General features: G+C 47.7%; 1 protein-coding gene and 1 pseudogene across 1 annotated transcript; both read right to left on the minus strand.

Moving 5' to 3' along the window:
* Positions 1-13,327: 13,327 nt before the first annotated feature.
* Positions 13,328-48,559, minus strand: LOC127194186 (gastrula zinc finger protein XlCGF7.1-like; annotated as a pseudogene).
* On the minus strand, positions 45,540-48,560 carry LOC127194847 (zinc finger and SCAN domain-containing protein 2-like). The gene is made up of 2 exons (XM_051152426.1): positions 48,442-48,560; positions 45,540-46,410 (listed from the first exon to the last, which is right to left on the minus strand). The coding sequence occupies exon 2, from the start codon at positions 46,380-46,382 to the stop codon at positions 45,771-45,773; it is 612 nt and encodes a 203-aa protein (XP_051008383.1). The 5' UTR covers positions 46,383-46,410; positions 48,442-48,560; the 3' UTR covers positions 45,540-45,770.
* Between the last annotated feature and the right edge of the window lie 3,259 nt (positions 48,561-51,819).

A 51,819-nucleotide genomic window follows, 5' to 3' on the forward strand; every position in this document is an offset into this window, starting at 1 on the left:
GAGGAGAAGAAGGAGAAGAAAGAAGTCGCCAGGGGGCAGCATAGACTGGAACATGTGCACATGAGGGCTGGCAGGATGGAACAGAAGCAGCACAGGCAGGAGCAGCTGTGCCAAATAATACTGAGGTACGAGGCTGGGAAAGAGCAAAAATAGCTTAAAGGGCTGATACCTGCCCAGCTGTAGTGCTTTATATCTTATTATAAATCTGAAAGGTCTATGTGTCTTTTATATGGGAACAAAGCAGTATGAGGTGGAGTAGAAACACCTAATGGTTATTTACGAGCAAAGGACTTGATAGCAATCCCCTTGAAAAATAATTATCCATACACTCAAAATTTGACTTGGAGAAGCACAGCACCTAGATTTTCTATTTTATCTCTGATTAATATAGGAGGTTTGGCTGAGTTCATACTCTTCCTCTTAGAAGGAGTTGAAATCTGGGAGAAAAACTCTTGTCTTCCTTGCTGCCTAAAACATAGCATGATACCTAAAATTTGAGTATATGCTTGGTACCCTAAGAGAACCATGAATTAAGAGGTTGAAATGAGGCCAGGAGTGGTGGCACATGCCTTTAATCCCAGGACTCTGGAGGCACAGGCAGGTGGATCTTTGTGAGTTCAAGGCCAACCTGGTCTACAAAGGGAGTGCAGGCTACACAGAGAAAACCTGTTTTGAAAAAAAAAAGATGCTAAAATGAAAGGCGGGTGGCATGGTTATAAACATTCATCAACTTTTGCTCTAGTCTATTTTGTTTTCCTTTTCTTCTTCTTCTCTTCTCTTCTCTTTCTTCTTTTCTGCCTCCCCCTTGTTCTTCTTCTTTTTCTTCTTCTTCTTCTTCCCCCTCCTCTCCTCCTCCTCTTCCTTCTTTGTCTTCTTTTGAGGTGCTAAATCCCACATTACAGTGGGGTTCATGCAGCAGCAACGTCAGGGTCCATGTGGAACATGATGCGATGGAGAATCTTGGCAGGACTTTAGACCTATTGACTCAGGATCCCTGGGGAGCGAGTCTAGCTTCTGTTTTAACAAGGCCTTTAAATCAAGCTGATGAATACCAAAGGACACAGGTGGAGGGAGAGTACAGCAAATGGTAGTGAGCAGCTCTAAGGTAAGGCTAGGACTTCTTCTATCTCTGTCACTGTGGGGTTGCTGTACATAACACACTGGTCATTTTCTTTAAAGGTTTACTCTTGGTTTGCCTTATGTTGCTTTGACAAAAGATAGATCAAAACCAGCCTAGGTGTGGAACAGAAGCAGGAGCCATGGAGGAAAGCTGCCTACTGGCTTGCTCAGCTTGCTTCTTTATACAACCCAGGGCCATTTCCCAGCTTAGGCTCCACCCCCAGTGTATTGGGCCCTCCAACATCAGTAACCAGTTAAGAAAATATTGCCACAGACATGTCTACAGGCATTGTGGTGATTTCTCAGTTAAAGATCTTTCTTCCCAGACAATTCCATGTTGTATTGATTAAAACTATCCTGTACTTGTTTAAGGCACATTTTGAATGGTTGACTATAAAGCGGAGATAATCTTTTAAAGAGATACATTTACATTTGAACATTATATACTATTTTCTTTTCTTTTGGCATAAATATAGTTTTATATATAAACATACATATAAACATATATATATATATATATATGTTTATTCTTCATTCCAAGTGCACCGTCCCTCCCTCCTCTCCTTCCAGAAACTCTCTCTCAACTCTTCACCAGCTCATCTTTCCATCCTTCCTTTCTTCTCAGACAAGGTGAGGCCTCCCATGGAAATCAACCTGCCTTGTCATTTCAAGTTACAGTAGGACTTCTCCTGTTGTGGCTGGACAAGGCATCTCAGGTAGGGAAGAGGGAGCCAACGGCAGGAAATCGAGTCAGAAACAGCCTCTACTCTTATGTTAGAGGAACAACTTGAAGACCAAGCTGCACAACTGTTACCCATGGGCAGAGGTCTCTCCCACACATGCTCCGTTTGCTGTTCAGGCTCTGTGGGCCCCTATATACCCAGGGCAGTTGATTCTGTAGGTTCCCTTGTGGTGTCCTTGACCCCACTGTCTCCTTCAATCCTTCCTCCCCCTCTTCCAAAGGATTCCCCAGGATCCACCTAATGTTTGCCTGGGCAACTTTGTATCTGTTTTCCCTTCAGTTGCTGGGTAGAGTTTCTCAAAACAACTATGCTAGGCACCTGTCAAAAGTATAGCAGAATATCATTAATTAAAACTGTCAGAGGTGGGCTCTCTCTGGTGGCATGGGTCCCGCGATGGATCCGTCACTGGTTGGCCATTCCCTTGCTTGGTGTTCCTGTACATCTTAGAAGCAGGACAAACTGTGGGTTGAAATTTTGTGACCGGGTTTGTGCATCAATCCCTCTCTTGGAAGTCTTTCTGGTTAAAGTAGATGGCCATCTCAGGTTCCATAATCCCCCAATGCTAGCATATTAGCTAGTGTTACCCTCCTAATTCCTGGGAGTTCCCATTGTCCTACGTTTCTAGCTTGTCCCTTAGATGTGCCCTCACCGGATGCCAGGACTCTTGCCCAGTATTCTTTCCCTCTGTCCTCCCCTAACTTTTTCCCTCCTGCTGTCCTCCCCAACCCTCCAATACCAAGTCTCCTCTCTTTATTTACCCCTCATGTCTATTCTATTTCCTCACCTGAGTAAGATGGAGATGGCTCTAGAGGTTAAGAGCACTGGCTGTTCTTTCAGATGTCCTGGTTTCAATTCCTAGTACCCACATGACAGCCCACACCTGTCTATAAGTTCAAGATCCAACACCTTCACACAGACATATATGCAAGCAAAACACAAATGCACATGAAGTAAAATTAATTTTTAAAAACACGCAAGCTTCCCACCTTGGGTTCTCCATGTTACTTAGCATTTTTGGTCTGTGGACTTTAGCATGGTTATCCTGTACTTTATGGCTAAATCCACTTAGAAGGGAGTATCTACCAAGTTTTTACTTCTGGGTCTGGGGTACCTCACTCAGGATGGTCTTGTCTCCTTCCATCCATTTGCCTGCAAATTTCATGATGTCCTTGGTTCTAATAGCTGAGTAGTATTCTATTGTGTAAATGGACCACGGTTTCTTTACCCACTCTTCCATGGGGGGTCACCTAGGTTGTCTCCAGTTTCTGGCTATTACTAATAATGCTGCTATGAACATAGAGGAGCAAGTGTGTTTATAGTTTGGTGGAGAATCCTTTGAGTATATGGCCAGGAGTGGCACCAGTGGGTATTAAGGTAGAAGTCTTCTCAATTCTGAGGAACCACTAGATTGATTTCCAAAATGCGTATACAAGTTTGGCCTCCGACCAGCAATGGAGAAGTGTTCCACTTTCTCCACATTCTGGTCAGCATGTGCTGTAGCTTGAGTTCCCTTGTTTAATTCTATATTCTCCTTACCTACTGGTTATAGTCCCCTTCCTCCTCTCCTTCTGGTCCCTACCTCTCACCCTCTTCCTTTTAATCTTCACTTGTCCTCACAAAAGGAAATCCTCATCTCACCCCTCTTACCCCAACACATTAAACTGATAAGGATTTTCTCCTCCACATCCACTGACCAGGCAAGGAATCTTGATATGGGTGAAGTAATTTAAAACAGGCAACAGAGTTCGTGTCATTGACAGCACCCTACAACTTTCTAGGGGACCCACATGAAGATCACACTGCCCGTGGGGTACACATGTGTAGGAGGCCTAGGTCCAGTCCATGTGTGCTCTTTGGTTGATGCTTCTGTCTCTGTAATCTCCCATGGGACTATGTTGGTTGACTCTGTTTGTCTTCTTTACAGGGTTCTTGTTCTTGCTGTTCCTTCTATCCTTCCCTTGTCCTCTTCCACAGGATTTGTCCAGCTCTGCCTGATGCTTGGCTGTGAGTCTCTGCATCTGATTTGATCAGCTTCTGGGTGGTGCCTCTCAGAGAATTGTTACATTGGGCCACTGTCTGCAAACATGGCAGAGTATTGTTAATGGTGTAAAGGGTTGGCTCTCTCCTATGGGGTGGGTCTCAAGCTGGGCCAAATATTGGCTGGTCATTTCCTCAGTCTCTAGTTTGTCTTTTGCTCTGCACATCTTGTAGTTCTTGATCTTAGCCATTCTAAAGTGTTTAAGATGAATCTCAGTCATTTATTTTTGCATTTCCCTGGTGACTAAGGATGTTGAACATTTCCTTAAAAGCTTCTCGGCCATTAGAGATTCCTCTGTTGAGAATTTTCTATTTATATTTGTACACCATTCCTAATTGCTTCATTTGGTTTGCTGAGATTTAGTTTCTTAAGTTCTTTATATATTTTGGATATCAGCCATCGGTGGGATATGCAGTATACAATGAGTTCTAATGTCAAGAAATGATAACCATACATATTTAAAGGTTTTATGTGTGAGTAAAAAATAGCTAAAAGATTCCTCAAGACCCAGCTATTCCACTCCTTGGAATATACCCAGAAGATGCTCCCTGCCCCCACCCCGTCTGAGAGGCTATTGGCAGTTGGTGGCTCTAGAGGAGGAGGAGTCAGTTTTTCTTCTGGTGCTCATGCCTGGCAGATTGGATAAAACTTGGTGGATGGCCCTATGCCTGGCAGATTGGATAAAACTTGGTGGATGGCCCTACACACATGAGAATTTGGACATGAAATGTTTGTGAGGTAGGTGATTCAAAAAAAAAAAAAGAAAAAGGACACCACCTTGTGTCGGTTGAGTGTGAGGTCAGTGGGAATTTAGGACAAATAAATGACAATATGATCAAAACTCAATATATTTGTGTATGAAATTTTTAAATAGGTAAAATGTATCATATAAATGTTCTGTGTTTAATGCTGTTCAAATTCTTATGAGAACTTCTTTCTTTTAAAACAAGGTTTGAATAAGCAACACTTACTGAATTCAACTGTATGTACATTGCTTTAGAAGATTTTGGCTGCAAAGGCAGGTGATGGGAGGGACTCAATTAATTCATTTATGTTTTTCAATCATTCGCTTTTTCTTCAGGAAATGTGAATATTGCCCTGTGGTTTGAAATTAGGCTTTTGACAACTATTTTTATCATCTTTGTGAAAAACATAGTCTTAATTGCCATGTCATTTTCTTTCTGTGCTTGGGAGTAAATACCTTATAGATGAAATACCCTGGAGACTAAATGAACCATGAAAAAAAAGAAAGTCATGTGACTCAGTTCTTTAATTTTTAAAAGACTCAATTTTCCTTCTCTGCACCCTGTTGTCCTTTAAAGACTATATAGCACTCATTCCTCACTAATGTGTGATGTTCACACATGTACTGGTTCACGTGAGACATCCTAGGCTATTGAGAGGAGAGAACCAACACAGGCTAGTCTTATTAATAAGCCAATCCTATGCCTTTGCCAATGAGATCTGCAACATGACAAATTGGGGCCTCCCTTCCTTTTAGAATCAGTATAGTTATTGAAAATACAAGTAAAAGGATCAGTTTTATAGAATGGATTATGAGCCATTTTCTAGATCAGACATAACCTTAGAAGCTACTAATTTGTATTGGCTGTTGTTGGCATTGAGTTCTTGTGTAATTCAAATGCTGATGTCTGTACCCACCATCCTCCATTTCTGGTTGCAAGCCTTGGTCTGATAATTTCTTGTCTGAATGTGCTGTATGCTCTGCTCCCCAACTATCTCCCTGATATGTCAATAAAGCAGCTTACAGCCAATCAATGAGCAGGGAAGAGAATAGGGCCGGACTTCCTGCCAGACAGGGGAGGAGGCAGTCAGAAGAGGAGTAGGACATTCAGCCTGAGATTCATCCTCAGGCAGATGTGCAGGAGAGGTGAAGCAGAGAGAGAGGTAAAAAGCAAGTAGGTTGGGGATTGAGGCAGAGATGGAATCAGGATAATATAGAGAATTAAGAACATGCTTACAGCTGGAGTGGTGACCCTTGCCTTTAATCCCAGCACTCAGGAGGCAGAGGCAGAGGGATCTCATTCAGTTCTTAGCCAGCCTGGTCTACAAAGCCAGTCCAGGATAGCCAAGGCTACATAGAGAGACCCTGTCTACAAAATACCAAAATCCATTAAAAAAAAAAAAAGGATTTGAATTGCTCAAGATTGTCCTGTGAAGCTCGTTTCTAAACAAATATAAAAAGAGTCTCAACTATTGGTGTGGAAGCTGGCTTAAGACAGAAGCCAAGAAAAACAAACACTCTTTTATAAAAAATAGCTGTATATGGAATTGTAGTGACTATTCTTCTTTGACCATTCTCATCTTCTGTGAAGGCAGCACAGTGGGGTGTAGTTTAGAATAGGGATGGGGCTTGAGGAGATGTGTGGGTGGCGTGGGGGTTGTAGAGAGGGTAGAGCAGTAAACCCTGGATGTCAGCTGATTTAGTTTGAAGGTAGCTCTGCCTGTCACCAGAGAACTGTCAGGTACAGCATGATGATATGATGTTTTTATCATGACTCCTTGTGAGAAGAGAGATGTAGGGGGGAGGCAAGCGTGTCACAAATAAAAACAGCAAAGATGTGCTACATCAGTATCAGAGTCTTGAGTATCTGACCCAGCCAAAGACTTTCATTAAATATTCTCTGCAATCTTGTTTACAATTTTTTAAAGGACAATGAAATCAGACCATTTTCACGCTCCTCTTTTAGGCTCTACTTTTCTCATTTATCTTCACCCTCCTTCAAATTCATGCATATTTTTTATTATTGATACACGTTTATAGATAGCCACATAAATTTCTATCTTCAATGTTATGACTACAAGTGTAGGTTTCAGGTCTCTATTGTAGGTATGGATAACCAGCTATGGATCATGTGTGGGGACAGTGAACTCTCCCTCTCTCAGCAGTGCTAGTTGCTTATAGGTCTTTGTCCCAGGATGAGTCCCGTAGGTTCCCCATCTACACAGATTGTCCTGTCTCAGGATGAGTCCGCATCATGTTTTCCAACCACACTAGCATTTCCTTGCTGTTGTCCTTGTCTTAGACAGCCATATTGTTGTGGTTGCTCGAGTCAGCTTCCATGTGGTTTGTAGGAGACAGTTGGCCTGTGAATATTAGGATAAATATGGAAAAGCTGGTCTGTAAATTGTCAGTAGTAGGTTCTGCCAAAAGGTCCAGGAGTCAGGGGCCATGGGTATTTGCCTAGGTTCTAGCACCATGCAGGATTCTGCTCCTGTTGAACAAGCTATAAACAACTCCCATGACATAGACCATCTGTCACCAGGTAGGAGCGCCCCTTGAGCAGCCTTTAAAACACCCTGCCAGGTCGATGATTTCTGGTTGACAGTAACACAATCAGTTCTCTGCCTCGGTAGACTCTATGGCTCCTGTCAGGATTATGAAAGCTAGGCCTCACAGAAGAGGTTTTAGTGTCCCATCCAGCCCATATCTCTGAGTCCCAATTCCCATGCGCTTGGTGTGTTCAGTAATTGGGCCTTGGTGGTGAGATCACAGAATTGATCAAAGGTGGCAGCATCAATCTTATTGTTTTGGGGGTCTTTTGTACCCCAATGACGACCAGCTCAAAGGCTCATGTCTCATGTCAGGGTCCTTGTGTTTGACGGTTTCCCTCAGGCACCTTTGATTTCAGGACACATCCGTGTCCTCTGTGGGGACTTGGGTCATGTGATCTGTTCTGATTTCTAACACTGTAATATGGGCAAAGATACAACCCATAGACAGAGACAAACTGCTCTGGAGGATGAGCTCTGAGCACAGATCTTGGTCTCCACATGGAGCCTCCCACCCTTGCTGGTTGTGTGTGACCATCTCAGCCTGTACCTAAGGACTTCAATCAGAGAGTGAAGAGATCACTGAGAAATAAAGGAAAGGGTTTAATTAAGCATTTCAGGACAATCCTGTTAGCCAATGAGACTTCATTTATTACAATTATATACAGAGCTAGGACAAGCCGTGTACCAGAAAGATAATGAAAGATGATAAATTTCAGGACTTCTAAGAGTTGTGTAGAAAAGCTGTTACGATCTGGGATTCTTCTCCGTAGGTTCTGGCAAGGACAGAAGGAATCCAAGGCATCGATGTCTAGTCAGTGGACATGGATACAAACACATACACAGACACAGACACACACACACACACACACACACACACACACATACACACACACACCCGAACACACACACACACACACACAGACATGCACACACACACACACACACACACACACACACACACACACACACACACACACACACACACACACACACACACTCAGATTTAAGATCAACACTTCAGGGCCAGGCTTTCCGAAGACACCATTTTGATTGTCTAAGACCTCCTTCTTTCGCAGGAATGGTTCAGGCTCAAATTTGTACTCTTTGCTTCAGGCCCCTTTAGGGAATGTATTAGCACAGACCAACATCTCTTTTTCTTAAGGTCCAGGCCTCTTCCTGATATTCAATACGCCGAGACCCACACCTCTTCTTTGGCCGATGCCTCTTCAGAATTAGGGGTAGACTCAGACTTCAAATCTTCTTTGGACATATGCCCCTTCAGGGTTAGGGATACAGCCAGGACAACACATTATTTCCTTTGGGCCCAGGCCTCATCATAATCAGAAATAGCCCCAGGCCCATTATTCTTCCTCCAGCCTAGGCCACTTAATGCATCACAATAGGCCAATGCTCACACTTCTTAGGGCCCAAGCCTGTTCAAAGTTGTCCCTAGGCCCAGGTCCAAAAATCGTCTTTGGGTCAAAGCCTCATCATGATTCAAGCTTGGCCTAGGCCCATCCTTCTTCCTCAGCCTAGGCCTTGTAAGGCATTCCGATAGGCCAATGCCAACACCACGTCATAGGGCCCAGGTCTTTTCAGCGTTGGCTATAGGTCCAAACCAACAGCTCAAGTTCTTTGAGCCTAGGCCTAACAGGGTTGTGGATAGGCCTAGTCCAATACCCCATTTTCTTGGGGCCAAGGCCTGTTCAGGGTTGGAGATAGGCCTGGTCCCCATACATCCTCTTCTTAGGCCCAGTCCTCTTCAGGCTTGGGGACAGGCCGAGGCCCACACCTCCTTTTCATATGCCCCAGGCCTCTTCATGGTTGGAGACAGGCCCAGGCCCACACCTTCTCTTCTTAGGGCCCAGGCCTCTTCATGCTTGGGACAAGGCCCAGGCCCATACCACTTCTACTTAGGGCCTAAGCCACTTCAGGTTGGGGATAGGCCCAGGCCCATACATCCCCTTCTTAGGGCTGAGGCCTCTTCACAGTTTGGGATAAGCCCAGGCCCACACCTCCTCTCCTTCTTCTACTTCTTAGGGCCCAGGCCTCTTCAAGATTCAGGATAGGCCCAGGCCCACCCCTCTTCTACTTAGGGCCCAGGCCTCTTCAGGGTTTGGGATAGGCCCAGACCCAACACCTCCTCCTCTTAGGGCCCAGGCCACTTCAGGGTTCAGGATAGGCCCAGGCCCACACATCCTCTTCTTAGGGCCCAGGCCTCTTCAGGGTTCAGGATAGGCCCAGGCCTACACATACTCTTCTTAGGGCCCAGGCCTCTTCAGGGTTAGGATAGGCCCAGGCCCACACTCTTACTTAGGGCCCAGGCCTTTCAGGGTTCAGGATAGGCCCAGGCCCACATACTCTTCTTAGGGCCCAGGCCTCTTCAGGGTTCAGGATAGGCCCAGGCCCACACATCTCTTCTTAGGGCCCAGGCTCCTTCAGGGTTCAGGATAGGCCCAGGCCCACACATCATCTTCTTAGGGCCCAGGCCTCTTCAGGGTTTGGGATAGGCCCAGGCCCACACCTCTTCTACTTTAGGGCCCAGGCCTCTTCAGGGTTTGGGATAGGCCCAGGCCCAACACCTCCTCCTATTAGGGCCCAGGCCTCTTCAAGGTTCAGGATAGGCCCAGGCCCACACATCCTCTTCTTAGGGCCCAGGCCTTTTCAGGGTTCAGGATAGACCCAGACCCACACATCTCTTCTTAGGGCCCAGGCCTCTTCAGGGTTCAGGAGGCCCAGGCCCACACATCTTCATCTTAGGGCCCAGGCCTCCTCAGGGTTCAGAAAAGGCCCAGGCCCACACATCCTCTTCTTAGGGCCCAGGCTTCTTCAAGGTTGGGGACAGACCCAGGCCCTTACCTCCTCTGCTTAGGACCCAGGCCTCCTCAGGGTTCAGGATAGGCCCAGGCCCACACATCCTCTTCTTAGGGCCCAGACCTCTCAGGGTTAGGGATAGGCCCAGGCCAACACCTCCTCTTCTTGGGCCACATGCCTCTACAGGTTCATCCCAGAAGCCCTAAGGTAGGCAGGCACATGGGACTCCTGTGAATCCCGGCCCTCCTTGGTGGACTCTGAGTTGTCCTCTGCCTAAGACAGCTGCTCTCCCTGGAGCAGAGGTTTACCCTGTGATGTCACAGAGGCCTGGCCTCACTTCACTCACTGAATCACAATGGGCAGCTTGACATCCTTGACCCCTTGTGCCTCCTCCAACAGGAACTATCCCTTGTGTCCTATCTCACCTCTGTGCACCATGAATCCTTTAGCATGAGTTGGTATTTGCTGTTATTAGTTGAGTACTGGCCTTCAATGTCTGTGCCTCTTGGTTTTGGAGGCAAGAGTTCAAAAAAGTTAGGTGAAGAGTGTGGATAAGTCACAATATATCTCTTTGAAGGCAGAGCCCAGTATTAGGGGCAGAGACTCCTGGGAACAACTGCTTTTTATTTCCATCCTCAGGGGACTGTTCACCAGAGTAACTGTGTGAGTGAATGGCCATGCTGCCCAGATTTGCTCAGAGCCTCTGTCTCCATGTGTGCTTGCAGGTCTTGCAGTGCTGGGCTGGCTTTCTTAGCCCTACTCTGACCAGAGACTCTGTCAAGTCCCAGCTTCCCCCGTGCTGGAGTTGCATCCTCTCAAGCACCAGGTTTCCATTCTTTCTCATGAAGGGGCTGCAGATGTAAAACATGAGAGACATGCAACACTGGGGATTGCTGGACACCCAGCCTGTGGGGCCACCATGCATTCTATGTAGTGGCCCAGAATGTTGTAAAGTTTCATGTTGAATTGTAAAAAGCTTTAAACCTCAATTTGAATTAGTCTGGTTCTGTCTTCAGAGACAGAAAGTCCAGCTGCAGGCAAGAGAATATTTTACATAGTCACACTGTGTGTGTGTGTGTGTGTGTGTGTGTGTGTATGTGTGTGTGTGTTTGCATTCAGAGAGCCTCCCTTGTAACATGACTCATGAACATGAGGATTCTGTTGGTGTCATTTAGAGACTGTGGGAAGTTAGAGTGCCTGGTGGAAGGACAGGGTGTACAGCAGGTGTAGGGTTGATCCTTTTGTGTCGTGAGCTCAGCATGTGCTGTCTCCTGCACAGGTTCACTGTGGCTCTAGCTGGCTATCCAGGATGGGACACCGGTTGTATATTGCAATATTTGGGCACACATACTTGTATTCTTCATTACTGTGAGAAAATGTCCACTCTGCCCTAACCATCACCCTCTCTTGGGAGAGCCCAATGTTGTCTTAGTTGATTTTCTAGAAGAGGCGTAGGCACCATACACACCTGCATTCAAACTACCCCAGAAACTTGACTGGGACAACAGAGGCTAGGCCACACCTGCTGCTTCTGCCATGGGAGCTGCGTGGCAGAGTAAGAGGAGTCCCTGCCCTGCTGCCACTTTCAGTTTAGGCCATGTGAAGGGAGCACAATAACCCCGCCTACTCTATTCCTTGTTACTCACTCTGAAGCTCCATAGGGGCTGGCCCAGAGTGGCCTCTCACTCCTGACCCCCCTCAGCTAATGACAGACTCTGCACACATTACCATCCACACTAAGGAGGCCCAATGGCGGAGGCCCACCTGTCAGCAAGGTGCTGTATAGCACTAGCACTAGAGGTGTGGTGGGTGACAGCTTCACCTTAGGACAAGGGCGTGGGTGAGGATGTGTTCTGAACTTTCACCAATTATATACGACTTGTGTCTTCTCCCCACAGCTCTGTGAGGCCTACAGTCAAAAGAGATGGGACTGGTCCGAGTTTTCCACTGGAGACGACCCACCCTGCAGTCCAGTCACCCGACTCACATCTTCTTGGTAGCCCGGCTCTTGGGTGCCACTGGGAATCACCTCAAAGCTTCTGAGCCGGTGAGAACGAACAACTGAAAGAATCTGGGATCTGTTAGCCAGACCCAAATAGCAGTCATGATCCAGAGGTGGGTTGGGGTTGTGCTAACTCCGCTGTAGTTTGTGATCTGCTTCCTGTAGTCTTTGGCTACTATGCCACTTTACAAGACAAGTACATGGGACCGTGAGTGGAACTCCCCCAGAAGTGATGGAGGCTAAGACTCAAGCTGAGAGACGAGCCACCACCCACCCCCAACTATGTCCCCCAGAGACTGCTCCACATGCCAACTGTTGTAGAGAATATTTATTTGAGTCACCTCCAACAGATGTCAGGGACTTCCAGGAACACCCAATCCGGATATCCATTTATGTGCACTCCTGTGTTGCCATGATATGTGTCTTTTGTGCTGGGGACGGTGTTTTTCCTGGTCCTACCAACTCCAAATGGCCGAACCAGAGGCCTCTGTTATTGATCCAAGGAGTCAGCCCACGAACCTACTCAATGCACCCCTAGCTATCCCATGTGTATCTCCCCTTGCACACAACCCTGCCCCGCACCCAGCCCCAGACAATCTCCAGCATTTGTTTCCTCAGCCAGGTGACAAGTGTCTTCCTGAGAGTTTGGAGCCCAGCCCTGTGCTAGACCCAACACGGGTTGAAGAGGAAATGACAGCCCCTTGCCCTCAGGGAGCGCACAGGCTAGCTGGGGACTGGAGGTGCACATGAGTGCACACAGCACATATATGAACACATACCCAGAAGAAACAAGCACAGGACTAAACAGCACATAACACTCGACACATAACACAGTATGCTAACATGAGTTCTGTTACAAAGAATGAGCACAGGCAGAGTGTGCTGGGAGGCTCCACCCTGGTGGATAAGGCGGGGTTCAAGGGTCTGGGAAGAATATTGCAGAGCAGTACCAGTGAAGGCATGGCGCAATTACAGCGGGGAAAAGACAAGCTGGGCAATTAGCTGAGGGTCTTGGTGAGGGCTCCTCTAAGTGAGCCAAGGAAAAGTGGTACAGGGAGGCTCCTGGGGCCTGGGGAGTGCCTCCCCTTCCTCAGATCTCCTTGAGTACTCCGAGACACCCCCCACCATCTACACAAAATAAGGCATAGGGGTTCAATAAGACCCTGTAACCCAAACTACATGGAAGGTACAGGTAGAATCTGAAGGTTTCTCCCAAGCCCTGGTAGGAAAGAGCAGAAAGACCTCCCCTTCTTTCCTCATGTGTGGTTCATTCTAGGGAACAAGCAAAACATCTGTGGCCCCCGACCAACCTGCTCACATGTGAAGACATGAGTCCCTGACCAGCAGTGACCTCTGCTTCCTTACAGAGCACACACAGCTCCTCCGCGGGTGTGGCATGGGCTTGCATGCGTGGGTGTGCTGGGGGTTGAGCAGGAATCTAGGCTAGCAGAAGCAGCAGCTGCACTGTGTGCTCTGGTGTGGTTTCTTGCAGCTGTGGAAGCCCTGGTGCATGAGCAGGTTCTGCTTGAGGCTGAAGCAGCGGCCACACTCGGGGCAGGGGAAAGGCCGCTCGCCTGTGTGTGTGTGCTGGTGCACCTCCAGGTTGTGTTTGACGCTGGAGACCTTGCCACACTCAGGACACAGGAAAGCAGCCAAGGACCTGACCCAACGTGAGCCTTCTGGTGCCACACTAGGCTGGGCTGCTGGGAGAAGGTCTGCCTGCAGAGTGGACAGCAGTGGGACTGTTCATCTGCTGGGTGGTGGATAACCAGGCCTTGATTGTCCCCCCTACCCTTTTCCCAGTCCCCTGTAGGGGACCCTCCCCTAGAGGACACCAGCTCTGTCATGGGCACTTCCGGATGCAATCACCTGCCCCTGGAGAAACACAAGCAGAGAGAGGGATAGAGGAAGAGCCCAGGGTCAGCCATTCTCCAGCCTGAGGAAGCGCTCACCCCCACACCCTCCAGTGTTTGCTCCTGTACAGTTTTATTTTGTTTCATCGCAGCCTTTTCGTGCTGGGCTCTTCTCAAGAGCTGCCTCCTCCTAGTAGCCTTCCCTGGCCTCTCCAGCATCCCTCACAATCTGCTTCCCATCCCTATGACCTTCCTCATCACCTGGAACAAGGTAGCCATGCTATCTCTGACTCCACCCCAGCGCTTCAAGAACAGAGAGCTGTCTTCTGTTACAAGACACATCAAGCATGGGCTAACGCTGATGGGGATTCTCAGGAGCAGCTTTGCCTCCAATCAGATGCCCAAGGATGGGAAGTGACCCATGGCTTAAAAAGGGAAGTAAAATTTGCTCCTGTAAACTTGAGAGTGACCTCCCTGCGTTAAACATTAAAGCTAGTCCCAGCGCTTGACAAGATGAATCATACACTTGAAAAGCTGCAGGTCACTGAACCAAAGCAAGAACTCCCAAGGAGCCAGGCCCGGTGAAAAGGCTGGGCACCACACTCAGCGCTCACCAAACATCCCCAGCCCTGGGTTCCCTGCATGCGTGGTGTAAACATTGTTTTCTCTGGCCACCATGTCCCTCTGAAATAGTGTCCCACCAGCCTCACAACATGCTAGAATAAGGGGCAGAGAAGTGTTGTTAAGCCCAGGTTTGTAAATAGAGCAATTGAAGCTGGGTGACACCATTATAGCTCCCCAAGGTCACACAGCAAAGTGAGCCAGGACTAGGCCCTAAGTCTCTTGACTCATTCTTGAAATTAAAAACGTTTCAATATATCCATCAAAGAAACTTGTATAGGGTCCCTTCAAGGCTCCCTGCAGGTCTTCCCCACACTTCCAGCCTCAGTCAGTCTACCTGCAGGGTGGAGGTTCCTGGAAACACCCTCTGTCTTCCCCTACCTTCAGGCCAGGGTGGAATTGGCTCTCACCCTGCAGAAAGGGACTAGGACTCATCACCCTGACTCCAGCCATAGTCCCTCCCCAGACAGCTGTGCTGCCATTTGCAAAGACAGACTATCAAAGTCTCCTTGGCCAATCTGAGTCTGGTCCTGTCCCTGGGGCAACCTCCCACTTTTCTGTACTAGACCTCTGACCAGGGTCCAGAAGGTCCAAAGCTATGGTTCTCCATCCCTCCCCTAAAGTTCCTCCCTCAGGGGCCACACTCACAGCCCAGCCTGCTCTCCTTCTGCAGTGTGCAGCAGCTTTTTCCTCAAGAGTGTGAGTTGCCCAAGGAAAATACAGTTAAGTCTCCCTCAGCGCTGCGCCCCTTCTTCCCCGCCCCCATAGAGCTGAAAAGCCTCCTGAAGAACTGGTCTTGTCAAACCCTTGCATTAATAGCAATGGCTCACCATACCCAGAGCAACTCTCATAGCCTTGCCAATTCCAGGGGTCCTATCAACCCTGGAGAAATGTGACAGGCTGTGCATCACATCCCCACAGCTACTGTGCTGCCCAGGTGAAGTGCAGAGTCAGTTGCAGTGAACAGTGGGCTGGGACTGCTCACCTGCTCTCATGACTCCAGAGCTAGCTCTCCTGTCTAGTGCAGGTGGTGGAAGGTGTGGTGGATGGAAGGCCTAACCCCTGCATACACACCACCTCACAGCATATGAGTGACTAGGCCAGCTCTCCTATGCTCTCATTCACCTGTGCCCGTGTGTAAGATGCGGCCGCACGTGATAATGCCGCAACCGTTACCGCTCCCGTGTGTGCGCAGGCATAAGCTCTCCCAACGTGCCCCTCCCGAACAGGGGTATGCAAATGAAGCACTCAGAAGCGGCCCTCTCAACGTGGGCATGCTAATGAGGCATCGACTACAACCTATGAGACCATGACACGCCACGTACGAACCATATTTAAATGATGTGCTCGCAGGCATTCAGGGTCTTTCGCTTCAGCTTCAAGGGCGCTCCCAATAAAGTGCGATTGAGAAGAATCCTGGTGTCTGCATCATTCCTGCCGGCGGGAGGGCGCAACAAGTGGTGCTGAAACCCGGGAAATCGAGAACAGCGCTCGGACCACTAGACACTTGCGAGGACCCTCGGGATCAAGAGACCCCGGGAGGATTCAGAACTCATCGCGCAGAGTGGCGGTACCGGTAAGTCTCCCTTTAAGGGCATGCCCCTATTTGGCATAGACCCCCTTTTTAGCTAATCACCAAGATAGCATGTCAAAAGCAGAAGGAATAAACAAGAAAAGGGAGAAGAATAGCAAGAAAAAGGATAAACAAAATAAAAGAGCAGCTCAAACAAAAGAGGAAGAAAAACAGGAAGAAAAGAATATTAACAAAAAGCTATACCCGGTACTCGATGAGTTTGCTAATTTACATCTCAGTAATTCTAGCGAATCAGGGTCTGAGAGCCATAGTGAAGAGAAAGAATTAAGTACTGAAGAGGAACAAGATGCTACGTCACAAAACACCGAAGACCTATCTCCTGATCCTCCTGGTGTTACTGACGAACCCGAGTAATAGCAAAGCCGTAAAGCTTTGGGCAGTTACCAGAACCTGGCCTATTCTCATGCCAGTACATGCCAACTCCACAACCCTCCCCTTGATATTTTCCACTTCATGTTCTGGAGAGGTGCCTTGTGCATCCCCTCTGGGGGAAGAGACCAAACCTTACAACCAATCCAAATTTGCTTTATCCGGCACTCTCTGCTTGTCTTTTGACAAAAAGACACCCTGCATTTGGCTACAACAAACCAACATAAGTGCCTGGGTGGACCCTCTTCGCTCCGTTAGCAATGATTTACCTGTACAGGCTTTAACTGAGGCCCTTACACAGATCAGCCAGGGCTCTACGTCAGGAAGTGGTACATACTCCAATGGCTCCTCGGAGCTCAGTATCACCACACTGATGATTGTTAGTAACATCACCATACCACTAAGAAATAATGTCACTTCTTATAACACAACCAGGTTCCAAGCCTCACCCTGGTGCACACCAGACCATAGCTTTCCTCCTACTTTCACAGAGTGCCAGAAAAGGGAGAGAGAGAAGGACAGTGTGAGAGAGGATAGAAAGAGAGAGGAGAGAGATAGGGGGAGAGAGAGAGGGAAAGAAAAAAGGACAAGCAGAGAGAGAGAGAGAGAGAGAGAGACGGAGAGAGAGACAGAGAGACGGAGAGAGAGACAGAGGTAGAGGGAAGAGATAGGAAAGAGCATGTAGAGGGAGAGAGATGGGAGAGAAGAAAAGGGAGAAGAGACAGGGAGATTGATAGAATGAGTGAGGAGAGAGAGGGAGGAATAGAGACAACAGAAAGAGACAGAGAGAGAAAGAGAAAATGAGAGAGGGGGAGAGAGGAAGAAAACAGCAGGAGAGATACGGGCCATACGGAATAACACCGTCGGCACCCCCTCCATATAATCCTCAGTTCACTAGTAAGCAGAAACCCTCTAGAGGTAGCCATGACCTCACAAGTACAGACAATTGATGCAGTCAACAGTGTAGTAGAACAAACAGCTACGGCATTAGTGACTCAAGAAAAGATGAATGCACATTTGCTTCAGAGCCTTCGTTTGGCCAACCAGAGAATGGATTTATTACAAGAACAAATAGTAGAGTTATATGAGTTGGTTCAGACCAGCTGTGTTTCCCATTATAAACATGTGTGTGTTACCCCAGTACAATACAACTCTAATGCTTCTTTTAATCAAAGTAAATTGCTATCAAAATACCTTGCAGGAAACTGGACGCTGGAGGCTGAAGAGCTATCCCGACAGCTCCCGGACCAAACTGCTCACCTGAATGGCACTCGATTGAAACCTCTGACCCTAGGGGAATTCACCTCTTGGCTGCATTCTGCGTTTTCCTACTTTAAGGAGTGGGTGGGGGTGGGAATTTTTGGAGCCATCACAATCTGTGGCCTCGTGTTCTGTCTCTGGGTATTGTGTCGGATGAAGAGAAATCACACCCGTGATAAGACGCTTATGATCCAAGCTTTACTAACGGTTGAGCAAGGCGCCTCTCCTCAAGTATGGCTAGCAAGCCTAAGAAAATGAGCTTCCCTCTACCTTCCTCTTGCGTGGCCTTTGCACCCGACTGAGCCTCGTTGCCATTGCACGTCGGAAGGCACGCACCCCGTCAATGGCCATTGCACTCCGTGGGGATTCTGCCCCTAGCACACGGGATGGCATTAAGTGCTACCCCCCCGCATTGGTCCTCGATCAGATGGGCCATAATAATGGTCCAGCCTTGATCAGACTGATTTTCCTTCGCTCATTTCTTATAAAATAAAAAAGAGGGAGATGTAAGGCGCGGCCGCACCTGATAACGGCAGCAACCGTTACCGCTCCCGCTCATGGGCAGGCATAAGCTCTCCCAACGTGCCCCTCCCGAACAGGGGTATGCAAATGAAGCACTCAGAAGCCGCCCTCTCAACTTGGGCATGCTAATGAGGCATCTGACTACAACCTATGAGACCATGACACGCCACGTACAAACCATATTTAAACGATGTGCTCGCGGGCATTCAGGGTCTTTCGCTTCAGCTTCAAGGGCGCTCCCAACAAAGTGCGATTGAGAAGAATTCTGGTGTCTGCTTTGTTCCTGCCGGCGGGAGGACGCAACACCCATGCCAGGTCCAGCTCTGCTGTATTGTCCAGGTGAGGTGCATGCCACTCTCTTGAGTGTGGAAGCAGATGAGGGGCAGGCCTATCTCTCTCTAGCTCAAGCCCCCGTGTGCAGTTTTTCTGACTGCCAGGTGGTGAGAGTTCAAGGAGGGCAGTATCACGTCTCTGCCTGTGCCATCCCATAGCACTGAATGGCAAAGTAAGCTCTCCCACAGTCACACTCCTGGGCTAGCTCATGCATACCTTTGCCTCCAGGGCTAGCTCCACTCTTTTGCAAGTGCTGCTGCTGGTGAGAGATGGTGCCAAGCTCTACAGAGCACCTCACACCCCCGGTTAATCACAGCCCCCAAACATCCACATGGCTGCCTCCATCAGTGACATCCCGGTCTTCTCCTGTTTATATGAGTCATGGACATTGCAACTGACCCCTGCCACTGTGTAGCCATGGACTCAGACATGGCCCTCAGTGGCAAATCAGGCTGGGACCTCACCATGGCCCCAGGGGTCAGGGCTGGCCACTCACAACAGGCTACTCCTCTCCACCCTCAGCTCTCCAGCTCCGTCTCTCTTCATAACTTTCAAGCTGTTCTGTAGACTCAATTTTCTTAGCCAGAATATTTTATTAACAACATAATGACCGAGCCTATATCAATTATAACCCGATTAACCAAAACAGTAGGAAATGAGGATTAATGGACACAATAACAAAACCTTAAGGATATCAGTTTCAAGGAATGATTCTCCAGTCACGAGCTGCAGGATTTCTTCCACTGGAACCTGGGGTAACCAGACTCCAGAGCCTCAGCAGGAGCCAGAGCTCTGAAGCCTTTCCTCGACCAGTTCTCTCTAGGAGCATCTTGAAGCGCAGCTATGAACAGCCAACTCTATCCCAAATCTCCAATTGGTCCCACCGCCAGTTCTGGGCTCATTTATATATCTCCTCCCAGAGTCTGTTCAAGGATCTTTTTAATCTGGTAGCAATTAAGCTCCTACACGAGGTGGTTGCTCTACTAGTGAATTAACATCACTAGACTCTTACTAGACTGTTCCGACCCCACACTTGGGATCCTAAAGAACAGGCTTCCCCCCTTCGCTGTTCACTTCGTTTCTCCCCCATCTGACCACAACATACTCACACACTGTGGTGGTAGCAGCTGCAGATTAGCCACGCTGGCCAGTTGGACCCTGGGTGACATCCTCCATCAGTGCTGTGTGACATGGCAGCATGTAGGTGACTGTGGCCTGCCTGTGCTCTGCACTGGAGGGCAGGTCTGTGGTTGGCATGACAGTCAACAGGCAGGTTTCTGTCTGTGTTCCTCATCCATCGCTGCGCTGCCTATTTTGATGCGATTTGATTTCATTTCTATGAGTCCTGTGCATAAGACAACGTTGGCCACCAAACCAGGCATCAAGCTAGGATGAACAAGATGCCACCTTCCTCCTTGCCCCTGAATGATATAAGAACAGCACCACAGACAAGATGTCCTTTGGCGCATTGTTGGGGCAAGGTGGGGAGGAGACGCCGCTTTTCAACTTCTGTGTGGGAGATGGTGGAGGCTGTAACTCCCTTTACATCTCTGTGCTATGATGAGGCCCATCTTTGTCCTTCACTTAGAATGATGCAGAATATTCTGTTACTATCACCTTGAGCTTTGCTGGAGAGAGTAAGCCTACACAAGAGCAGAAGTTGGCTTTTCTGGTTTTAGGACAATTGGCATCTGCTCTACGTGAGAACAAGTTGGGCCCCAATTCACATGCTGAGCTCTCTTGACTCCAGAGTTGATGACATTGGTTCTTTCAGGGGCATTTACACTGTGAGGGTGTCACCATCATGAACAGGAGAAACGATCTGAGAAATGAGCAGCTTGGGCAGTTTTCCTTCATGAGCTAAACATAGTCCTCATCAGACAATGAAATTGTGAGTAACTTCAACTTGGATTTCTAGCGTTCATATCTGGAGAAAACCTCTATCTGTTCATGAAAAGTCACTGGGCTGCTTTGTCTTGTTAAGGCAGCCCACGTGGGCTCAGTCCTGGAGGTGAGGCTCTGAAGTGAAAGTTTCTGGCCTATTTGATGACTCAGTTGTAGCAAGTGGTGTTTGGCTGAAAGCTGTCTTGTAAGAGGTCATGTGATGTTTTGCTGGGAGCAGGCACGTGAGAGGACACATGCTGATGAGAACGAGTAGAAAGAAAAGTGCAGACACTGGAATGGGGCTGTGGGCATGTCTACACCAGGCAGCAACACCTTTGCTGCTTCCCGATGCTGGCAGAGTGTCTGTGAGGGAAACTCTTGGTCACACAGGCTGATGCTTGGCGGCCCATGTCTTAGGCATACCCCTCAAGGGTTTTCCAGGCTCATGTGCACTGAGGCCACACAGGAGCTGGCAGTAATGCAGACCGAAATGTCCTCCCCACTGTGGTACAGGACTCTTTGGGGTGTAAGAACTCTTCCAGATTCCTATTCACCATCCCGGGCCTGGTAATGATCCTTCAACTAGAAGGTGCAGGATGGTTGGTGGAGATGGTCCCTTAGCCTCCAGAACTAATACTAAGTGAGTTTGCAGCTAATTCTCATGGACACAAGAGCCACAAAGCAGGAAAGCTGGTGTGCCCTGGCTTACACAAGGTTAGGATAATGCAAGTAAATACTTAACTTATCTACTACTGTACAGATTTTATTTGGTTTTGAAGTTAGTTGTCTTACTTCCCTTTTTTTCTATAATAACCCTTTTTCTCTTGCATACAAATATCAGGGTGCTTTATTTGGGTTTACAGTTTGAGGTACAGTGTATTCTAAAGGAGTTGTCACATTAGCAGGGGATTGAAGCTGGCAGGTCAAACTGCATTCATGATTTGCAATGAGGAAGAAATGAATGTTCATGTTCAGCTCACTCTCTCCTTTCTGCAGCCTAGGACCCCTGCCTGAGATGGTCCATCCACCTTGAGTAGAACCAGAATGGGCTATGCTTCCCACCTCAGTTCATTCCTCAAGACAATTCCCACACAGCCTTGCTCAGTGGCTCCTCTTGCAGGAGATGCTAGGTCTCTTCAGCTGGCAACTGAAATTAGGCATCACACTGGTCTAGAGTGTATGGTGGACGGCTTTGACCTCTGTCTGTGGTCTTTGGTTGCTGTTAGTTACTTGGTGTCTGCATGGTGAGCCTGGCACTGTGCCCTTAAGACAGCACCCTGTTCTGGTTCTTCTGCCCTTTTCTTCAGTGGGTGGAGTTTTATTCCTGGTTAGAGGAGGGTGATGCAAACAGCCCCTTGGGTAACACAGTTCTGGTTGCCCAGGCCATAGGGACTGACCCAGTAGATAGGGAGGTGTTCAAGGACTTGGTTTAGCCCTAATAGCCTTGGTGATGAGTTTCAGTTTTAAATTCTACTCATGATTGTCCTTCCCCAAAAAGTAGGGTCTGGGAAGGGGCAGTGCTACTGGCAACTCCTTTCCTCTGCGTTCTTCAGTATGCCTCTCCATTTTTTACACTAAAGCAAGAATTACGCTTTCTTTAGTCCTTGCAAAGGTATCATGATGTGTGAGTAGGTTGATGTCTCTGTGGGTAGACAGTCATTGAAGGATGTTACTCATCCACATATCCCCACATCTCCTCTGACTAAAATGCACAAGATGGGTAGCAACACTAAAGGCACAGGCAAGAGTCCTTACAGGAGAAAAAACAAAGAGCACTGAATGGAAAAACACTCTGTTGTGTTTGTATAAAATGCAAGGCAGGGGTGAAGGTTAGGGAAGAATTTTATATACAATTAATATGTTCATAACTAACTTCTTAGGAGGAAAGATGGATTCGCTGAAGAGTGTTAAGCAGCTTTGTGTCCCTCAAAACCTTTTTATTTCTACCACCAGGATAGGGCGACTAAAGCAAAGGAAGGAAGAGAGGTGGAAGCATGCTGTGGGGAAATGGAAATGGAGGTGAAACTTGTAGGAGTGTTTTGGGCTAGTAACAGGAATGCTCTGGACATGGTGACCGAATGCAGTAGAGCAGAGCAGGACAGAAGCTTCCACCTGCCTGTCTCAGGATTCGAAATTCTGTTCTGCATTCTTAATAGATCTCAACTATTGTGCTTGGTGTGGCGTTGTACATCCAATTATTAATTGCTGACCCCAAGATCTGGTTACAGCCCAGAGGAGGACATTCTGACATACACCAAGGCTGTTGTGTAAAGTTTGCTAGCCATTATTCTTGACTAGTTAAATAAACAATCTGTAGCTGGGCAGAGAGAAGTAGGTGCAGCTTAGGTTCTGGTACTTGATGTCTCAGAGGAACTATGAGGAAGCAGGAGTCTAGGAGGAGAAGAAGGAGAGGAAAGAAGTCACCAGGGGGTAGCATAGAGCAGGAACATGTGCACATGAGGGCTGGCAGGATGGAACAGAAGCAGCACAGGCAGGAACAGCTGTGCCAAATAATACTGAAGTACAAGGCTGGGAAAGAGCAAAAGTAGCTTAAAGGGCTGATACCTGCCCAGCTCTAGTGCTTTACATCTTCTTATAAATCTGAAGGCCTATGTGACTTTTATATGGGAACAAAGCAGTATGAGGTGGAGTAGAAACACGTAATGCTTATTTATGAGCAAAGGAGGTCACAGAAAACCCTTGAAAAATGATTATCCATACACTCAAAACTTGACTTGGAGCAGCAAAGCACTTAGATTTTCTATTTTATTTCTGATTAATGTAAGAGGTTTGGCTGAATTCATATTCTTCCTCTTAGAAGGAGTTGATATCTGGGAGAGAAAATCTTGCCTTCCCTGCATCCTTACTGCCTAAAACATAGCATGTGTCTAGAATTTGAGTATATGCTTGGTACCCTAAGAAAACCATGACTTAAGAGGTTGATATGAGGCCAGGAGTGGTGGTGCATGCCTTTAATCCCCGCACTCTGGAGGCACAGGCAAGTAGATCTTTGTGAGTTCAAGGCCAACCTGGTCTACAAAGGGAGTGCAGGCTACACAGAGAAACCCTGTCTCCGAAACCCAAAAAGAAAAAAGAAAAAAAAAGCTGCTGAAATGAAAGTTGAGGTGCATGTCTATAAATGTTCATCACCTTTTGTTCTCGTCTGTTTTCTTTTCTTTTCCTTTCCTTCTCCTTCTCTCCTCTCTCTCTCTCTCTCTCTCTCTCTCTCTCTCTCTCTCTCTCTCTCTCTGTCTCTCTTCTCCTCTTCTTCCCCTCCATCTCCTGCTCCTCCTTTGTCTTCTTTTGAGGTACTAAATCCCACATTACAGTGGGGTTCATGCAGAAGCAACCTCAGGGTCCATGTGGACCATGATGCAATGGAGAATCCTGGCAGGACTTTAGACCTACTGAATCAGAATCCCTGGGGAGCGAGTCTAGCTTCTGGTTTAACAAGGCCTTTAAATCAAGCTGATGAATACCAAAGGCCACAGTGGAGGGAGAGTACAGCAAATGGTACTGAGCAGCTCTAAGGTAAGGCTAGGACTTCTTGTGTCTCTGGCACTGTGGGGTTGCTGTACATAACACACTGGTCATTTTCTTTAAAGGTTTATTCTTGGTTTGCCTTATGTTGCTTTGACAAAAGATAGATCAAAACCAGCCTAGATGTGGTCAGAGGCAGGAGCCATGGAGGAAAGCTGCCTACTGGCTTGCTCAGCTTGCTTCTTTATACAACCCAGGGCCATTTACCAGCTTAGGCTCCACCCCCAGTGTATTGGGCCCTCCCACATCAGTAACAACTTAAGAAAATTTGCCACAGACATGTCTACAGGTATTGTGATAATTTCCCGATTAAAGATCTTTCTTCCCAGATAATTCCATGTTGTATTGATTAAAACTATCCTGTACTTGTTTGAGGCACATTTTGAATGGTTGACTATAAAGAAGTGATAAACTTTTAAAGAGATAACATTTACATTTGAACATTATACACTATGTTCCTTTCTTTGGGCATGAATATAGTTTTATATATAAATATATATATGTATATATGTATACTCTTCATTCCAAGTGCACCGTCCCCTCCCTCCTCTCCTTCCAGAAACTCTCTCTCAACTCCCCAACACCCCATCCTTCCATCCTTCCTTTCTCCTCAGACAAGGTGAGGCCTCCCATAAAAATCAACCAGCCTTGTCATTTCAAGTTACAGTAGGACTTCTCCTGTTGTGGCTGGACAAGGCATCTCAGGTAGGGAAGAGGGAGCCAACGGCAGGAAATCGAGTCAGAAACAGCCTCTACTCTAATGTTAGAGGTACAACTTGAAGACCAAGCTGCACAACTGTTACCCATGGGCAGAGGTCTCTCCCACACATGCTCCGTTTGGCTGTTCAGGCTCTGTGGGCCCCTATATACCCAGGGCAGTTGATTCTGTAGGTTTCCTTGTGGTGTCCTTGACCCCACTGTCTCCTTCAATCCTTCCTCCCCCTCTTCCAAAGGATTCCCCAGGATCCACCTAATGTTTGCCTGGGCAACTTTGTATCTGTTTTCCCTTCAGTTGCTGGGTAGAATTTCTCAAAACAACTATGCTAGGCACCTGTCAAAAGTATAGCAGAATATCATTAATTAAAACTGTCAGAGGTGGGCTCTCTCTGGTGGCATGGGTCCCGCGATGGGTCAGTCACTGGCTGGCCATTCCCTTGGTTGGTGTTCCTGTACATCTTACAAGCAGGACAAACTGTGGGTTGAAATTTTGTGACCCGGTTTGTGTCTCAATCCCTCTCTTGGAAGTCTTTCTGGTTAAAGTAGATGGCCATCTCAGGTTCCATAACCCCCAATGGTAGGGTCTTAGCTAAAGTTACCCTCCTAATTCCTGGAAGTTCCCATTGCCCTACGTTTCTAGCTTGTCCCATAGATGCGCCCTCCCCAGATGCAAGGACTCTTGCCCAGTACTCTTTTCCCTCTGTCCTTCCCTAACTTGATACCTCCTGCTGTCCTCCCCAACCCTCCAATACCAAGTCTCCTCTCTTTATTTACCCCTCATGTCTATTCTATTTTCTCATCTGAGTAAGATGGAGATGGCTCTAGAGGTTAAGAGCACTGGCTGTTCTTTCAGATGTCCTGGTTTCAATTCCTAGTACCCACATGACAGCTCATAACTGTCTGTAAGTTCAAGATCTCACACCTTCACACAGACATTTTTGCAAGCAAAACACAAATGCACATGAAGTAAAATTAATTTTAAAAAACACACAAGCTTCCCACATTGGGTGCTCCATGTTACTTAGCATTTTTGGTCTGTGAACTTTAGCATGGTTATCCTGTACTTTATGGCTAAATCCACTTAGAAGGGAGTATCTACCAAGTTTTACTTCTGGGTCTGGGTTACCTCACTCAGGATGGTCTTGTCTTCTTCCATCCATTTGCCTGCAAATTTCATGATGTCCTTGTTTCTAGTAGCTGAGTAGTATTCCATTGTGGAAATGGACCACGGTTTCTTTATCCACTCTTCCATGGAGGGTCATCTAGGTTGTCTCCAGTTTCTGGCTATTACTAATAATGCTGCTATGAACATAGAGGAGCAAGTGTGTTTATAGTTTGGTCAATAATCCTTTGAGTATATGGCCAGGAGTGGCACCGCTGGGTATTAAGGTAGAAGTCTTCTCAATTCTGAGGAACCACTAGATTGATTTCCAAAATGCGTATACAAGTTTGGCCTCCCACCAGCAATGGAGAAGTGTTCCACTTTCTCCACATCCTGGTCAGCATGTGCTGTAGCTTGGGTTCTCTTGTTTAATTCTATATTCTCCTTACCTACTGGTTATAGTCCCCTCCCTCCTACCCTGCTGGTCCCTACCTCCCACCCTCTTCCCCTTCCCCCTTCACTTGTCCTTCAGAAAAAAGAAGCTCCCTCTGACCACCCTACCCCAGCACAGTAAACTGAAAAGGATTTTCTCCTCTTCATCCAATGACCAGGCAAGGAACCTCGATGTGGGTGAAGTAATCTAAAACAAGCATCAGAGTCCATGTCACTGACAGCACCCTACAACTTTCTAGGGGACCCACATGAAGATCACACTGCCCATGGGGTACACATGTGTAGGAGCCCTAGGTCCAGTCCGTGCATGCTCTTTAGTTGATGCTTCTGTCTCTATAATTTACCATGGAACTAAATCGGTTGACTCTGTTTGTCTTCTTACAGGGTTCTTGTTCACGCTGTTCCTTCTATCCTTCCCTTGTCCTCTTGTACAGGATTTGTCCAGCTCTGCCTGATGCTTGGCTTTTAGCCTCTGCATCTGATTTGATCAGCTTCTGGGTGGTGCCTCTCAGAGAACTGTTACATTGGGCCACTGTCTGTAAACATGGCAGAGTATTGTTAATGGTGTAAAGGGTTGGCTCTCTCCTATGGGGTGGATCTCAAGCTGGGCCAAATATTGGCTGGTCATTTCCTCAGTCTCTAGTTTGTCTTTTGCTCTGCACATCTTGTAGTTCTTGGTCTTAGCCATTCTAACGTGTTTAAGATGAATCTCAGTCATTTATTTTTGCATTTCCCTGGTGACTAAGGATGTTGAACATTTCCTTAAAAGCTTCTTAGCCATTAGAGATTCCTCTATTGAGAATTTTCTATTCATATTTGTACACCATTCCTAATTGCTTTATTTGGCTTGTTGAGGTTTAGTTTCTTAAGTTCTCTATATATTTTGGATATCAGCCATCTGTGGGATATGCAGTGTACAATGTCAAGAAATTATGACCATACATATTTAAAGGTTCTATGTGTGGGTTAAATATAGCTAAAAGATTCCTCAAGACCCAGCTATTCCACTCCTTGGAATATACCCAGAAGATGCTCCAGCACACAACAAGAAAATTTGCTCAACCATGTTCATAGCAGCCTTATTCATAATAGCCAGAATATGGAAACAGCCTATGTGTCCCTCAGTAGAAGAATGGATAAAGAAAATGTGGTACATATACACTATGGAATACTACTCAGCTACTAAAAACAAGGAATTCCCAAAATTTGTGGATAAATGGATTGAGCTAGAAATGATCACAATGAGTGAGTTAACCCAGAAGCAGAAAGTCTTAAATGGTATATACTCACTTATATCTGCATACTAGCCCAAGGGGCATGTCCCACCAAAGCCTTCACTTACCAGGAAACTGGGACAGAGGGGTGGACATCCTATTGGGACTCTAGATGAGAGAAGCATGGGAGAATGGCAAAGTAGAAGGATCTAGAGGTTCCTAGAAACCTACAAGTAGAACATTATGATAGGCAGATTTGGGCCCAGGGGTCCCGCTCAAACTAAGGCACCATCCAAGGACAATACAGGTGGTAAACTTTAAACCCCTACCCAGATCTAGCCAATGGTCAGAACATTCTCCACACTTGAGTGGAGAGTGGGATATGACTTTCTCACGTACTCTGTTGCCTCACATTTGACCATGTCCCCTGGAGGGGGAGACCTGGTGGCACTCAGAGAAAGGACAGCAGGTTGCCGAGAAGAGACTTGATACCATATGAGCATATACCAGGGGAGGTAATCCCCCTCAGGAACAGTCATAGGGGAGGGCAATAAGGGGAAAATGGGAGGGAGGGAAGAATGGGAGGACACAAGGGATGGGATAACCATTGAGATGTAACAAGAATAAATTAATAATAAAAATTTTTTTAAAAAGAAAAAAACTATTTTTAAAAAATAGCTAAAAGATAGGTAGGCACATATTCAAGCTGGTTATACATTGACTGTTTCTATGTAGTGGAGCTAAGTTAGGGGATTTGCGACTGAAAGTACAGGAGAAGGGCGTAAGCAAAGCTGTGTAATTAATGGAACAGGAACATGGCATTGAATTCATCTGTCCTCCTTACTTAAAGAATTGGACCAGCATTTCTGCAGTATGTTTTGGTGAATACTAGTGCCTTGGAATGCACAGCACAGAAACAGTTAGTTAAATGTGCAATAATGAGGCTAATTTGAGTATAAGCATCCAAAGGAGAAGGTTGTTCCATAGGAGAGAAGCTTGTTTAATATGATTTAGCTCAGGCTTGTCTATAATGCGAATTTCCCCACATCCTTTTAGCCACTCCCTTCTCTGAAATCATTATGTAGAACAATTTTATGTGATACTAAATGTAGTCCTTAATGTCATGTTTTCAAATGCAGTATTAGTGAATAGTGAAAATTAATCTCCTTTTGAAGTGATCTGGTTGTCTCTGGACTGTTACTGTAAGGGACACAGATGCCTTTGCTGTGAGAAGAGCAGTCTGTGAGTGGTGTCGCATGCAACACACATCAGTAAGGTCACTGGGAGAGGAGGCACGGGAAAGTGCCCAGGTAGCTGCAGAAAGACACTGTAGAAACACAGTAAAATTCTGCTCTTTTGAAGCTGGAAGAAAGAGAGAGCATTGCAGGATAAAGAGAAAAGAAAGCTCAGTGTGAGGATTTATTAAAATCACTGATGAGTGTTCTCTGGTTTAGGTTAGGGTTTTGAAACTGAAAGGACTAAGATTGAAAACATCTGTGAATGTGTCAACGGGAAATCTCCAGTCCACTTCATAGTGTCATCACTAGTGATCTTTGCTGCATTTTAATGCAGACATTTGTTCCATTTCATTATTGTCCATATTTAAATAGTGTTGAGTATTAAATAGAGGCCTCATGTATGCCAGATAAGTGTCTACACCTGAGTGTTCTGGCCTAGCAGGGACAGGGGCTCCCTGCCCCCACCCCATCTGAGAGGCTATTGGCAGTTGGTGGCTCTAGAGGAGGAGGAGTCAGTTTTTCTTCTGGTGCTCATGCCTGGCAGATTGGATAAAACTTGGTGGATGGCTCTACACACATGAGAATTTGGACATGAAATGTTTTTGAGGTAGGTGATTTAAAAAAAAAAAAAAAAAAAGGACACCACCTTGTGTCGGTTGAGTGTGAGGTCAGTGGGTATTTAGGACAAATAAATGACAATATGATGAAAATTCAATATATTTGTGTATGAAATTCTTAAATAGGTAAAATGTATCATATAAATGTTCTGTGTTTAATGCTGTTCAAATTCTTATGAGAACTTCTTTCTTTTAAAACAAGGTTTGAATAAGCAACACTTACTGAATTCAACTGTATGTACATTGATTTAGAAGATTTTGGCTGCAAAGGCAGGTGATGGGTGGGACTCAGTTAATTCATTTATGTTTTTCAATCATTCGCTTTTTCTTCAGGAAATGTGAATATTGCCCTGTGGTTTGAAATTAGGCTTTTGACAACTATTTTTATCATCTTTGTGAAAAACATAGTCTTAATTGCCATTTCATTTTCTTTCTGTGCTTGGGAGTAAATACCTTATAGATGAAATACCCTGGAGACTAAATGAACCATGAAAAAAAAGAAAGTCATGTGACTCAGTTCTTTAATTTTTAAAAGACTCAATTTTCCTTCTCTGCACCCTGTTGTCCTTTAAAGACTATATAGCACTACATTCCATCACTAATGTGTGATGTTCACACATGTACTGGTTCACGTGAGACATCCTAGGCTATTGAGAGGAGAGAACCAACACAGGCTAGTCTTATTAATAAGCCAATCCTATGCCTTTGCCAATGAGATCTGCAACATGACAAATTGGGGCCTCCCTTCCTTTTAGAATCAGTATAGTTATTGAAAATACAAGTAAAAGGATCAGTTTTATAGAATGGATGATGAGCCATTTTCTAGATCAGACATAACCTTAGAAGCTACTAATTTGTATTGGCTGTTGTTGGCATTGAGTTCTTGTGTAATTCAAATGCTGATGTCTGTACCCACCGTCCTCCATTTCTGGTTGCAAGCCTTGGTCTGATAATTTCTTGTCTGAATGTGCTGTATGCTCTGCTCCCCAACTGTCTCCCTGATATGTCAATAAAGCAGCTTACAGACAATCAATGAGCAGGGAAGAGAATAGGGCCGGACTTCCTGCCAGACAGGGGAGGAGGCAGTCAGAAGAGGAAGGAGTAGGACATTCAGCCTGAGATTCATCCCCAGGCAGATGTGCAGGAGAGGTGAAGCAGAGAGAGAGGTAAAAAGCAAGTAGGTTGGGGATTGAGGCAGAGATGGAATCAGGATAATATAGAGAGTTAAGAACACGCTTAAGGCTGGAGTGGTGACCCTTGCCTTTAATCCCAGCACTCAGGAGGCAGAGGCAGAGGGATCTCATTCAGTTCTTAGCCAGCCTGGTCTACAAAGCCAGTCCAGGACAGCCAAGGCTACATAGAGAGACCCTGTCTACAAAATACCAAAATCCATTAAAAAAAAAAAAAAGGATTTGAATTGCTCAAGATTGTCCTGTGAAGCTCGTTTCTAAACAAATATAAAAAGAGTCTCAATTATTGGTGTGGAAGATGGCTTAAGACAGAAACCAAGAAAAACAAACACTCTTTTATAAAAAATAGCTGTGGCAGGCGGGTATATGAAATTGTAGTGACTATTCTTCTTTGACCATTCTCATCTTCTGTGAAGGCAGCACAGTGGGGTGTAGTTTAGAATAGGGATGGGGCTTGAGGAGATGTGTGGGTGGCATGGGGGTTGTAGAGAGGGTAGAGCAGTAAACCCTGGATGTCAGCTGATTTAGTTTGAAGGTAGCTCTGCCTGTCACCAGAGAACTGTCAGGTACAGCATGATGATATGATGTTTTTATCATGACTCCTTGTGAGAAGAGAGATGTAGGGGTGGAGGCAAGCGTGTCACAAATAAAAACAGCAAAGATGTGCTACATCAGTATCAGAGTCTTGAGTATCTGACCCAGCCAAAGACTTTCATTAAATATTCTCTGCAATCTTGTTTACAATTTTTTAAAAGGACAATGAAATCAGACCATTTTCACGCTCCTCTTTTAGGCTCTACTTTTCTCATTTATCTTCACCCTCCTTCAAATTCATGAGTGTTTTTTTTTTATAATTCATACACATCTATAGATAGCCACATAAATTTCTATCTGCAATGTTATGACTACAAGTGTAGGCTTTCAGGTCTGTATTGTAGGTAGTGGATAACCAGCTATGGGATCATGTGTGGGGACAGAGAACTCTCCCTCTCTCAGCAGTGCGTAGTTGCTTATAGGTCTTTGTCTCAGGATGAGTCCCGGTGAGGTTCCCCATCTACACAGGACTGTCCCTGTCTCAGGATGAGTCCACGTCATGTTTTCCCAACCACACTAGCATTTCCTTGCTGTTGTCCTTGTCTTAGACAGCCATATTGTTGTGATTGCTCGAGTCAGCTTCCATGTGGTTTATAGGAGACAGCTGGCCCTGTGAATATTAGGATAAATATGGAAAAGCTGGGTCTGTAAATTGTCAGTAGTAGGTTCTGCCAAAAGGTCCAGGAGTCAGGGGCCATGGGTATTTGCCTAGGTTTCTAGCACCATGCAGGATTCTGCTCCTGTTGAACAAGCTATAAACAACTCCCATGACATAGATCATTTGTCACCAGGTAGGAGCGCCCCTTGAGCAGCCTTTAAAACACCCTGCCAGGTCGATGATTTCTGGTTGACAGTAACACAATCAGTTCTCTGCCTCGGTAGACTCTATGGCTCCTGTCAGGATTATGAAAGCTAGGCCTCACAGAAGAGGTTTTAGTGTCCCATCCAGCCCATATCTCTGAGTCCCAATTCCCATGCGCTTGGTGTGTTCAGTAATTGGGCCTTGGTGGTGAGATCACAGAATTGATCAAAGGTGGCAGCATCAATCTTATTGTTTGGGGGTCTTTTGTACCCCAATGACGACCAGCTCAAAGGCTCATGTCTCATGTCAGGGTTCTTGTGTTTGACTGTTTCTCTCAGGACACATCTGTGTCCTCTGTGGGGACTTGGGTCATGTGATCTGTTCTGATTTCTAACACTGTAATATGGGCAAAGATACAACCCATAGACAGAGACAAACTGCTCTGGAGGACGAGCTCTGAGCACAGATCTTGGTCTCCACATGGAGCCTCCTACCCTTGCTGGTACCTAAGGACTTCAATCAGAGAGTGAAGAGATCACTGAGAAATAAAGGAAAGGGTTTAATTAAGCATTCAGGACAATCCTGTTAGCCAATGAGACTTCATTTATTACAATTATATACAGAGCTAGGACAAGCCGTGTACCAGAAAGATAATGAAAGATGATAAATTTCAGGACTTCTAAGAGTTGTGTAGAAAAGCTGTTACGATCTGGGATTCTTCTCCGCAGGTTCTGGCAAGGACAGAAGGAATCCAAGGCATCGATGTCTAGTCAGTGGGCATGGATACAAACACATACACAGACACAGACACAGACACACACACACACACACACACACACACATGCACACACACACACCCAAACACAAATAGAGGCAAACACACACACACACGCACACACAGACACAAAAACACACACACACACACACACACACACACACACACACACACTCAGATTTAAGATCAACACTTCAGGGCCAGGCTTTCCGAAGACACCATTTTGATTGTCTAAGACCTCCTTCTTTCGCAGGAATGGTTCAGGCTCAAATTTGTACTCTTTGCTTCAGGCCCCTTTAGGGAATGTATTAGCACAGACCAACATCTCTTTTTCTTAAGGTCCAGGCCTCTTCCTGGTCTTCAATAGGCCGAGACCAACACCTCTTCTTTGGCCGATGCCTCTTGAGAATTAGGGGTAGACCCACACTTCAAATCTTCTTTGGACATATGCCCCTTCAGAGTTGGGGATACGACCAGGACAACACATTATTTCCTTTGGGCCCAGGCCTCATCATAATCAGAAATAGCCCCAGGCCCATTATTCTTCCTCCAGCCTAGGCCACTTAATGCATCACAATAGGCCAGCGCTCACACTTCTTAGGGCCCAAGCCTGTTCAAAGTTGTCTATAGGCCCAGGTCCACAAATCGTCTTTGGGTCAAAGCCTCATCATGATTCAAGTTTGGGCCAGGCCCATCCTTCTTCCTCAGGCCTAGGCCTAGTAATGCATTCCGATAGGCCAATGCCAACACCATGTCATAGGGCCCAGGTCTTTTCAGCGTTGGCTCAAGTTCATTGAGCCTAGGCCTAACAGGGTTGTGGATAGGCCTAGTCCAATACCCCATTTTCTTGGGGCCAAGGCCTGTTCAGGGTTGGAGATAGGCCTGGTCCCCATACATCCTCTTCTTAGGGCCGAGGCCTCTTCAGGCTTGGGGACAGGCCGAGGCCCACACCTCCTTTTCATATGCCCCAGGCCTCTTCATGGTTGGAGACAGGCCCAGGCCCACACCTTCTCTTCTTAGGGCCCAGGCCTCTTCATGCTTGGGACAAGGCCCAGGCCCATACCACTTCTATGTAGGGCCTAAGCCACTTCAGGTTTGGGGATAGACCCAGGCCCCTACATCCCCTTCTTAGGGCTGAGGCCTCTTCACAGTTTGGGATAAGCCCAGGCCCACACCTCCTCTCCTTCTTCTACTACTTAGGGCCCAGGCCTCTTCAGGGTTATGGATAGGCCCAGGCCCACACCTCTTCTACTTAGGGCCCAGGCCTCTTCAGGGTTTGGGATAGGCCCAGGCCCAACACCTCCTCCTCTTAGGGCCCAGGCCTCTTCAGGGTTCAGGATAGGCCCAGGCCCACACATCCTCTTCTTAGGGCCCAGGTCTTTTCAGGGTTCAGGATAGGCCCAGGCCCACACATCTTCCTCTTAGGGCCCAGGCCTGATCAGGGTTCAGGATAGGCCCAGGCCCACACATCCTCTTCTTAGGGCCCAGGCCTCTTCAGGGTTAGAGATAGGCCCAGGCCCAACACCTCTTCTACTTAGGGCCCAGGCCTCTTCAGGGTTCAGGATAGGCCCAGGCCAACACATCCTCTTCTTAGGGCCCAGGCCTCTTCAGGGTTCAGGATAGGCCCAGGCCCACACATCCTCTTCTTAGGGCCCAGGCCTCTTCAGGGTTTCAGGATAGGCCCAGGCCCACACATCTTCTTCTTAGGACCCAGGCCATTTCAGGGTTAGGGATAGGCCCAGACCCACACCTCTTCTGCTTAGGGCCCAGGCCTCTTCAGGGTTTGGGATAGGCCCAGGCCCAAGACCTCCTCCACTTAGGGCCCAGGCCTCTTCAGGGTTCAGGATAGGCCCAGGCCCACACATCCTCTTCTTAGGGCCCAGGCCTTTTCAGGGTTAGGGATAGGCCCAGGCCCACACATCTTCTTCTTAGGGCCCAGGCCTCTTCAGGGTTCAGGATAGGCCCAGGCCCACACATCCTCTTCTTAGGGCCCAGGCCTTTTCAGGGTTCAGGATAGGCCCAGGCCCACACATCTTCCTCTTAGGGCCCAGGCCTCTTCAGGGTTCAGGATAGGCCCAGGCCCACACATCCTTCTCTTAGGGCCCAGGCCTCTTCAAGGTTGGGGACAGACCCAGGCCCTTACCTCCTCTGCTTAGGACCCAGGCTTTTCAGGGTTCAGGATAGGCCCAGGCCCACACATCCTCTTCTTAGGGCCCAGGCCTCTCAGGGTTAGGGATAGGCCCAGGCCAACACCTCCTCTTCTTGGGCCACATGCCTCTACAGGTTTCATCCCAGAAGCCCTAAGGTAGGCAGGCACATGGGACTCCTGTGAATCCCGGCCCTCCTTGGTGGACTCTGAGTTGTCCTCTGCCTAAGACAGCTGCTCTCCCTGGAGCAGAGGTTTACCCTGTGATGTCACAGAGGCCTGGCCTCACTTCACTCACTGAATCACAATGGGCAGCTTGACATCCTTGACCCCTTGTGCCTCCTCCAACAGGAACTATCCCTTGTGTCCTATCTCACCTCTGTGCACCATGAATCCTTTAGCATGAGTTGGTATTTGCTGTTATTAGTTGAGTACTGGCCTTCAATGTCTGTGCCTCTTGGTTTTGGAGGCAAGAGTTCAAAAAAGTTAGGTGAAGAGTGTGGATAAGTCACAATATATCTCTTTGAAGGCAGAGCCCAGTATTAGGGGCAGAGACTCCTGGGAACAACTGCTTTTTATTTCCATCCTCAGGGGACTGTTCACCAGAGTAACTGTGTGAGTGAATGGCCATGCTGCCCAGATTTGCTCAGAGCCTCTGTCTCCATGTGTGCTTGCAGGTCTTGCAGTGCTGGGCTGGCTTTCTTAGCCCTACTCTGACCAGAGACTCTGTCAAGTCCCAGCTTCTCCCGTGCTGGAGCTGCATCCTCTCAAGCACCAGGTTTCCATTCTTTCTCATGAAGGGGCTGCAGATGTAAAACATGAGAGACATGCAACACTGGGGATTGCTGGACACCCAGCCTATGGGGCCACCATGCATTCTATGTAGTGGCCCAGAGTGTTGTAAAGTTTCGTGTTTAATTGTGAAAAGCTTTAAACCTCAATTTGAATTAGTCTGGTTCTGTCTTCAGAGACAGAAAGTCCAGCTGCAGGCAAGAGAATATTTTACATAGTCACACTGTGTGTGTGTGTGTGTGTGTGTGTGTGTGTGTGTGTGTGTGTGTGTTTGCGTTCAGAGAGCCTTTCTTGTAACATGACTTATGAACATGAGGATTCAGTTGGTGTCATTTAGAGACTGTGGGAAGTTAGAGTGCCTGGTGGAAGGACAGGGTTTACAGCAGGTGAAGGTTGATGCTTTTGTGTCGTGAGCTCGGCATGTGCTGTCTCCTGCACAGGTTCACTGTGGCTCTAGCTCCTCTCCAGGATGGAGCACAGGTTGTATATTGCAATATTTGGGCAACATATTTGTGTTCTTCATTACTGTGAGGAAATGTCCACCCTGCCCTAACCATCACCCTCTCTTGGGAGAACCTAGTGTTGTCTTAGTTGCTTTTCTAAAAGAGGCCTTGGTACCCTGCACACCTGCATTCAAACTGCCCCCAGGAGCATCATGGCCATCAGAACTTGAACAGGAGCAATAAGGACGTCACTAGGACACACAAGAGGAGCACAAGTCACTGCTCTCCCTGCATAGACCATGTGCAGTAGTCGCTGACACCATCACTGCTCTTGTTTTGTAGCTGAAGGTTGAGGTGGCTGAGCAGTTTCCCATTGTGTGGCTGCTCCATGTCCCTCCTGTTCCCCAGGGACAGGCACTTGCAGGTTCCCATCTCTTGGCTGTTGTGAATGGCTCTGCAGTGAGCATGGGAGCCAAGCTCTGACACACTCGCTCTGTGTCCTTGGATATGACCCTGGAGTGTTAGTCCTGCTTCTTATCAGTGCTATGTGTTTGTTTCCTGAAGAACTTCCCTTGTGTTTTCCACTATATCAGGATATCCATGTGTATAGTTTCTCTTACTCTTTATCAGTGAACTCAAAGATACATAATACTAATACTGCCAAATACAACCAAGCTGGACATTGTGGAAAGCTTGGCAGAAATAGCTTCTCCATTGTAAAGAGCTTTATGGTGTCAAAGCTAAAAAATCTTTCCTTTTTATTCAGACAAGAAAGGGGACATGTTGCAAGATATTAGATCACTCTGTGAATTCTGAGTTTGTGTTATTTACTGAAAAAAAAAAAACCTGTGTCTAGTTGTGGTGTGGTCAGCCTTGGCACACACCTTTAATCCAAAATCTTTCTGCTGAATATTTTAAACAGGATTAAATAAAGGAAGCCTTAGATTAAGAGCAAGCATCCAGGGGACAGTGAGTGAACATGGGAGAAACCATAGGGAGTAAGAGGAAGTCAGGAGGACAGGATAGAGAGATGCACAGGAAGTAAAAGGGAGGGACATTCAGTTTTATGGGTTTTTGAGATGGAGTAGAAAAGGGGAATTCTTGGGGAGGGACACTGGATGAGGAGGAAGGTCAACTGGGTGCTTTCTCTGCCTTTCAGAGCTGGCAGGCTTTTACCCCAGCATCTGGCTCCTGAGTCTTCATTGGTAAATAGAATGATTGAGATTTTGTTTAAAAAAACAAAAAACAAAAAACAACCAAAAACAGTGGATCCCAATCTGAATACTCTCCATGTGGTTATTGAAAATAATAACAAAAACTAGTAACGATAATGATGATGGTGGTGGTGGCCATGATGATAATGATGCTGGTGTAGAGAGAGGGAGAGAAGGGTATTCCTGGACCAGCAGATCCTACTGTGCTCTGGCAATTAGGGTCCAAAGAGCCTGCAGAATCCTAAAGCTCTTCCATAACTTCAAGGAAGATGGCTGATAGGCTGTCAGAAAGCACTTTAATGAAGATGGTAAGAAGCCCACGAACAAAGTACTCAAGATTCAGCATCTGGTTGACTCCACATGTCCTGCAACACAAATACCAACATAGCTCCTAAAGAAACAGCGCACTAATAGAAATAAGGAGGAGGCTGCAGAACATGCTAACCTTGTAGCCACGAGAATCAAAGAGGCCAAGAAATCACCAGGAACAGACTGCCAAGAGATGGGGGCTGTCCTCACGGAGAGTGTTGAGGCACACCAATTTTGAGCCATGTCCAGACATGTCTAGGCCTTCCTGCTTAGCATAACCACGGTCATTGTGTTTTGAAGTCTTCATTTTAATCCTAAACTTAAATGAAGTTCAAGTTCTTAGGCTTTGCCTGCCTGAGAACTTGAACAGCCTTTTTCTTACAAATCAATACTTGTTGAATGTTCTGCTTGAATGAATGTTCTATGTTCTACTTAAACAAAACCACAATATCCTGCCATGTTCGTTTCCCCTGGGTGGTCAGGCACTGGAATGTCCCGAGCTCCCCTACCCTATGTCTTAGCCAATCCTCTTAAACTGCTTTGTTTAGCTAGTCAAGATGGTGCAACGCTGCCCTCCCCTTGCTTCCCACGCCTGGTTATCTGGTTGCAACCTTGTTACAGTTTTTCTTAGAAAAAAACCTGCCTTAGAAATGGCTCAGTGAGCCAGGCTTGGTGGCCCATGCCTTTAATCCCAGCACTCTGGAGGGAGGCAAAGGCAGACGATTTGCTGTGAGTTTGAGGCCAGTCTGGTCTACAAAGTGAGTCTAGGACAGCTAAGGCTACACAGAGAAACCTTGTCCCAAAAAAACCAAAACAACAAAAAAGAAATGGCTCAGGGTCACAGTTGGGCTCCTGAGTCCACTTTGTGTCCCTGACTGGTCAGTGTTCAATAAACTTTCATCCTTCTAAGTCTGATGTCTGAGTGATCAGTTCAGGGTATTCTTGAATGCCAGCAACAGCTTCTTTCTACTTCTGAGTCTGAATCCAGGCAAAAACAAGTCTTTGAGAGTAAGAAATAAATTATTATACCTTAAATATTTTCAGGGCCGTCCTTCAGGTGAGCACATTGTAGCTCTGTCAAAGCCCACAGAAGATGCACACCAAGAGTGAACTCTGCTGTAGATCTCTGGTGGCAACAGTGTCACCATGAAGATTCCTGGAGCAGGTTGGTGGGGGATGCTGTAATGGAGAGGGTGCAGGGGCATGTAAGGAAAGTTTATACTTTATTCTCAACTTTGTTGTCATCCTAAATTGCTTTAAAAAAATTGAAAGGCTGTTTTTAATAAGTGTTTCCTACACAACTCTCCAGGGACACTTTGATAAAAACTATCTTTGCTGGTATTTAGAAAAATCTATCCTACTTTCCAGTAAACACAGAAATGTGGACTCACCCTTCAACTAGGTCAGTCATGACAGTCAAGTGGATCAATGATTTAGAAAGAATATCTTATAATCACCCACATATAAATAAGAAAGGGGCCTTCTTATCCAATGCCCCATCTTTTAGCCATCTTGGTGTTTTATGCCCAAGAAAATGGCCTAAATTCAAAACTTCAAATCAACCCACATTTCCTCTCTTTAGGTTTTTTTCAAGAATATTAAAGGGGAGTTTTTCAAAAGGAAAAGTGGGTCATACAAACATGCTTTAGTTTACTATGGAGATTCTCTAAGGTGGGACAGGATCCAAGAGGATCTAATGAGCCCACAGTCACCTGTCAGTCACCTCCCAAACTACCAAAACATCATCGTGTTGTCCCCAATGTCACCCACACCGGGATAATTTCAAAGCATCTCCCATTTAACCAGTACATATTCTGAATGAAAACATAAGAACAACAGATTTATAACTAAGAAAAGTTAATAATCCCATAACATAAAAAATGTAGATGGTGTCCACGTTCCCCAATAACTTCTCTATTCTCAACACTGCCTATCCATGAGGGCAGCCCATTACAACGTGTCTGCTTGTCAGTGGCTTCCCTGGTCGTCCCATAGGCCCTCACCTTTTGAGGGCAGCCGAGGAAGCCATGGGAATTGGTGCACCATCTCATCCTACAGCCGCATAGATGTTTAAAATGTTTCTTTTTCTTTCAAGTTTTTGTGGATGGGATGGGATATCTGTCTGTCTGTCTGTCTGTCTGTCTTGAGATCCTGAGACTTGAACCCAGTTCCTCACATATGCAAGGCAAGTTCTCTGCCTCTGAGCTATATCTCCTGCTTCTAAAGATTTGGGGCTTTTATGAGTACACACTGGTGGCTGGTTTTTCTGTTGCTCGATTTACAGAGTCCCCATATCCTTCTTTCTCTTTATTCCTTTGGAAACTAGAAATGAAACCAATTTCTAACTGTAACTGCCGGTCTCCAACAGCCTAGCCATCAAGCTCCACTTTTTCTCTTAGAGACAATCAGTTAGGTTGATCTTGAGCTTGGGACTCATCTGTGTCATCCCCCAAGTGCTGAGATTACGGGGGTGAGGACAGAACACAAGGTTTTGCACACACTGGGCAAGTTTCACCAACTCAACTATGTGTTGATGATTCCCCTCTCCAGGGCACACCGAGGACCTTGTGAGTGGACATATCAACTCATTCAGCAAATATTTACAGAGCACACACTTGGGCCTCTGACCTGCTGTCTCCTTCATACTCACAAAGTAGCCTTTTTTTTCTCCCAGGTCCATTCTCAAAATGTGCACTAGAGGGCACTGTGCTCTTCAAATACCCACTTCCCTGTGCCTTATGGCCCATGCTATTTCTGTATGCTTCCTAGCCCACTCAAGAAGAGTCCCAGACAACTTGCACTTTAAACTGGGGGTACAGCAGGGTAGTAGAATATTTGCCTAGCATCCTAGCAAGTGTGAGACAATGGGTGGATCTACAACTCTGAAAGAAAAAAAAAGAAAAGGAAAACAAATCCATCATGTGAATGCAAGAACAGAAATGACATCACACTCAAACAGGTCTGTTTGGAAAAAAAAAAAAAAAACACAGCAGAGAACCTACTGATTTGGGGATCCTATAAAATTATGAAAACTACAGACTGTTTCCACTCCAATTTTTTAAAAGAAAACAGTAACAATAAAGTTAATGTCTTTAATTAAATATCCAAACTGCCGTTTAACCAATTATTAAATAGTGTCTCAAAAAATTCAGTATGCTTGACAATGCAATAGGTCTGGTTTTCTCATGTTATCAAACCCCTGAGTCATCCTGAATAATGGCCAATAAAGTAGGGTCAGATAGCAGACAGCACATGTCCCCTTGGCATTGGATGCTGCCTTGGACAGTGGAGGTCCTGGCTCCACGTTTTGGAGCTCAGAGTTGTAGAGGAGATGATGGGCAGGCACACAGCAAACAAACAGGCCAGGGCTACAGTCTAGTCCAAAGGACATGTGTGGAAGCTTGGTCCCCAGCTGATGGTGTTGGTGGGAGGTGGCAGTGTGAGAAAGAAAGCTTCTAGTCCCCAAGGTCCGGTGTGCCCTCAGAGGGGACAGTACAGCCTCAGCTGCTTCTTCATCCTCTTGGTCCCCCACCCCCTTCACCAGCAGAGCAGTGTTGTTTGTTGTGTTTGCTGTTTGTTTTTCTCCTGTCAAGATTCTCCTTACCACAGGCCCAATGCAAAATAGCCAAATGACCCTGCAGCAGAACCTCCCAAACTGTGGCCACACAAACTTCTTTTCCTTGTGAGTTGATTTTCTGAGGTGTTTGTTTCTTTGTTTGTTTGTTTGTTTTTGTAAAAACAGGAAGTTGGCCAACATAAAGGACTTTAGTGGAAAATGCTTCAGGGGTAATAAAAGTGGTTAACACAATAGAATAGACGTGTAGTAATTTTCAGGGTGTCTTTAGTCAAAGCCTTCCGAGACAGTGACAACTGTCTGGATCATAAATAACAAGAAAGAACTCTGGGATGTGGGAGCAAAATACTTGAGAACAACCACACAGAAGGAAAAGGCAGAGGAGGGGCTTTTTATGATGCAGTATGAGTTTTAAATCGTCACAAATGGCACAGAAAATATGCAAATAGCCCCTGACTTTGGTGGCCCTAGATACAAGTTTTCCATGTTACTATGGTGCAGTGGTTAATATAAATCCAGGAGCAACTTCTAAGGCCGAACTTTGAGCTTTTCTGGAGTAAGGTACACATGGCAGAGTCTCTCTCCTGCTGGGCAGCAGCAACAAGCCACAGCCTGCAGTCAGCCTGCTGCTCCATAGGGGACCAGGGTTATGGTGTGTTACACATGCTGAGCCTGCAGTCTCCTGTGATGGATTTATCAGGAGAAGGCTCCACCGTGAGTGAAGGGACATTTGTATACTGGAGACCTGTGCAATATGTGAGAGGAACAGAAGTGACCAGGAAAGATCTGTCCCAGTTTTGTTCGGTTTATTTTTTCATTCCTTTAAGGAAGCCAGAGAACTAACTACTGTTTTTGGTTTTTTTGGAGACAAGCTCTCATTGAATGGAGCTCACCTACTAGGCTAGGCTGACTGAACTGCCAGCCCTGGGGATCTACCTGTGTCATGTCTGGTATTTTTATAAAGTCTCTAGGGATCAAAACTAAATTTCTCGTGCCAGCAAACCAAGCATTTGCTGAGCAAAGTAGCTCCATGGCCTTCTTTAAGCATCAGTCAGAGTTTGAGCCAGTGTTCTATGAGTGAGAGGACAACAACCTCTAGTTGGGGACTAGAGGTGCACCTGAGTGCACACAGCACGTATACGAACACATATACAGAAGAAACAAGCACAGGACTAAACAGGACATAACACTCAAGGGAGACACAGTGTGCTAACATGAGTTCTGTTACAAAGAATGAGCTCAGGCTGAGTCGGCTGTGAGGCTCCGCCCTGGTGGATGGTGGGTGGGGGAGGTTTGAAGGTCTGGGAAGAATATAGCAGAGCTGTACCAGCGAAGGCATGGCGCAATTACAGCAGGGAAGACACAAGCTGGGCAATTAGCAGAGGGTCTTGGTGAGGGCTCCTCTAAGTGAGCCAAGGAATAGTGGTACATGGAGGCTCCTGGGGCCTGGGGAGTACCTCCCCTTCCTAAGATCCTTTTGAGTACTCTGAAACCCCCCTAGAATAAGGCATAGGGGTTCAATAAGACACTGTAACCTAAACTGCATGGGGGATACAGGCAGGAATCCAGAGGTTTCCCCCAAGCCCTGGTAGGAAAGAGCTCTCCTCCTTTCCTAATGTGTGGTTCATTCTAGGGAACAAGGGAAACATCTGTGGGCCCCCAAATGACCTGCTAACATGTGAAGACAAGAGTCCCCGACCAGCAGTGACCTCTGCTTCCTTAGGGAGCCCACACAGCTCTTTCGCTGGCTTCACCCACTGCCGGCACTGCCCATGTGCTGGATTCTGGCATCTCTCTGCTCTCACCTTCCCAGTTGATACCTGCACACCTGGCTGGCCAGGAGGCCTGATTGGTCACATCTGGCTAATGGAAGCAGGGATCTTTCTCTGTGGGGTGGACACAGGGAAAATGATTTACTGTCCCTTCAGCAGTCCAACCTCTCCTTGAGACTCCACAATGAAATCAGAGCCAAGACCAAGCCAAGGGCTCCACTGTAAAATCCCACAGCCTATCAGACACAAAAAAGGGGGAAAGGAACCAAGCCCGGGAGCCTTGGCCAATGTCTGGGAAGGGAAGCCAGGTTCCAGACACCTGGTGTGCTGTTAGATTTCAGAGAAGGGACAGAGGGACGAAAAGGCGATCAGCCTCAGAATTCTTTATTCCCAAACAGGAGCAGACCAGGGGGAGAGAGACACTTGTATAGAGTAAGGAAAGGATGGCCGATGAAATCCCCAGGGCTCAGGTCTTTAGTCTGGAGTCCCCAGGCTCCTGAAACTGCTTGACATCGTGAGATCTACATGAGTATGGGAGATCTCCTAGGAGAAGGTCCACAGCCTCCGTCAGGCTCAAAAGGGCTGCATGCCCCTGAAGTGTTAGCCTCCTGAGTTCAGAAAGGGCAAGAAACCTTCAGGTGCTGTTCACATCTTCAGGGAAGTTTTGCCTCTCAAGCCAGGCCTGCCATCAGCTTGCTGAGATGACGCAGACTAGTCACTTCTTGTCTCTGACTTTCACCCAAGTTGTCTGGCCAGCCACACCTGAGTTGAGGCCTAGGGTCAGGCAGCCCAAAGGAGGCTTGCTCAGCTGTGACTCAGATGGGATGTGGCGAGTTTTCCCACCAAGGCATAGATCAACCTCTAACTCCAGCCTCTCCAGACACGGGGCACCTCCAGAGGTAGGTCTTCTGGGGAGACATGTCCTTAGGCCAGAATGACAGGCCACTAAGGGGTTTCATTTTCAGTCTCCATGGCCAGATGCGCCTTGCACATCCTGGGTCACAAGGTCCTCTCCATTTCTTATCTGTTCGCAGAAACAAAGAGACCATGGTCAGTTACACCGTATTAACGTGGCCCTGCCTAGCTGCCCGTCTGGACTATGTGGACATGTTCACCTGACCCACTCTGAGTCTATCCAGGACTTGAAGAGAACTCTCCTACCAGCACTCCCCTACCGAACACTGCCAACATTATTAGCCTGTGTCCACACAAGGAACAGTGTGCATTCTGGGTACTTGGGTGACTGACTAGCTCCTGAGATCCCAGGACCCCATTGCATAGCTTTTGCCCCCAAATACTGTCCACACTGCACTAACCACCAGGGATCTCAGGCAGAGGCCAACGATTCCACGGGAGCCACATGGCCCTGAGGGAGGACTGATAGCAAAGGCAGTGGACAGTGTCCAGCACCAAGCAGCAGCCTAGCAGGACGGAAAGGCTCAGGAAACAGCAGCGCTCTCAGAGCCCCCAACATCCTAACTTCATGTCCACACACCTGTCAAACCCAGTGATGATCCGCCCCTGAGGGCCTCACACCTGCCCCCTGGACACAAGCTCACGTTCTCCCAGCTGCGTTTTCAACAGCTCTATGGTTTTCAGGTCTAAAATAAAGCCCAGACTTGCCTGCTGTAGAACTAATTACTAGCTGTAATTTGGAACAAGTTTAGGCAAATCATGGTTTCCTTGTTTGTCAAATGGCAGCAAAGGCCAGTGCCTCAGCGTGAGGACTTGCCAGCATGAGTCTTGGGAGTCAGGCCTCGCTAGCCTTCTGACCAGGTGACTGTGGTCATCTTGGCCGAGGCCTCCTTTCTCTTTCCTGAATGGACCCAAGGCTCAGTTCGTCCATCTGTCCCCCCAGGGCCTCTGTTCTCACTCTACATCACACTCTAAATCTCAGTGCACTCACGACAGATGTGTGGGGTCCCTTCCCTCTGAGCACACAGTCCTTTGTGGCACAGATCCTGGCCCTCACCATCCCCGCACTCCCTACAGCAACTCTCTTTGTCTCTAGGACTCAGCGCAAAGCATCCAAGCCCCTTAGGTGAAGCCAGTCGCCATCCCAACTCAGAGTAGGCTGTCCCCACTGTAGCCCACATCTCTGTGCAGCAGACACCCTGACACCCTGTCACAAGCCTGAGTGCGGAGTTCCAAGTGCCTGGGCCCGGGGTCCTTCCAAGTGTGGAGCAGAGCACAACTCAGAACTAATTAGTAAAACTCTCTTGACAAATGGCTCCAGCCACTGATAACAGCAAAGCTTTACAATGCCCCAGGGAAGAGGAACCATCTCTCACCTTCATCCCCAACTTACAGATAAGCCAACTGAGACATGAAATAGTGGTGCAGGAGGATGAGGCTGTGGGGACCAAGCCTGGGCCTCGAAATCGTGAAAAGTGGCCCTCCCCATGTCGATTCCAAGTCTGCCATGCTGGGAATAAAGATCAGGTAAACAGCAAGTCCCGGAGACCGACACAGACACCCCACCCCCACCCCCCGCCGCCCACTTCTGACCTAGATGGCCAGCTCCACACACCCATTCTCTATTTCTGCCACGCCAACACCTCTGGGGACTCTGGCCAAGCCTGTGAATCTCACCTGCTCTAGGCAGCAGGAGCCTGAGGAGGCAAACCAACACAGGTGGCCAAAGCAGATGCATGCAGCTGGCCAAAGGGTCCAGGGGAAGGAAAGAAAGGGGGTAGCCCAAGGCCTTTTAACACCTCAGTCTGGCCCTGCCCCTCTCCAGGAGCCCATCCAGAGAAGGGACCACAATTCAGCACCCTTGGATGTGTCTCCCGGATTGGAGGCAGCTGATGGTGGCAGGTCTCCCACAGGTCATAGCACGTGGCTTAAATGGGTCGCCTGGCTCTCAGGCCCGTGGCCATGGCTTCGCTGGTGGGTCTTGAGCGAGCCCTCACGCGCGAAGCTCTTGCCACAGCGGGGGCAGAAATAGGGTCTCCGCTCCCCGAAGACACCCGGACGGCGTGGGTGCGGAGTGGGCATGCGCGTGTGGGTGCGCTGGTGGTTGAGCAGGAAGCGTGGCTCGCGGAAGCAGCGACCGCACTGTGCGCACTGGTGTGGCTTCTCGCCGCTGTGGATGCGCTGGTGCGTGAGCAGGTTCTGCTTGAGGCTGAAGCAGCGCCCACACTCGGGGCAGGGGAAGGGCCGCTCGCCTGTGTGTGTGCGCTGGTGCACCTCCAGGTTATGTTTGACGCTGAAGGCCTTGCCACACTCGGGACACACGAAGGCAGCTGCACGGCCTGCCCCAACGTGAGCCTTCTGGTGCCTCACCAGGCTGGGCTGCTGGGAGAAGGTCTGCCCACACAGTGGACAGCGGTGGGACTGTTCCTCTGCTGGGTGGTGGATAACCAGGCCTTGATCCTCCCCCAGACCCTCCTCCCAGTCCCCTGTAGGGGACTCTCCCCTAGAGGACACCAGCTCTGTCATGGGCACTTCCGGATGCAATCACCTGCCCCTGGAGAAGCACAAGCAGAGAGGGGGATAGAGGAAGAGCCCAGGGTCAGCCATTCTCCAGCCTGAGGAAGCGCTCACCCCCACACCCTCCAGTGTTTACTCCTGTACAGTTTTGTTTTGTTTCATCGCAGGGCTCTTCTCAAGAGCTGCCTCCTCCTAGTTGCCTTCCCTGGCCTCTCCAGCATCCCTTGTAATCTGCTGCCTCATCACCTGGAACAAGGTGGTCATGCTATCTCTGACTCCACCCCAGCACTTCAAGAACAGAGAGCTGCCTTCTGTTACAAGACACATCAAGCATGGGCTAAAAGCTGATGGGGATTCTCAGGAGCAGCTTTGCCTCCATGCAGATGCCCAAGGATAGGAAGTGACCCGAAACCTGCAGGAAGGAAAGTCACCCATGGCTTAAAGCGGGAAGTAAAATTAACCCCCCTAAACTTGAGAGTGACCTCCCTGCGTTAAACATTAAAGCTAGTCCCAGAGCTTGACAAGATGAATCATACACTTGAAAAGCTGCAGGTCACTGAACCAAAGCAAGAACTCCCAAGAAGCCAGGCCTGGTGCAAAGGCTGGGCACCACACTCAGCGCTCACCAAACATCCCCAGCCCTGGGTTCCCTGCACGCTCGGTGTAAAGATTGTCTTCTCTGGCCACCATGTCCCTCTGAAATAGTTTCCCACCATCCTCACAACATGCTACAATAAAGGGCAGAGTGGTGTTGTTAAGCCCAGGTTTGTAAATAGAGCAATTGAAGCTGTGTGACGCCATTATAGCTCCCCAAGGTCACACAGCAAGGTGAGCCAGGACTAGGCCCTAAGTCTCTTGACTCATTCTTGAAATTAAAAACGTTTCAATATGTTAGCTGCTCAGCAATTAAACACCCCTTCACACACAGACACAAGCACTCACTCCCTCGAGCAAAGCTACCAACACCCCAGCCACCACAAACCCATCCATTCTCAAAGGTCATATGGAGCAGGTGTCTGGCTACCACTCTCATGCTTTGGAGGGCAACTGGGAGCCACTCCTCTCCCTCCCTCCATCAAAGAAGCTTGTGTAGGGTCCCTTCAAGGCTCCCTGCAGGTCTTCTCCAAACTTCCAGCCTCAGTCAGTCTACCTGCCTGGGGGGTGGGGGGGCAGGCTCCCAGAAACACCCTATGTCTTCCCTACCTTCAGGCCAGGGAGGAATTGGCTCTCACCCTACAGAAAGGGACTAGGACCCATCACTTTGACTCCACCCATAGTCCCTCCCTGGACAGCTGTGCTGGCATTTGCAAAGACAGACTATCAAAGTCTCCTTGGCCAATCTGAGTGTGGTCCTGTCCCTGGGGCAACCTCCCACTTTTCCCTACTAGACCTCTGACCAGGGCCCAGAGGGTCCAAAGCCATGATTTTCCATCCCTCCCCTAAAGTTCCTCCCTCAGGGGTCACACTCACAGCCCAACTTGCTCCCCTTCTGCAGTGTGCAGCAGCTTTTTCCTCAAGAGTCTGAGCTGCCTAAGGAAAATACACTTAAGTCTCCCTCAGCGCTGTGCCCCCCCCCCTTTCTTCCCCGCACCCATAGAGCCGAAAAGCCTCCTGCAGCGCTGGTCTAGTCAAACCCGGGCATCAATAGCAAAAGCTCACCCCCACCCAGAGCGACTCTCACAGCCTTGCCAATTCCAGGGATCCAATCAGCCCTAGAGAAATGTGGTATGTTGTGCATCGCATCCCCACTGCTGGGAACACGCATAGGCCGCTACTCTCTGCTGCCGCAGCCCACCTTGCCGGACTGGCAGCCCCAGCTCCTGTTGGAATGAATGCAATCCACCCACCCTGGTGCCCGCAGCGCCCGCCACCCCAGACACACACACGAGACCGGCGATCCCAAGTAAACAAGGAATTAAGTCGCGACACTGCCACTCCCAGAAAGAGCTGCATGGCTCTGGGCAAATCTTGTAGCACGCTCGCAGTGACCTGGCCCCAAGGGTCCAGCACTGGCCTCGATAAATACGGTAACCTCCCTCCCTGTCCTGGGCCCTAGCCGGGGACTCACGTGGCGCCGCCTCTGGAGCCTTTGCCTCTGCTGCAGCGCCGCAGTCGCCAGCTTCTCCGCAGCCGCACAGCAGCCCCGTGAGGCTGGGAGGTCTAACTCGCCAACAACCTGGCTGGTGGGGAAAAGGGAGGCAGCGAGCGCTGCGCCTGCCCAGGAAAGAAAGGTGGCCAGATTCTGGAGCCAGCATTGCCTTGCAGGAGGGGTCATCCCAGTACTCGGACACCCATGTCCCAGGTCGGTGCCCTTTCTGGAGGAGCGGGGTCTTCAGCTCCCTCATCCCTAGGCAGAAGCAGCCTGGCTAGCTCTGGACCTGCCCCCAGCTCCTGGAAAGCGGTCTGGGATTTTGAGAGCAGCAGGCCTTTCCGGAGAAGCAAGAGAAGAAAAATGCAAGGGGCCCAGTGCTGGAGAAGCTCGGGGTCAAAGCCCCTCCCAAGTGCTCTCCTGGGTAGAACTGTGTCATTGTGATCAAGCCAAAGCTGTCCCCTAAAATCACTGCTTGTGACCCCCAGAGAAGCCAGGCATGGTGGCATGCCTTTTATCCTAGCACCTGAGGCACAGGCAAATCTCTAGAGTTTGAGGCCAGCGTTGTCTATAAATTGAGTTCCATCCAGGCCAGTGCTATTAGTGAAGTTCTGTCTTGAATGAATAGATGGATGGATGGATGGATGGATGGACGGACGGATGAACAAACAAACGAACCCAGAGAAGCAGCAGGTTGGAGAAAAAGCACTAAATTCCAGTTTCCCACTGCCCTTTAATAATACCCCTTACCCGTCCATACCCTTGCTTTTTACACAACCATTTCCCGTGTTATTATCTCATGAGAAAATCCAATTAACCATTTGTGTCTATAAATGAGATCCTGTTTTATAGGTGGGAAAAGATTTTTAAAATATAACACCAGGTGGCTTCCTCCAGAACTTACAACTTTTAAAGCGGCCAAGGTCACGCAAGAAAAGGCCTTAGAGTTCACACTTACACCGATAAGGAAAGGGCCTGAGGCACAAATGACTTCAAGGTTATAGTTGCCAGAAAACATCTGCTAGGCTTTCTCTGTGGCCCCTCAGTAGCTGCCAGACAGAGAAAGCAGTCTTCCCAGACCAAGCAGGACTTTTCTAGCAGATGCTGGGGTGGCTGTTAGGTAGGAAAGTGGTGCATGATGGGCTTTGGGAGACTCAGATACTATGAGGGCCTCTCCCCCTCTTCATTTTCTTCAAGTGCCAAGTGTGTTTGCACTTCTTCTAGAAGGGCATGAGACCGTGAAAACATCCCCTTGCTTAGGACACTAAAACTGGAAGCATGCCCACCAGTGTCTTGTTTTGGGGGGGCGGATGCTTCAAGACAGGGTTTCTCTATGTAACCTTAGCTGTCCTAGGCTCACTTTGTAAACCAGGCTGGCCTAGAACTCACAGCAATCTGTCTGCCTCTGCCTCCCGAGTGCTGAGATCAAAGGTGTGCGCCACCACACCCAGCTAGAAACGTTTCTTTAGAATCTGCTTTGAGAGCACTAGAAGGTGGACTTGGAGCTTAATGCTCTACAGATATTTTATAACAGAGGACCCCTTGGCAGCGAGCCTAGGCTTGGACAGCACACCTGTTGGTTTGGGACTAGAAGTAGCTCAAGTTTTTTCTTTATTAGAGACATTTAACTCAAGCTATGTTGCTATGACAATCTTGTAAACACAATGGCTTTAGTCCGGGGAAATTTATGATTAAACTTTTCTGAGTATTGTTGTGTTTTCTGAGTATAGTTTAAGAAGTAATAATCAGGTTATGCTGACCATTGTTTGGAAATTGACTGATTTTTGTTGTATGCTTTGTTGTAGGCTACAAAACTTTTTGTATTTCCTTGTTACTCTGTTGATTTTTGATTGTCCTAGTGATTGTAAAGAGGGAAAAAAATCATGATGTAATCTGTAATGAAAAGCAATTGAACTTCATCTCAATAAAATACAGGCGTTGGCCCAAAGAGGAGGGGCAAGCAAATAACAGATATGAGAGTAAACTAGAGTGAGATGAGCGACAGCGACAGAGAGAGAGAGAGAGAGAGAACAGCAAGCAAGAAGATAGAAAGACGGGTAACAACAAGCAAAAAGCGATGACAGAAGATGGTGACAATGAGAAGGAGTCAGACAGTAAGCGAGACAGAGACAGATAGAGAGCCAGAAAATAAAGTTCTTCTGGGCTTTTAGATCTTCAGCTTGTAACGCATATACTGGAATCTCTGAGTATTTCTTTTTCCTCCATTCCTCAGCCTCTCCTCAACAACTAGTTCCTCTAGCTAGCTGTTCAACCAACAGTTGGTTTCCCTTAACCAGCCGTTCACCACCTGCTCAATTCTGCCTACCACAGATCACCTCTCTTCTCTCCTCTTCACCGGTCCTGGAGCTCGTCTGCAGGCGTCCTTAGACCTATGAGTTAGATATCCCAGGGACACTGGCATTTTACTTTGACAGAGACAACAGAGAGGGACATGAAAGCCAAATGTCTGAGTCACTTCTGTCCTAACATTCCACACGCAAGCACCTGTCCCCAGCCCAAGCTCATCTTCATGTGCTGTGGCCAATGCAACAGCAAGACGTGACAACATTCTGCACACATAGCCATGCTCCTGGTCCAGGCAGGACAGTGGCCCACATGTGGGTTCCGCCATCATATATGAGTCACAAAGCAGCTGGACTCTAGTTTAACAAAAGCCTGTGGATCCTTTCCACATGGGCAAAAAAGCTTACTCAGCAAGCCCTACTCAGGTCCTGTGCTGCAGTCACCCTGAGGCACGCCAAGCAACAGGTGACTCTGGAACATCCCTGAGGCGCCTACAGATCATGGCGCTGGCCATCCTTCAGTGCCTCCTGCACTCTCCAGGGCTTCCACCTCTCTTGCCCTTCCAGGGGCTCTTTCTATGCCCAGACATCATGTCTTGATCCCTGCTACATCTCACCGAAATGCCTGGCACTGGTTTCAATCTGGAAGTCAGCACGCTTGCATCATCCTCAAGTTCAGAAATTAGCAGATGTACACCCTGATGGCCACTTCTATGGGGTTGTGGGGACAGGCCCCAGGACGTCATGGACGCTAGACAAGCACTCCATCAGTTGAGCTACACCCCCAGCCTCCAGTTTTAACTGTTTAATAGCCACATGTTACCAGTGACTGTGCTAATGGATAACACACACGTTTCATCCTTGCAGAAGGTAGGGCAGAGGTGGCCCAGGACACTCTCTCAACCTGGAAACGTAGGAGATGCTATCCTCCCTCCCCAAAAGCACAGCTGAAGAGATGTTACTCTTTTCCCTCTTGCTGTGGGCGGTTCGGTTTGCTATGTAAACATGTTTCTGTTTTAATGCCAGGTGTGGGGTAATGGGGGCTGCTCCAGTT

Source organism: Acomys russatus, chromosome 10 (assembly GCF_903995435.1).
Source record: "Acomys russatus chromosome 10, mAcoRus1.1, whole genome shotgun sequence".
In the NCBI taxonomy this organism is placed as follows: domain Eukaryota; kingdom Metazoa; phylum Chordata; class Mammalia; order Rodentia; family Muridae; genus Acomys; species Acomys russatus.

Coding starts and splice junctions, on each gene's coding strand:
- LOC127194847 (XM_051152426.1), bottom strand. CDS start 46,382: ATGACAGAGCTGGTGTCCTCTAGGGGAGAGTCCCCTACAGGGGACTGG.